Genomic DNA, 59,972 nt, shown 5'->3' with positions numbered 1-59,972 from the left:
TCAGAGGACAGCAAAAGGCATGATGGCATTTCTTTTTTCCGTACAAATGTGTGTCTCAAGTTTTGTTGCCTGTTGCAGGATTTCATCACTCCTCACCCCTAAATTGTGCCCAGGAGGTTCTCCTGCAGTATTCAGAAGCAGTTGTGCAAATTAGTAGGGAAGATGGTGGGGATCCAGCTCTGGATGCACCTCTTTATTTCCCAGAACCCTGGGGTCTAAAGATAAGTTGGGTGATGTCTCAACTCTGAGATCCCCAGGGAGAAGGAGCAGAAGGAAACCTCTTTTTCCCAGAATGGGGCTACCTGGGACAGAGGCGTGGGGGGCTCCACTGCTCAGGGCGAGGAAGAGACTCCCAGATTGGGTCAGGAAGGAAAAGTAGCCCCCAGGCCCAGGCACCACTGGGAGTCGAACCCAGGATCTCCTGTTTACTAGACAGGCGCTTTAACCAGCTGAGCCATGGCGCCCACCTGCCCCACAGCTGTGGGGTGTCCCCCAAGACACCTGACCCTCTGCCCCCCACCCCCAACAACAGTGCCCCAGCCCTGGGGTACTCCAGCCCCAAAACCTTTCTCTATCTGCCTCTTGGAGCACCCTCAGTCCTGACCGGGGCCCCTGGCATGAGAAGCACAACAACGCCCTTATCAATACCAGCTGGGTTTTGGGGGCCCAGCCCCCATGGGAACTTGCTGTCCCCCTCCGCTGTCCCTGGCACAGCGCTGCCAGCTGCCGCCGGCCCCTGCACTGCCCACCTCACCCATCAATGTCCAAGGCTGACCCACAATCTCACTGCAGCCTCTGAGGGCTCAGGCACACCCAAAGCCTATGATACTTTGAGAGCCGCATGAGGTAGGCACACGGAGGGGGAGATTGGCCAGGAACAAATCCTCAATGCGGCAGGTGCTGGTGACACCTGGTGCTCACTCAGCTTCACTGATCTCCTCCTGGCCTGGCCTGACCATGGCACTGGCAAGGGGACCTGGGAAGGGACCAAACCCTGCTTAGCCATTGCCTCCAGGCAGGGCAGCTGAAATGCTGAGGATGAAACACGGCCCTGCAGCACCTTCCAGCCCTGCCACCTGCAAAGGAGACGCTCCCCTGGGGAGGTCCTACACCCCTGAGCCAGCAGCTCCTGGGGGCAGAGAACTCTGTGACCTCCCTTGCACGTGGCTGGGGCACGGTCCTGCTCGGATGGTGGGACGGGACGTGGGCTGGGATGCAAATGGGCACCCCGGCTCGTTGGTCTAGGGGTATGATTCTCGCTTTGGGTGCGAGAGGTCCCGGGTTCAACTCCCGGACGAGCCCTCCTTTTGGACAAACACCCCGACTGGGGCCACGGCACCATGGCAAAAGCGGCCACGCCGAGGGCAACGATGCCAGCACAGCAGGGTCTGTGCCCCATCCTGCCTGGGCACCTTTCCGTGGCCAGGAGGGACCCAGGAGCTGGCAGGGAGTGGCAGATGGAGGAACGGGTGGCAAAGGGCGGCCGAGGCCCCACTGGGCACTGCAGAGCAGAGCGGGTACAGCCAGCGGCGTGTGCCCAAGGCTCTATTTTGGACACCACTGGTGTCCCCCAGTCCTGGGCCAGCTGTGCCCTCAGGCAGCCACGGGGCTTGTCTGGGGAGCCTGGGGAGATCTGCCAGCCCCACGACTGGCAGGGAGGGGTCTGTGGGGAGGCAAAAAGGATGTGGAGATGCTGGGGGTTGAACCCAGGGCCTCTTACATGCAAAGCAAGCGCTCTCCCGCTGAGCTACATCCCCTGCCCGTGGGCAGCCCCATGCCCACTGGTCCCCGCTGCCCCCCGTGCTTCAGCTGCCCCACGGCCACTGGGGCCGTGGCGGTTTGGGGCTGGGGCCACCTCCAAGCACCAGCACCTCATCCTGGGCACGGAGAGAGGGACTTGCCAGCTCCAGGCTCCAACAGGGGGAAAAGGCAGCACCAGCCGCTCTCACCAACCCCCAGACTTGTGGGGCAGAGATGGGGGTGCAATGGGGTGCAGCACGTGGCTCGTTGGTCTAGGGGTATGATTCTCGCTTCGGGTGCGAGAGGTCCCGGGTTCAACTCCCGGACGAGCCCTCCTTTTGCACAGACACCTTCCTCGGCTGGCGCGTGGCACCATGGCAAGAGCAGGACATGAGGGGGGCAGCGGTGCCAGCCCAGTGGGGCCCGTGCCACGTCCTGGCTGGGTGCATCCCTGGGGCAGGAGGGACCCCCAAGAGCTGGCAGTGTGTGCCCCAAGGGTCTGGTTTGGGGTCAGGGCCCTTGGGGCACAGCAAGGTGAGCAGGGGTCAGGGGGGCAGCGTTGGGCTGAGGGGACTCACCCAGGCCCCCACCCCTGCCCACAGCGAGGGGATGTAGCTCAGCGGTTCTGAGCAAATCTGCTAATGCAATCCCAATAGGTTCTGAATGTTCCATAAGCCAACCCAAATATCCCTTATTAATTGGCAGGTAAATTCGTGAAAGTTCAGTCCCAGACAATTCCAAGCATCTTTTTCTGCCTTTCATAATCAATTGACCAAACAGCTCGAGTCTAGTGGTTATAGTATTTTTCGGTTGATACGGTAAAAATATCCATTCAATGATTTGAAATTTCTTAAGTGTCTGTCCTAAAATACCTAATGGGTGTTTCTGTTCCTGGCCAGAATTGATCAAAATTAATAGGTTTATCTGCTATATAATGGACAACATTAGCTGTTAAGTTTTTTTCCACTATTTTATCCAATGCTATTTTCTGATTACTATTTAAATGCTGTTTATCATTTGTTGAACAAGTGGTTCCCAATAAATCCATTAATGGTTGAAGATCATCATTTGTAATCCCTGTCAGCGATCGAACCCACTGGATATCTCCCATTAATTTTTGGACATCAGTTAATGTTTTTATGTTAGTATGTATAGTCACTTTCTGGGGTCTCACTACATTATTGGTTATCTGCCACCCCAAGTAATTCCATGGAGATGATTTTTGTATTTTTTCCAGAACTATTTTCAAACCCTTTTGCTCCAACATATATACCAAATCTGTTAATACTTGATCTAATTCCAATTGCTCCCCAGCTACTAGTATATTATCCATGTAATGATATACTAATAAAAAGGGATATTTTTGCCTAAAAGGTTGCAAGGCCCAAGCAACAAAATTTTGACATATTGTTGGAGAATTTTTCATACCTTGGGGCAATACTACCCATTGAAAACGTTTTGCAGGCTCCTGCTTGTTAATAGCCGGAACCAAGAAAGCAAATTTTTCTGAATCTTCCGGATGTAATGGGATTGTGAAAAAACAATCTTTCAGGTCCACTATAAACAAATTCCAATCTTTGAGTATCATTACTGGAGATGGAAAACCAGGTTGTAACGCTCCCATATTCTGCATAACAGCATTAATGGCTCTAAGATCACGTAACAGACGCCATCTTCCGGACTTTTTTGGAATAGTAAAAATTGGGGTATTCCATGGGCTAGTTGAAGGCACTATGTGTCCTGCCTTTAATTGCTCATCAACTCATTGTTTCACTATTTGCAGCCTATCATGAGATAGCGGCCACTGATCTACCCATACAGGGGACTTAACGAGCCATGTGAGCTTTAATATGTACTTGTCCGGCTGCTCATCAGTGGTCACTCCCCAAAATTTGATACCAATCGGGCTCCCATTTGAGATAACACATCTCGACCTAATAATGCTACCAGCAAATTGATTACATATGGTCGTGTTGAAACTGACGTCCCATCTTTGAAATAAGATGCAATTGTATCCCGAGCTATCATTGTAGTTTGCATTCCCCCCACACCCACTATATTAGTTGCAGCAGGAACCAAATGCCATTGTTGAGGCCACAAATGCAAGGGAATTAATGTAACATCAGCTCCAGTATCCACTAAAAAAAATCAGAGAGACCGAAGAACCATTAGGGTGTTTTAACAACACTTTTTCTTCTGGTTTTCCTTTTGAAATATCTATTGCCAATAAAACTTGAGGAAGCCCTGTAGAACCAAATCCCTTATCCTCTCTCTGATTTGGCATAATGTTCGGTACCTGAGCTTGAAACGGAACTAATTGAGCTATCTTTGTACCTTTCAAAATAGTTACTGGTGGGGTTAAAGTGTATACCATAATTTTTATGACTCCACTATAATCTGAGTCAATCAATCCAGGAACGACAAAAATTGCCCTCCGAGATACAGAAGATCGCCCAAATAAGAAAGCACTCAGTCCGTGCCCCAATGATCCCTTTTCTGTTGAATCTATCAATACCACATCTGAAGTGGTCAGCACCGTATCTATTGCTGTTGCCAGGTCCACTCCTGCACTGCCGGTTGTAGCGGCAGCGCAGCGGTCCAAACACCCTGAGGTGTCCCTTGCATTTGTGTCGGCGAGCGGGGGGATCCATTTGTGTCGGCGAGCGGGGGGATCGTCCCGCGCTCATTAATCAGTTTCCCGAATTTCTACAAGCTGCAGTATTGTGGAGAGAACTCAGACAATTACTGCACCATTTTCTGTTGAATTTAAATTGTCGGCATGGAGCATTGCATTGGCTGTAAAGATGGCCAGCTTTACCACAATTAAAACATGTTTTATGCCGTTTATCATATTTCTCATTTTTTCCTTTTAGTGAAGTTCTAATAGCTGCAGCCATAATGGTAGCCTGATCTTGCACAGCCACTCTTTCCACAGCCTCTAAATATTGTGCAGTAGTTGCCTGTTTTGGCAGGGTAGCCAAAATTCGCTTAGTTTTTTCATTAGCATTATCAAAAGCCAACATGTCTAACATTTTTGGTTTCATTTCCCCTGACAATTTGGGATTTCTATCTATAGCAATATGCAATCGATCCACAAATTGGACAAATGGTTCAGCCGGTCCTTGCCGAATTAACGTAAAGTGTGGACTCGGCTTCTCCCCTTAAAAGTGCTCTCTGTGCCAAAACTGCAACAAGCTCCAAAACCTCCTTACTCAAATTAGCTTGCCAATCAGCTCTACTAAAATGTCCTGCACCCATTAACATTTGAGATTGAACACCATAAAGTGGATCCCCTTGCTGGCGTACTTTCGCCGCTTCCTGATCACACAAATGTTCCCAAACTTGATTAAAGGCAAGGCGCTGAGATGGGGATAATATTAACATAACTAATCGCCGAATATCTGCAGGACAAATTTTTACGGGTATGACCCATAAAGTCTAATAAACCCTGTGTAAATGGTGATTGCAAACCATATTGTGTACAGGCAGCCTTGACTTCTTCTAGTAATTTCCAATCGAATGGTTCCCATTCACTCGCCCCTGTCTGTGTATTTAACAATACAGGATACGCTTCCACAGTTACCCCTTCTAAAACCACGTCCCTAATTACCCCCTGCCAACGTGCTCCAGGTCCCCGCCACCAGGTCCCCCCAGTCCTGGTATCAAACCCCATCGATGGTAGAGCCGGTGCAGTTGGTTCAGGACGTGACTGCATTCCTGGGTAATCAGGCAGAGGTGGTTCAGGTGGACGGCTCTCCTTTTCCTGGCGAATTCGAATTTCTGCTAGCTTTGCCAGCAGTTTATCAAATTCTTGTCTGAAATTGGAGCACTCAAGAGAGGGCGACACAGGACGTTCAGAGTCCTCACTAAATGAATCCTCTAAGGAATTAATTGAAGGACTTTCTGGAGGAGGACACGGAGGACCATTATGTCCTTCACCTTTGGTAGCGTGAACCTCCTCATGTTCTTCCACTGGGGGAAATGGGGGAGAAGGCCAATCTTTGGAAGGTGGTGGTGGTGGTGCCTGCGTGGGTAAATTACTTTCACGGAATGTTAATGCAGATGCAAATGAACCACCACTGTTCTCTTGATTCCTATGCATAGCAGCATAAGCCGATGCCGCAACTTCTCACTCGACTTTCCTATCACACATCTCTTTAACTAATCGCCAAAGAGTAAGATATGGCCAAAGGCTCTTATTTCCTTTTGAGCATTCATCAAACAGTCTTTGTCCCATTTTCTCCCAAGTTTCTTCCTCGAATAGGGCAGTGGTCGTTGTAACAACGCCGCTTTGATAAGCCCATGTTAACATAGACTGCAACGCAGCTTTTTCGTAAGTAATTCCTCTCACTGAGAGCATATGTTGGAGGAGCTTCTGCGCAGATTCTATCCGAGCCTTATCCTCGGAAAAAAGCACCTGCCCCATCTCCTCCCCGACCGCTTGCCTGGCCAGTGGCGAGTTTCCTTAATTCTTTAAGCTGCGCAGCCCTGGAAATTTTTTTTCCCGAGTGCCAGGGACAGCACTCACCTACGGTTGGCTTTTCCGTACCCTCTGCCGCGTCTTCAGTCGTTCAAGGCAACCTCGGCAGGCAATCTGAGGGTCCCTGTTTGGGCGCCATTTGATGGAAGAAATGGGATAACGCACAGTAATCAATATGATTCTTGAGAAGCCGCTTTATTTGGGTTCGTTCTGCTTTTATATAATTGTTTAACCTTAGCCCACCTTCAACAGCCAGCTTCCTAATTTGCATAACACAACAGAGTCGTTATAACCTTTTATAACCTTGAGGACCCTGGCTATGGCTTCCCAACTCCTCCCAGCCACAGTGCTTGGGCTGCTCATTGTATGCTGCCACCCAACACTGCCACAGCTCCCAGTCCCTCCCAAGAAAGTCTCTGGGCTGCCTGTGGGCACGGCTGTCCGGGGATGATTCCCAGCACCCACAGTTTGTGGGAAATGGTCAGTGCCCTGTTCCTTCCCTGCTTGGGTGCTGTGGGGCGTGGGGCACCTTGTGTCCCTTCCCCAGGGGGCTTGGGGTGAATTAGCAGAATAGTCATGTTAGCAGAATGACAAACACATAACCACACTAGAAGGTTATATGTGGTGCTTTATTTCGAGGCCCCGGGAACCAGGGGTACGCACCCAGATCTGGTTCCAAAGACCGTCACATCGTGTCCGCTTTTTATTCTCTAAAAGTTTCGCAATCTATTGTATATTCAACAGGTTACTTCATTATCTAATACATATGCATAGGTAGGTTACTTCATCGCCTTATTGCGACATCAGTCTCTGTTGCGCCTGCGTGGCCCCCTCTGGGGGTCGTCCTGATGAAGTAAGTAGTCTTCCTCGCATTGTTTTTATTACTTCTTGTTCTTTTGGCAAACTCGTCGATTTTTCTTGGCTGGACCCACACTTATCTCCATTTGACCGCTCAGGTATATCTTTCTTGCCTCCTGAAACCTATTCTTCTGTCTTTCACAAGATTTATGATGGTCTTTTGGCTGTTGCAGGTGTATGTTCTACTTTTGTAGGGTAGCTAGTACGTACTTTTCCTGAGCACACCTGGATCCTATTTGTCACATGAGGTCCTTTGAGCAAGTACCTTGGGGTCTGTTGCTAGGATACGTTAAGAATCGACAGAATCATGCAGTTTTTACATTCAGTCTTAGTTCTTGATTAGTCGATGATCAGTGTTTATCCTACTTTAAGTGTAACTTTCCTAACAGTCACATTAAACATCCAGAGGGCAGACTTTGGACTGTTCAGAAGGCTGGTTGGTGAAGTCCCATGGGAGACAGTCCTTAAGGGCAAGGGAGCCCACAAGGGCTGGGAGCTCTTCAAAAAGGAAATCCTAGCAGCTCAGGAACAAGCCATCCCCATGTTCCAGAAAAGTAGCCGGTGGGGAAAAAACAGCTTTGTTGAACAGGGAGAGCTTCAGAGATATCAAAAAGAAGAGGAATGTCTATGTACTTTGGAAGAAGGGACAAGCATCTTGGGTGGACTACAGGGAGGAAGTGAGATTGTGCAGAGAAAAAATGAGGAGGGCTAAGGACCAACTAGAGATTAGATTGCCCAAGTCGGTTAAAGATAGCAAAAAATCTTTCTATAAATGCATTAACAATATGGAGGACCAGGGAGAATATTCAGATGCAAATGGAACAACTGTGACAAAGGATGAGGACAAGGCTGAGGTACTTAATGCCTTCTTTGCCTCAGTCTTTAATAGTAAGGAAAGTTGTTCCCTGTGTGTACACAGCCAGGAGTTAGAGGAGCAGAAAAAAGCTCCCATGATCCAAGAGGAGGTGGTTAGATGCTTGCTTGCCCAACTAGACATTCACAAGTCTATGGGGCTGGATGGGATCCACCCAAGTGTATTGAAGTAGCTGGCGGATGTGCTTGTCAAACCCCTTTCCATCATCTTCCAGTGATCCTGTCTGACTGGGGAAGTTCCACTGGACTGGAGGCTGGCTGATGTGGTGCCCATCTACAAGAAGGGTCAGAGGGAGGACCCAGGAAACTACAGGCCTGTCAGTCTGACCTCAGTGCTGGGAAAAGTCATAGAACAGGTGATCTTGAGTGCTATCATGAAGCACATGCAAGCGAACCAGGTGATGAGGCCCAGTCAACAGGGGTTCATGAAAGGCAGGTCTTGCCAAACTAACCCTATCACTTTCTATAACAAAGTGACTAGGGGAAGTCTGGCTGGAAAGCTGCCCAGAGGAAAAGGGCCTGGGTGTGTTGGTTGACAGTGACTGAACATGAGCCAGCAGTGGCCCAGATGGCCAAGAAGGCCAATGGCATCTTGGCTTGGATCAGAAACGGCGTGACCAGCAGGTCCAGGGAGGTTATTCTCCCTCTGTACTCGGCACTGGTGAGACCGCTCCTCGAATCCTGTGTTCAGTTCTGGGCCCCTCACCACAAGAAGGATGTTGAGGCTCTGGAGCGAGTCCAGAGAAGAGCAATGAAGCTTTGAAGGGGCTGGAGAACAAGTCTTATGAGGAGCGGCTGAGGGAACTGGGGTTGTTTAGGCTGGAGAAGAGGAGGCTGAGGGGAGACCTCATTGCTCTCTACAACTACCTGAAAGGAGGTTGTGGAGAGGAGGGTGCTGGCCTCTTCTCCCAAGTGCCAGGGGACAGGACAAGAGGGAATGGCCTCAAGCTCCGCCAGGGGAGGTTCAGGCTGGACATCAGAAAAAGGAAAGGGTGATTGGGCACTGGAACAGGCTGCCCAGGGAGGTGATTGAGTCACCTTCCCTGGAGGTGTTTAAAGAACAGGTGGATGAGGTGCTGAGAGGCATGGTTTAGTGGCTGAAAGGAATGGCTGGACTCAATGATTTTGTGGGTCTTTTCCAACCTGGTGGTTCTGTGATTCTGTGAATGGTGCTCTTTGCAGAAGCTGCTGCGCCTGGGATGCTGCACATACCCTGAACCAGGCACTGTCCCCGCAGCAGCTGTGCCCACTGGTGTCTGTCTAAAGGGAGGGCTCGTCTGGGAGTTGAACCCAGGACCTCTTGCACCCTAAGCGAGAATCATACCCCTAGACCAACGAGCCAGGGTGTCTGGCTTTCCAAGGCCCCCTAAGCTGGACACTGGGGCGCTGGGAGGCAGAATTTTCTGTGTTCGTGCCACCAGAGCCTAGTGAGCTGAGCAGGGCTGAGGGTGTGTTTAGAGATTGCCAGACGTGCCAGAGTTGTCCCCACTTCCCTGGAATACAAGGCAGCAAAGACAAGTCTGAGTCCCAGACACATTTTTGTAGAAGTCCAGTTCAGGCAATGATATATTCCAAAAGTCAACTTATCATTATTACTATTAAGATACAAAATGGTTTCATTGGTGAATATATGTTTTGATAGAAATTACCTCTTATAATCAACAAATATGAGTTATTTACAAGTTCAGGACGTTGACTGGGAACTATTACTACACTACAAATAAATGCACAATTATTCACTCAAAAAGGGGAGGACACTCAGTCCCTGGAAATTTCCTTGGACAGCATTCTGATCCAAGGGGAAAGTTCTTCAACTGCAGACCCACTGCTCTGAGGAAGACTGCCCCAAGGGGGTTTCCCGGCAGGGCCCCGTTTATACTCTAAGTTGAATCTGATCTGTGCTCTTATTTGTTCCTTATTGGCTAAAGATTCCTGCTTTTAGGATGAATATGACTGTCTTTGAGTGTCTAAGTTAGCAACAGCTGCCCTTCTTCAGTAGCTAACCACTAATCACTCTGTAACCAGAGCCACAATTCTGCTGAGCTCCTTGGAATGATGATATAGTCACCTCTTGCCTATGAGATCTAAAAGGAGTGCAGTTTTAGTGAGTATTAAGGCCCATTATGAATCATCATTCCGTAACTATTCTAAGGTTGCAATGGAGCATCTATTATTTGGGTAGGTTCTAAAAGGGTATGCTTAACAGTGGATACAGGCTTTATTATCATGTGCCATTGTTAACCACCTGGACAAGGAAAACTCCAACATATTAAAAACTTTTCTTCAATCAGTTAGCATTCAATGTAGCAGAAATCACCTCCGAATCCCTGGCCACTCTCTTCATTTTCTTGATTCCGATTTGGAGTGGCGTGGATACATTTGGAATGCGGACATAGCAGTTGTCTAGCAATAAGTGTAGTATCCCACATAGGCCTTGTTCATTTAGCAGCATTAGATCTCACATGGCTCAGTCCTGGGCAGTCAATTTGCCGGTGTGCTGTAAGGGTTTGTTCAAGAGTGTCAGGCTGTCAGGTATGGAGTTGGCTAAAATCAACACTTGCAAGTTTAAGTCATAAATGACTTGATGATTTTTGATGGAAGCAGTTCCCATTCCTAATAGCATTTCCGGGTACCACCCTAGTCGCATCTTTGCTCTTTGCCATGGTCTCTTACCTAGTCATTGTTTCTCCCTTAGACTATGATCCCACCAGCTGTGAGGGATAGGGCCTTCTCAGTAGATCAGGGAAAGGGAGGGTATGACCAATGTACAAGCTATTCTTGGAACTGTTGGATATGATCAGGAATATAGATATCCTTGGAGCATGCCCACATGAAATTGGGAGGAGCAGGCATGTAAGGCTGCCTAGAGAAGTGGTGAAGTCACCATCCATGGAGGATTTCAAAAGATGTGTAGTTGTGGTGCTTAGGGACATGGTTTAGAGGTGATCTTGGCAGTGTTTGGTTTACAGTGGGACTCGATGATCTTAAAAGTCTTTTCTAATCTAAACAATTATATGATTCTGTTCTCTAAGATATTTGGCATCAGCCTCCTGTGGATACAGGTGTAAGAAGAGGGCAGATTTGATATGTGCTACAGCTCAGACCCAAGGGCCATGTGTTGCCTCTGTTGCTACTCAGACATCTCTGTGCTAGAGCTTCCTGGACAGGGTGGGGTATAACCATAACAACAGCATTTTGTCTATGTTCTTACAATAAATTTCTACTTGGCAGTCCCAAAGCACGGGTTGTCCCATTGGAGGTGCCCCATTCCTTTGCCCATCCCAGTCAGGTCCCATGTGCAATTAAGGGACAGTCTTCCCAGCACTCTAGAAACCCGATTCAGGTGCTGGGGCATTCATTATCATCACTGTCAGGGTGTTTAAGACACCAAGAGGCATTTAATGGTGTGGTGTATTGTAAGGAATAGTTGCCAATGTTCTATTGGGCACCATGCTCAGTAACCCCCATGGAACACTGCAGCAGGGCTTGGTGCCATTTTAAACTTCAGGGCATAGTACCAGCCAAGTTCCACTCCATGACACCGCATTCTGTGTCCCATATGGAACTGCCTGGTGACCAGTTACAGACAAAGGTGTGATCTAAGACTCCTGGCACCCTATGCGAATAACCATAATTGATATATTGTTCCTGTGTGAGTTTGAGGGCTGGCTAATACTTTACTAGTGTATTGCACAAAATTGGCAAGAGGAAGCCCACTAACCTGGGGGTGGGCAGACAAACTGTAACTCAAATTAAATTTACCATTTAGGCAAATCTCACTATCAAAATGTTGTTACCATGTTGTTTTCTAGATTGTTGTCCACATTCATTGCTCCTCTAGCAGCAGGAGTGTTGGACAGTCTGCTTTTCTGTTGTCCTACAAGAGAACACAAAATTGAGCCTTGGGCCCAGGTCTTAAAAATCAGGATTTGTTCACTGAATGCTGATGTTGTCTACCTATGCACTAGCATCCAGACCCTGCAAAGCAAGGGGGCCTCAATGGCCCAACATAGTTAATTTGCCACGTGCTCCAGAGACCCTTTCCCTATTTGATGTGTTGGATGGGGAGGCTGATTTGCATGACTGGCCTTAAGCCATATTAGACACTTGTGGGCAAGTTGAGGTGGTTGTCTTGCAAGCTTTCATAAATACTTACCAGCTCCTGGACTGATATCCATAACAGAAGTCTGCTTTGCCTGAATGGCCTTGTGTGATGTGTAACCATTCCCGTGTGCTTTCACCACCATTATCCAAATCCTTCTCATAACCAACTACTCTAAATTGGGCCCAGTGATCCCAGTTCTTGTCACTGCCAATATTCTCTAAATCTTTCATTATCGCCCCCCGCCCCCCGAGTCCAGGCTAAGCGATGCACCTGCTGGTTCTACTTTACAGCAAGTGGTTTCTTCCCGTGCATTTTACCCATCCAACCTGTAATGGTCAGGATCTCCCTGTAATGGTCAGGATCTCCCTACCTGTAATGGGTATTTCCAGTCCTGTGTCTCCCACACTACTGTCCAATCAGCTTCTCACTTACTTGACTCCCACTGACATATCCATTCTGTTGGTTTTGGCTACACCCTCAGGAAAAGGGTAATGCACTGATGATTGAATTTAAAAAGGGAATACCCTCTGCGCTGTGACATCCTGTGATGTGCGCAGGTTCTCAGCCTCCTTAACTGCTCTTGTGAGAGAGGGCCCCTACTTCCAATCTGAGCACCTCAGACTAATCTGCTTTAAAGGAGGTAGCGAAGCAGGTTGTATAGTGGGCAAACAGTTACCAAGAACCCTGACATATGTTTTCTCTAGTAACCCAGAGTGCCTGAAAGTGCCTTTTTTGTCATGTGGAATTTCCCTCTTTCTGATAACAGACAGCAAATTCTGTCTCTTTTCCTCAAGAATTGCACACCCTGCCTTTGGGTAGATACCATTGTTTACCTACACTAGTGTGTTGAATTGTAATATGTTTTCCTCACGAGGGCTCAGAGCCACCTCCATGGCTGTCATCTTTTTCCCCTGGGTAACCACAATCATGTTTTGGCTACAGAAAAATTGCAGCTGCTTCCACTACTCCCACAATGGCTATGGCTTTTCATAATGGTTTAATCCCTAACTCATCAGCCTGCCACTTATTCAAAACACTAATTTGAGCTCCTGTTTCAATTAAAACGCTAGACTTATTTGCTGCTGACCCACAAGGAGATGTATGGTTCCTGCTGGCAGGGATTGGTTATGCACCTTGGGTGGCCCAAATCCCAAACCACAGCTCCTTCTTTTTTTTTCTGTTCCCCTTGCAGAGATGCAGAGGTTTGTGGTGCTGCTGTGGGAGGAAAGGTAGATGCTGATGTGCTTTTAGACCCCCTGCCCTCCTCTCTAGCAGCCCCATGCAGCATTGCTCAGGGTGATCCATAGTTTACGACTCTCACCAGAGATCATTTCTCTCTGGAGTCCAGACTTTGCTGGGTTTGCTTGGGAAGGTTCCTTGGTCACATAGGGCAGGAGGATTTTGACTGGCTTGTTGAACTCATCAGTTCTTGTTGTCGCTGTCGTCCCGTCACACCCTTAAGGCACTGTGCAGCACCTCCACCGGAGTTAGTGTGTCTCCTGGACTCTAAGGGTTCCACATGCCAGCCTCAACGGGCCCTTGAAATTTTTCCCTCAGACAGGATGTGTACCTTTATGGCATCAAGTAACCCTCTGGTGATCGCCCCGCTTTGGAAGGCACCTTGCCAACATCAGCACTCAATATGGCTTCCTCAGCATGTGAGAGGATGCATGTGCCACACATTCATGTTCTGGCTTGTTGGTCTAGGGGTATGATTCTCGTTAGGGTGTGAGATCCCAAGTTCAACTCCTGGATGAGCCCTCCTTTTGGATAAACACCACCTGGCTCCCACCTGGCTTCTTGTCCTGGCACTGACCTTCACCCCAAGGGAGACCCCAAACCCCCCGAAGAAGGGACATCCTCTGCTGCACAGCACCGGAGCAGAGGAGGAAAACAGCGCTGAGCATTTCCCACAAGCTGTGGGTGCTGCGAATGATCCCAGGCCAGACGTGCCTGCAAGCAGCCCAGAGATTTTCTTGGGAGGGACTGGGAGCTGGCAGCCAGCAGGGAGGGGCTGTGGGAAGGCAAAAGGATCTGAAGATGCTGGGGGTTGAACCCAGGGCCTCTTACATGCAAAGCAAGCGCTCTCCCGCTGAGCTACATCCCCTTGCTGTGGGCAGGGGTGGGGGCCTGGGTGAGTCCCCTCAGCCCAACGCTGCCCCCCTGACCCCTGCTCACCTTGCTGTGCCCCAAGGGCCCTGACCCCAAACCAGACCCTTGGGGCACACACTGCCAGCTCTTGGGGGTCCCTCCTGCCCCAGGGATGCACCCAGCCAGGACGTGGCACGGGCCCCACTGGGCCGGCACTGCTGCCCCCGTCGTGTCCTGCTCTTGCCATGGTGCCACGCGCCAGCCGAGGAAGGTGTCTGTGCAAAAGGAGGGCTCGTCCGGGAGTTGAACCCGGGACCTCTCGCACCCGAAGCGAGAATCATACCCCTAGACCAACGAGCCACGTGCTGCACCCCATTGCACCCCCATCTCTGCCCCACAAGTCTGGGGGCTGGTGGGAGTGGCTGGTGCTGCCTTTTCCCCCTGTTGGAGCCTGGAGCTGGCAAGTCCCTCTCTCCGTGCCCAGGATGAGGTGCTGGTGCTTGGAGGTGGCCCCAGCCCCAAACCGCCATGGCCCCAGTGGCCATGGGGCAGCTGGAGCACGGGGGGCAGTGGGGACCAGTGGGCATGGGGCTGCCCACGGGCAGGGGATGTAGCTCAGCGGGAGAGCGCTTGCTTTGCATGTAAGAGGCCCTGGGTTCAACCCCCAGCATCTCCACATCCTTTTTGCCTCCCCACAGACCCCTCCCTGCCAGTTGCGGGGCTGGCAGATCTCCCCAGGCTCCCCAGACAAGCCCCGTGGCTGCCTGAGGGCTCGGCTGGCCCAGGACTGGGGGACACCAGTGGTGTCCAAAATAGAGCCTTGGGCACACGCCGCTGGCTGTACCCGCTCTGCTCTGCAGTGCCCAGTGGGGCCTCGGCTGCCCTTTGCCACCCGTTCCTCCATCTGCCACTCCCTGCCAGCTCCTGGGTCCCTCCTGGCCACGGAAAGGCGCCCAGGCAGGATGGGGCACAGACCCTGCTGTGCTGGCATCGTTGCCCTCGGCGTGGCCGCTTTTGCCATGGTGCCGTGGCCCCAGTCGGGGTGTTTGTCCAAAAGGAGGGCTCGTCCAGGAGTTGAACCCGGGACGTCTCGCACCCAAAGCGAGAATCATACCCCTAGACAAATGAGCCGGGGCGCTCAGTTGCATTCCAGCCCACGTCCCGTCCCATCACCCCAAGCCGTGCTCAGTGCCTGGGGTGTCTGCCCCAGGGCATTGCCCTCTCCATCCTTTCTGCTCTTTGGCCATCAGCTCCCAAACCTTCCCTGGCCCCAGGCACAGGGCGATGCAGGGGAGCCCACTCAGCATCCCAGGAAAACGCCACTTTCCCACCTACCCCAGAACTGCAAAACTTGGAGACTCTTGGTGGAACCTGTAACCCTCCATCACCAGGGCCATCACAGCCACCAGCGGGAGCATTGTGGGTCTCCTTGTTCACCCCTGACTCCCTCTGTCCTGGCTCCCCCAAAACCTACCCTTGTCCCTGCTGGGCATCAGTATATTCAAGGAATTTAGCCCCACTCTACTCGCCAGGCTCATGTCAGAAGAGGCGGTGAGCAAGAAATGGTCATGAGTGTTGTTTGGCCTGGAGCAGGAGTGCAGAGCATTTGATATCCAGCAAGCCGCTGGCCTGAGAAGAATCAACATCAATGGCAAGAAGGCATTAAACAATAACAGTGGTCATCAGAAGCTTGGAAGGAGAAAAACATGCTGTGGAAATTTTTATGAAGGACTTGTAGGATCATTGTTGACATTTTCAGTAAGATAGAAATACGAGCTTGTAACACTAAATTTGGTCTTGGCTTGAAAAGAAAGCTGAGTCCTTGCATGTTAATTCACCACAGGGTCACCCATTGCTGGGCACAGCCCCTCCGGGGATGGGCATGGATGGGGTGATGCTGCCCAGCACAGGGAGGATGGGTGGCCTCAGCAGTTCCAGCTAGGATGGTGCCACCACTGCTGGGAACAAAGTGCCGCCTGCTGCTTGGTGGGCAAAGAGCTGGGTCTGAGCTCTGGCCATAGCTTGTCCGTGCTGAGTGGCAAAGGGGCTGTTGAGGCAGTAAGGAGTGACCCAGAATCTCTGCCCAGGGTTAGCAACCAAAAAGCCACATACCAGGTCTGCTTACAGACATCCTTCCCATTCCAGCCGTCTCACTAGCCCAGGGGTACCCAAAGCACACCTATGGCACCCCACGTCATCAGCTTTGGGGAGCAAGGGAAGGAAGCAGTGACAGGACTTCTCTCAGAGAGACAAGAAAGTCGATATAGAGCCTGTTTCAGGGGATGTAGCTCAGCAGGAGAGCACTTGCTTTCAATGTAAGAGGCCCTGGGTTCAACCCCTAGCATCTCCAGATCCTTTTGGCTCCCAAGAGCCTCCTCCCTACCAGTTGCAGGGCTGGCAGAGCCCCCAAGCTCCTCCACCTGATAAACTGGGGCTTCCTGTGGGCATGTCTGGCCTGGGGATGATTCCCAGCACCCACAGCCTGCGGGAAATGCCAAGCACCCTTTTCCTCCTCTGCTTGGGTGCTGTGGGGTGTGGGGCACCTTGTGCCCCTTCCCCAGAGGGATTGGGGTCTCCCTTGGGGTGAAGGTCAGTGCCAGGGTGAGAAGGCAGGCAGAAGCAGCGTGGTGGGTGTCCAAAAGGAGGGCTCGTCCGGGAGTTGAACCCGGGACCTCTCGCACCCTAAGCGAGAATCATACCCCTAGACCAACGAGCCGGGGTGCCCAGCTGCCTGGGCGCCCCCACTGTGGCAGGTGCAGAGGGGGCAGTGCCACCCGGGGACCCGCGGCCCCACCAGCCGCTCTTTGGGCACCGGCCGTGCTGCCAGAGCCCGGGGAGCAGAGCGGGGCTGAGCGTGTGTGCAGGGACGCACCCGCCAACCCGGAGACTCCCTCGCTTCCCAGGAAAGCAGGTGCCCAGGGGAGCCCAGGGGCGCAGGTGCCCCCTCCAGTGCCCCAGGCTGGGCTGTGATGGCCGAGAGGTGAAGGCGTTGGACTCGAAATCCAATAGGGTTTCCCTGCGCAGGTTCGAATCCTGCTCACAGCGTGTGATTTTACCTGCTGCCCCAAAGATCTCTCTGGACATCCCATATTGCCCTCACCGGGGTCTCTGGGGAGCAGCCCTCCTGCCCCATCACAGAGCACTGCTGATCCTGTTGCTGTGCCCAAGACAGATGCTTTTCTTCCTGTGGCATCACCTTCTCCTAGCAATTAGTTGTTGCTTGTGGGTAACTATTTTTGTAGACCGGTGTTGGTGAGCACACAACGACCTTGTGTGCTCACATAGAAGGCCAGTAGCATGTTGTTTATCCCAGACCTTTTCTGTCTCCTGGCCACAGATCAATGCAGTTAATGAGAAACCCCAGCTTGGGGAAGAGGCAAAAGGTTGGTTGCTGGGAGACTTTTTCTCCCCGTTGGGACAGGAAAGGGCAGGCAAACCCAAGGAGACAAGCACGGGGCCACCAGGTGCAGGCAGAACCTGTGACCATGGCCAAGCTGGTGGAGTGTGTTCCCAACTTCTCAGAGGGGAATAATAAGGAGGTGAGGGAGCGCGAGGAGGGGCTGAGGGGTGGGCAGTGCCCGGGTGTGGATGGCTGGGCTGCCCTGGCAGAGGGGCCACAGAGGCAGCACCTGCTGCCAGACTCTGCCCTGCCTTCTTTGAAGTGCTGTGCCACTTTCCCTGCCTGACTAATGCAGAAAATCCCCAAAGGCAGCCCCTGTTTCTTTTGGCATCTTGGTAAGAAGGGGGGCTCAGCCTGCAACTCCCCTCACCCCTTCACTGCCTGCACTTTGCTGTAACACCAGGGTTTGGGGTGGTCTGGCACGCCCCTTAGAGAAATATTGCTTGCAGTTGTGCCAAAACATTCCACCCTGGTTAATGGGATCTGTGATGGGCATCAGCCCTAGTCTGAACTTCAGCCCTGCTGAGTGCAAGCAAGTTCAGCAAACCCAAAATTTCAATAAAGCCAGTGCTTCTCCCAGGGAATAGGCTTTACAGAGCCAAATCTATTTTGAAACTGGCAGGGGACAATATCCTCAGGAACAGCAATTTATGATGGTGCTTTACAACGTGCAGCAGCAGCTGGGTGGCTCTCCCAAGTCCACCATGGTTTTGGGGCTCACTAGGAGTCAGAGATGTCCCAGACTCCCCTGGGTGGGGTAGGAGGGAGATGCTCATGCATTTGGATGCCGCATCCTTGGCAGTGCAGGGCTGCATTCCACTGATAGTGGGGTCGTCCCCAACCCCAGTGACAACTGGAAGGGAGAGAGCTGAGAAAAGCTCCACTTTGCAAAGCTGTGACTGCTGTGGGGGCCCAGCTGGCTCAGCCACCTTTCTCCCCTCTGCTGTTTGCAGGTAATTGATGCACTAGGGCAGGCCATCTCCAGGACACCAGGCTGTGTGCTGCTGGATGTGGACGCTGGCGCCTCCACCAACCGCACTGTCTATACCTTTGTGGGGTCCCCTGAGGCTGTTATTGAAGGGGCACTGAGTGCAGCCCGCGTGGCTGGGCAGCTCATTGACATGAGCCGGCACACAGGTGAGTCTGGGGGCAGCACAGGAGGTGATCTGCTGCGGAGCATCCCTCAACTGCAGTGCATGCTCCAGGTGCACCTTGCATGGCTGAAGATAAGTTAGCTGCTGGTGGCCGGTTGCGGCATGTTATTCCACCTGCAGCAAGCAGCAGTACTGGGATGGATGGTGGTGGGACCATGCAAAGCTCTTGCTCATCCTTCCAATCTAGAGAGGCTGAATCCCTCCTGTCCCTGGGCTGGAGTAGACATTAGTGCCACAAACACTGCTTTCCTCATGGTGGCAGTGCTCAGTCTGCAAAAGAGGCTGGGAAATTGCTGTCCTCCCTCCTTGTCTACTTGCTCTTCCTGACTCTTGACCTTGTATCTTCCCTGTTGCCAGGTGAACACCCTCGCATGGGGGCCCTGGATGTCTGCCCCTTCGTGCCAGTGATGAACATCAGCATGGAGGAGTGCATCACCTGTGCCCATGTTTTCGGGCAGCGCTTGGCTGCAGAGCTGGGCGTCCCTGGTGAGTGGGGGCCAGGAATCTTTGCTCATCTTATCCCACTCTGCATGCTTCCAGATGTGTAGAAACTGCACAACTTTCGCAAAAGCTTAATTAAATGTACTTTGCTCCCAAGTGGGCAAAACCAGACCCTGCTAGATGACAAGCTGCCAGCTCCTGCCCAGCAGTACTCACCTCCAGCTCTGTCTTGCAGTTTACTTGTATGGAGAGGCAGCGCAGGAGGAGAGCAGGAAAGCCCTGCCCGCCATCCGTGCTGGGGAGTATGAGGCGCTCCCTGAGAAGGTGAGCCTGGAAGCACCCCGCTGGGCAGCAAGGGCCAAGCAGAGCCAAGCTGCCCCTCCCTGTGTTCAGGGAGGATGCTGGGGGCTGACATAGTCCCTCTGCACTGAGACAACCTGATGAAACACTTTTGGTGCTGCTGAACGTGGAGGTAGTCATGGCAGATGCAGACTGGGGAAGCAAATGTCAGCCCCAGGAGGGTGGCTTGTGCTGCTCGTTGGTGCCAGCCCATGGCCTCTGTTCTCTCCTCCCCAGCTTGTAAAACCAGAGTGGGCTCCTGATTTTGGTCCACCAACCTTTGTGCCCTGGTGGGGGGCCACGGTGACGGGTGCCCGGACCTTCCTTATTGCATACAACATCAACCTGCTGTGCACCAAGGAGCTGGCTCACCGCATCGCCCTCAACATCCGTGAGCAGGGTCGTGGCACTAACCAGGTACCCTTGTGCCAGTGGCGTGCTGGGAGCAGACCTGCTCTCCCTCTTGCGTCCTGGACCATGCCTTGACTATGGCAGTTCTTGGCAGCCTGGGCGCTTGAAGAAGGTGCAGGGCATCGGCTGGTATTTGGAGGAAGAGAATATAGCCCAGGTTTCGACAAACCTGCTGGACTTTGAGACCACGCCACTCCACACTGTCTATGAGGAGGTTTGCCGAGACGCAGAGGTAGGTGGTGTGGGGTGGCACGCCATGCTTGTTCCAGTGGGGGGCTTCAAAGAGGATGTTTCCCTCCAAGTTTCTCTTCCTGTCCTCAACTCAGGCTCTGATTTATACCACACTCAGCTCAGCCAAGCTGAGCAGAATGCAGAATGGCATGTAAACCCCAAATGCTCTTCAACTTCCTGCTAGACCCTATCTACTCCATTGAAAGCTTTTCCATGAGCTCCCCAGGTCCCGGGAAGGGATGAGGACCACCAGACTGGGATGGTGGCAGTGGCTATGGGCACAGTTATCTTTCTGATATCATTTGCAGGCATTGAACCTCCCTGTCGTGGGGTCACAGCTGGTGGGGCTTGTCCCCAAGAAGGCCATGCTGGACACGGCTGAGTTTTACATCAAGAAGGAAAAACTCTTCATCCTGGAGGAGGAACAGAAGATCAGGCTGGTAATGTGGCTCCTTCTGTTACCAAGGCAAGGGTGGGATCATGAGAGAGACACAGTCACCACTACTCCTCCTCCAGCCTCCTGAAGTGGCACCGAGCAGAAATTTGGGATTGTGGCAGCCGCCAGGCATAACACACATCAGCAGGGATGGCTCCTGGTAGGCTGCAAGGGCGCAGCAAGTGGGACAAGTTGTTTTATTGTACTGAGGATACTTAGATGTTCAGAGAGAAGAGGGTCCATTCCATGAGGACAGAACGTGGGCAGCCGTGGTCCAGTTTGCCTACATGGAAGCCAGCACTGAAAGGAGATCTACTCAGAACTCAAGGACAGTACATGCTGTTATAGCAAACTGCCCTGGGAATAGCATAAACAGGAAAGTAGCAGATAGGCTTTGCAGGAGGGAGGGACTTTTCCACCCTATGGGGAATGTGCTAGATAAAAGCAAGTTAATTATTTATTGGTGCTGTTTCCAGTCATTTGTAGGCAGCTGCGTGCAGTCGCCAAGTCTGGGATGGGCTGGTGACAGTGTTTGTCCTCTCTCTGGCTGATGGCCCTCTGTCCTAGGCTTGTCCTAATCACCCATGGTTAATTAGCAGCAAGGAATGAGGATGCAATGGGACTTACTGTGACGGGCCTGACGCAGCGGTGCTGCTCCTTGCAGGTGGTGAGCCGGCTAGGCCTGGACTCTCTGTCTCCATTTCACCCCCGGGAGCGCATCATCGAGTAGGGACCACCATCCTGCTTCTCATCATGGTGCCCACCCCTGCTTGGATGGGGAGATCCCGCTGCCTGTGTCTTACACTCAGCTTGTTTTGGGAGTAGTGCCTGCACCCAGCTCCTCTTCACACTCAGGGGACGTCTCTGACGAGTGTCATGCAGGCATGGGGTGGTGCCTGCTCCTGGGTGCTGATGGTTGCAAATGTGGGGTAGGAAGGACTCCAGGTCACTTGAACAGGCAGCGAGAGCAGGTTTTGTGGCCAAACTTGATCCATGTACATGTTAAATCCTTCACTCCTTCCCCAGCCCAAATTTCACACATTGTCCTCCAAAGAGGAGATGTACTATGGTGCGTGGTGTAAAACGTAGATCTGTGGGGGGAAAGGAAGGAAATCTTCCTATGCTGAAGAGAAATTAGGATGTGCACTTCAAGACCTAGTTGTCCATTTGGGAACGTGGCTCCAGGCACGTTTCTGTCCCACCAAATGATGTTTGCACAAGCCTATCCTGTCTAGTGCAGAGCAACCCCGCCCACACCACCAGGACATGCGCTATCCAGATGTCCATCTGTCCTCATGGGGCTCCTTGTCCTCTCCCTGACCCTCCTACTGGGTTTTTTGGGGCTAGCCTCCCCATCTCAGCCACCCACAAGGCCAAGAGGTGAATGAAGACTTGCTGGAGAGGGCAGTGCTGGGTGAGAAGGGATCGGGTGGTGGTGGCGGGTGTCCCTGCACCTGGGGGCTCTGACCTACAGGGCTGCTTTGCCTCAGGTACCTGGTGCAGGCAGGAGAGGTGGATGGGGGGCTGGTGACCAAGCCACTGGATGCCTTCGTGCGAGCAGTCGGAGGGAGGTCAGCAGCGCCAGGAGGAGGCTCCGTGTCCGCAGCTGCAGCTGCCCTGGTACGTGACCTGCACTGGGATGAGATTGTGTCTCTCCCTGCCTGGGGATCCTCTGGACGTGCCAAGTCCCCAAAGGGGGCTGAAGGATTTACCCTTGTGCTCTCATAGGGAGCGGCTCTGGGCTGCATGGTGGGGCTGATGAGCTACGGGAAGCGACAGTTTGAGGACCTGGACCCCATCATGAGGAAGTTGATTCCCCCCTTCCACCAGGCCATGGATGAGCTGGTGACAATGGTTGATGCCGACTCCCGTGCCTTCAGCAGCTACATGGTGAGGTCCCAGTGGTGGCAGACGTCCCAGGGGGAAAGAGGGCATTCCATCTGGAATGGAGGCTGTCATTGCTGTGTCCTAGTGTTGTTAGGAGCAGGTCTGTGACCTTGGCCCAAGCCAGGGGCAGGGGAAAGTGCATTGTCACCTAACAGAGGTTTGCAAGAGAGTGGGAGCTATCAGGTCTGCCCTGGCCCCTGATGGCAGGCACACAGGGTCTTGGAGCAAGTGGCAGTGAATCTGCTTTTCTTTGCCTGCAGGAAGCTATGAAGCTGCCAAAGGGCACCCCTGAAGAGCGAGAGAGGTGAGCTGGGCTGGTGAGGGCTTGCAGACGGGGGAAGAAGAGCCACCCAGTGCTTATCCAGGGGCTGTTCCCCTTTCAGACGCACAGCTGCCATGCAACAGGGGCTGAAGACAGCTGTGAGGGTGCCCTGTGCCCTGGCAGAGAAAGTGAGTGGGCTGTGGCCTGCTCTGAAAGAGCTGGCACGCCACTGCAACCTGGCCTGCAAATCCGACATCCAGGTACAGTCTTGGGCTCTTGTGCTGCACCAGCTGGGGCTTTGGAGGCTGCTGGGCTCACCACTTTCCCATGCAAGACGTCCCATCATGTCCTGACCTTCAGGATGCATCTCTAAAGCTGCACTTCCCGAACTGGCCAGTGGCTTCTGCCTGCTAAATTTTGGCAGTTTACAATCCTTGTAGGATTGCTGACCACCACCCCTTGCCTGAGTTTTCTCAACTATAGGCAAGGCCATGAATTACTGCCACTGACGGAGCCACATCTCAAAAATACTGAGTTGGGAAGTGTTGAAGGGAGTCCTGCTTCATAAGAATCTTCCCTGGCTCATGACTGTATGGTGGAGCTCTGGTTCAGCAGGCGAGCTTCTTGCAAGCCTGTTTTCCTAGGTGGGAGCCAAAATGCTGGAAGCAGCTGTGTTCGGAGCTTACTTCAATGTCATGATCAACCTCAAAGACATAATGGATGAGAAGTACAAGCTTGCGGTAAGCAGATGCAGTGCGCGTGTTCCAGCCCTGGTTACTGGAATGAGGTGGGACAGAGATGGAGATGAATCCCCTGGCACCCCTCTTAACTGGGCATATCATTTGCCACCAGTGGGATGCGTGAGGTGAACAACAGACAGCTCTTCTGTCCTGCTGAGTGACAAATGATGCAACTTCTTCCTCCTCACGCAGATGTCGCAGAAGATCTCTGGGCTACTGGAGGAGGCCAAGCAAGGCTCAACGCTTGTGCTGGAACTGCTGGAGAAACGGGCAGCCTGAAAGGGGCTCGAGGATTGGTCGGGGGCTCTGCAGTGGCAAATACAGCTGGGAAATATGTTTGTGCCTGCCTGAGCTCCTTTGGTATCTGTCTCAGGAGAGCTGCCCTGCTCAGGCAGATCCCACCATAATGTCCCCTGCTGGCCTTTCCATGGTCAAGGGTGATGAAAATGGGACTCCAGTCTCCACCTCGACATCCCTGAGGCAGGAGCCAGCTGGGCTGGCAGTACCACAGGCCACAGGTCTCCCAACAGAGGGGACAGTAGGGAATCCATGGCACTTTCTGGGAGGAAATCCTGTGCGCAGGCACCTCCTGACCCCCCACATCCCTGCATGTTTCTGTGCCCAGAAAACCTCCTGAGGCACATCCTTGCCACAGGACTGGGCCAAGAGCTGGTGACAAGACCAGACCTTTGCATTGTTCACCAGCCTGGGAAAGGAGTGTTGCCAAATATGAAGCATCAACAGGGGGTTTGCAGGGTGATGGGGATGGGATGAGAGGAACTCTGCTCCTTTCTTCATAGACCACTAGAGAGGAAGGTCTCAGCACTGGAGGATTGGTGGTTGAATCACCTTCCTTGAAGGTATTTAAAAGATGGGTAGAAAAGGTGCTCAGGTTTAGTGGCAGTTAGGAATGGTTGGACTCGATGATCCAAGAAGTCTTTTCCAACCTGGTATTCTACAATTCTATGATCCAGCCCTGTTGCATGTCTCTGTTGATCGGGTCTGAGGGCAGATATCACCTCCTCCATCTGCACACCATGGCAGCAGTCTGGGGTCATTAGCTGAACCCTGAGCCCTGATGCGTCACGGTGGTGCCTGCAGGACTGTGAACCCCTGTGCCAGCCCCCTCTCTGGAGACTGTGCCCATGCTGGGAACACAGAGCCAGGGTTCATGGCAGGGACACCTGACTCACCCCATCACCTGACAATGAGAGGTGAAACCACCACTCTGTCCCCTGTTTTTATCAGCCCTGTGGGACCTTTGTGCCAGCGGGAGTGGCGTGTTGACATTTTCTGCGTGCCTATGGTGACAGCCGTGGCACAAGGAGTGGTGCAGGCTGTTCACCGCGGTGTCACCCCTGTCCACCCACCCCTCCTCACCCACGCAGGGCCCCAGTATTTAGCAGGTGCCTGCCACCCCAGGAGAGCTGTGCTGAGGACTGTGACCAGAGGTGCTGCGGGCGGCAGTGCTTTCAAAGGCCAGTGCCAGCACCACCTCTGCTGGGCCTTTCCACAGGATCGGTGAGCAAAAGTGGCTCCTGAGGCAGCAGTGCCTGCCAGGGCCACAGGGCAGTCAGGGAGCAGGGGGCAACTGGGAGCATGGATGCCCCTGGGCAGGGCTGCGCGTCACCATGGCTTATGCTGCATCGAGACATGGTGTCCCCAGCCCCTCGTGGTCCACAAGGGTGTGGGCTGGGCATCCAGGTTCAGCTGGAATGGTTTATAATTTCTATTAATGATGGGAAGCACATGTCTGGGCTTAGGGGGTGCACAGAGGCGGGAACAGTCGCTTTCAGGGTCAGCGCTGTTACCCAAAGGTATGAGGCAGCTGTTGGGGTCTGTGGGCGGATGGCACTCCTGGGGAAGCAAGCACAATCTCTCTGCTGGGGCAGAGGAGCCAGATCCTGGCTGCTGGCAGGGTGATGATGTCCCCACGACAGGAGGTGTTGCAAGGAAGCATTGACGGTGCTGTTCTTTTCTTGCAGCCTGAGAGCCGCAGAGGATGTGGAACCCCAACCCAGGTGAGAGGATGTGGGGCTGGGACAGGGCTGCAGGTGCCACAGTGCTATCGGGGCTCGGAGAGGAGCTCAGTGCAATCGCCAGGAGCACCTGGGGGGATTACATGAATACCAAAGGAGAGTGAGGGCATCCTTTGTGACGAGTGGGCAGGCCAGGATGGGTCCTTTGGGTGCTGGGGTACACTAGCTCCCCTCATTGCTTGCCCAGGGAGAACCCATCTCTGCTTGCTAACAGCTACCCTCTTCTTCCTAGGAGCACCCGGAGGGATGCCACCACCACAAGTCCAAATTTGTCCATCTGCCCCTCCAGGATACCCTGGTCCTGGCACTCCAGCAGGTCCAAACCCTGGCTGCCCTCCCAGCACCTATCCCCAAGGTGGCCATCCATGTGGTCCCTCTCCGCCTGGCTGCCACCCACCGGGCCATCACCCCCATGGGCACCACCATCCAGATCATCACCACCATGGGCACCACCATCAAGGGCATCACTCCCATGGGCACCATCCTCCAGGACAACCAGGGTGCCCACCATGCCCCCCTGACTGCCATAAGAAGCATCATAAGAAGAACAAGAAGAAGCATTCCAAGAACCACAAAGGCAAGGTAAGAATGAGGTGGCAGCAGACCCCTCTGATTCTCTGCTGTGGTCCTGTGGACCTTCGCACACATACCACAGCATTCAGCCCAGGCAGCTGGGTCTCCCCCCTACCACCCTGTGGCAGCTGGAGTGGCTACCAACACCTCGGTGGCTTTTTTTTCAGACATGGAGGCACCCGTTTGGTTAATAAACAGCCAAGCATTAGTCATTACAAACAAGCCTTTTGAAACACAATCTATAACATTCCCTAGACCATTCAAAACAGCAGAACAATAGATTTCAGGGTATTAAATCCTTGGACTTTGTCCTGCTCACCTCAAAACAAGTAGTGCCTCTGTAAGGGACATTGACTCAGTGTCCTACAGCAGAGAAGCAGTGCAGCTCCTACTTAAAAATAAAAACAAATTTGAAAAGCAATTCTCTGTGCCAGAAAGAAATGCTGCACAAAATACCATTCCAGGGATGGCACCATCCAGGTTATGTCTAGATGTAGGGGACTGCTAAACTGGATGTCAGTTCCTCCACAGGAGGTAGGAACATTTCCTAAGCAAAGCATCAGCTCCTCTTGCTGTGTAATGGCTCAGAAAGTGATCTGTCCTGACATTTGCCCTTGCGGGCAAAGTGCAGGATCATTCTGGAATTTGCTTTATTGGCCTGAATGGCCTTGTAAAATAACAAATTAAAATAATATAGATAAAACAATATCTGTATGATAGGAATATATACAAAACTATATAAAAAATATAAGTAAAAATAATAACTCAGCCCTCCCATGATTTGTCTGTTTTATATCCTTCGACACCACGGCAGAAAAATAATGGCTTCAAACTCTAAAATGTTTTTTTGCCACAATCAGCATTGTGATAAACATGGCAGATTGGTAGCGAATTCATTGTAAAGTGAAGGTATCCTGGCCAGGATTTGCTGTTTGAGGCCATGATGCTGTGGAGCTCTGCACAGGGTACCCTCCATGTGCCTGCCAGTGCCTTGATGTTAACTAATTATTGGCTTTGCCAGTGTGCAAACCTCAGGGCACACCTTTTGTTGACATGCAAAGATGCCCAGGGAGAGGTGGGTCTGCAGCCCCCCCTGCTGCAGGCTCAACCTGGACCCAGCTGGGTACCAGGAACAGGCACCCATCACAGGGTGGCTGACATCTATCAAAAATGGGGTGAAAGAAAGTTGTCTCTGTGTTATTCTAAAGTGACATTTCTCTCCTCCAGCACTGCAGCAGCTCAAGCAGCAGTTCTGACTCTGACTGAAGAGATCATTTCCTCCGGCACAGCAGTGAAGTGAGGAAACGTGAAGACAAATACCCCATGGAACCTACCTGCTTATTGCCTTACCCCTTTCTCTTAGAGCAGTGTTTTCCCTGATGAGTGATTTTGTTGATTTTACCTTGTAAATTCTTTGACCTGGAATCACTTTGAGATAATGAGCAGCAACTCTGTCCTCTGTCTTTTGGGAGAACCCACTGGAAGTGATTCCTGAGGTTGCGGGTAGCAGCATGGAGAGTATCACATGCTGATTTGAAGTCTGCTGGTGTCCGTGTGGTTTTTCCTGTGCAATGATGCTGGTTGCTACTGTGGTTCCCAATGCCTGTAGAAATCCTTATATTTGCATGAGTTGTAGCAGAGGGGCTGGCTGGGGATCACTGCAACTTTCCCCTTGCTGAGCTGTATGAGTGGCCATCATCCGTGCCAGGGTAATGAACAAAAGGAAGAAGTAGTGAGCTCTCTTTCTGAAGACTTTGATCCATGGAACTGTGGCATGTTCACTAGGGAAGCTGAAAAGCCTAGCAGTGCTTTCACCACAGCAATTTTAATACAGGACCCTTCTACTGTTGTTTCTGTTTTGGTTTTTTTGTCATGGCTCTAGAGGACCATTCCCAGCCTTGTTATCAAGAAGGCTTTGCTGCTGGCCAGTGTGACTGGCTGCTGGACTCAGTGGCAAAAACACCAGCAGCTCAGAAAAAACCTGCAAAAGAGGTGGTGCAGCCTATGTCACCCAGCTTTCCTGGCAGCACAGCCTTGTTTGTCCTTGTTGCTCCGCTGGCTGGGTGTGTGTGTGCTGAGGCAGTGGATTTCAATCCTGCAGCTTCTCTCTGGATGCTCATGTTTTGTCCCATGGTTTTTGAAGCTCCCCTACAGCTCCTTTCCAAAGGAGAAAAAACACAGCAGTGACACTGCAGCACGCATGGCCTGGGCTCCCTACCACTGTACCCTCCCTTGCACTCCTCTGCACCCGGTGTCTAGGGTCCCTTCTGGACAACACTGTGCCCTGCCTAGCCTCTCCTCCCCATCCCACCCGCACTGTGGATGCAAACCTACAGAGCTGCCCTGTCCTCGGAGGATTCCCCTGCCCGCTGTCCTGGCTTGAGACACTCAAGTGTTGGTTGCAAGAGGGGCTGAAGAAAGCATGGGGAAAGCCCAATGCAGGTGCAAATGCCACCTTCATGGGTGGGGAAAGGCACAGATCCCCTCAAAGAAGGGCACATGAGGGCCCCTGCTCTACTCACCCATAAAGAGATGAGGAATATAAGGCAGGTGGGGAATGAAGAGATGGTCTTTGTCGTCCTGAGGGACCACAGTTTAATGGGCAACTGGGGGGTGTGCAGGGCCAGAGGAACAGGTCTGCAAGGGGATTGCTGGAGTCAGGGAGGAGAGCTGGAGAGGCCCCATCAGCATCCTGTGGTCCTTCCAGATCCTCAGCAGTGCCTCATGACACTTGTGCTGCAGGGAACCCAGGCCTCATGCTCCAGATTTTGCAAGGAGAGGAGAACACCTAGCATCAAAAAAGTGTGGCCAGCAGATCGAGGGAGGTGACTCTGCCCCTCTACTCTTGTGAGATTTCACCTGGAGCTCTGCATTCAGTTTGGGTGTCCTCAGCACAGGAAGGACATAGATCTGTTAGAGCCAGTCCAGAGGAGGCCATGAAGATGACCTAAGGACTGGAGCATCTCCCATACAGGACAGGCTGAGAAAGTTCGGGTTGTTCAGCCTGGAGAAAAGAAGGCTCCAGGGAGACCTTATAGCAGCCTTTGAATACATAAAGTGGGCTACAGAAAAGCTGCAGAGGGGCTCTTGATCAGGGAGTGCAGAGATAGGATGAGGGGCAATGGTTTTAAGCTGAAAGAGGGGAGATTGAGATGAAATATCAGAAAGAAAGGTTTTCCTGTGAGGGTGGGGAGGTACTGGGCCGGGTTGCTCAGAGTGGTTATGTCTGCCCCACCCCTGGAGGTGTTCAAGGGCAGGTTGGATGGGGCTTTGAGCATCCTGATCCAGTGGGAGTTGGTCCTCCCACAGCAGGGAGTTGGAACTGCATTATCTTTAAGGTTCTTTCCAATCCAAATAGTTCTATGATTCTATGATAACACAAACTTATCTGGACTTCCCAGCTTAGCTCTGGGAGAAACAGCTGCTCATTAAAAAATATTTTTTTAAAAAGACACAAGCTACAGAATAAATAGGCTTTTTTCAGGATAGAGTGAAAAGAGTTTATTTGTTTATTTTTGCAGACAGCACAATTCATGTTCAAGTCTGGACACTGCTCAGGAGACACCAGTGGGAAGAAGGCACTGTGGTTGCTTTGAGCACATCAGGATGACAGGGAGGCAGCTCCAGCAGTATTTTGTGAGATGCTGGGTGGCATGCTGCCACTCACAGCCAGGATTCTGGGCGCAGTAATAAATGAACAGGTTCTGATGAAGGTTGAAATGGCAGAAGGAAGCAAGGGAGATATGGACCCATGGAAAATGAAGATCTTGAGTGCAATCTGTGAAATTAAGGATAGGGCCCCAAAAGGAGCATGTGCAGACAACTTTAGAAGGCAGCAAAACCTCTCACTATCCCATTGCTCCTGGGAAAGAGTAGCAAGCCACCAAAGGCCAGGCAAAAGGAAAGTACATTGCTGACCATTTCAAGCAGCGTGTGATGTGTCATAAGCTCACTTGGTTCCTTCAGGGCAGAAGTACTGAGAAAACAAAAAAGAAAAGATAATCTGGAAAAGGGTTTGCTAAAGAATGGGGGATATCACAACCGTGAAGCTCCTCATAGGATGCTGAGGGATACTGAGGGTTTTTTGAAAACTAGAGATGATCATTTGTCCTACTACAAAGTGCTTCACACTTCTCTGATAAGCCCTCTTAGGATTACAGTACGTACACAAGTCATGGCTTGGTGTGCGTAAAGCTTTACAAAAGCACATTGTATGGCTCTCTATTCTGCTTGAATCTTGGTTTTAATTAGCACCATATATAAAAGATATATGACTTTTCACCACGAAAATAAAAAACAATCTTTGAATTTGGGCTAGAAAGGGGGACCCAGAAGGTAGCTGTTCTGGGCCAGCTCAGATCGGCTAGCAACCATACATAGGGAAGAAAATAAAACAGGTAATATCAGGGGGGTGTATACTGGTGAGAGGTGGACATATGCACTCCTTTCATTTAACATATCCACCTAATGAACCTGTCAAAGAAGGTGGGCTGGGAGAGGCTGTCATAGTCCTTCTCCCGGAAGATGGCTGCCCGGTCCCCGAGGCCAAGCTTCAGCAGGACGTCCATGTCTACGTCACTCCCGAGAGCAACAACTGTGGGCATGACGTCTTGCTTCTTCATAGAGTTGATTGCCTCCTCGAGGTTCTTGCTCCCGGTAATGCCGTCAGTGATGAAGACGAAGGAGAGCTCAGCATTGCGTCGGGCGAGTCGCTGCCCATTTCCCGGGCTGAGCACGATGTTGTTGATGGCATGTATAATGGCTGACCCAATGTTGGAGGATGAGTCCAGGTACTTGATCTGTGCCAGGGCATTGGAGATTTCTGTCAGGTTGTAGGTCAGTGGGAAGACTACATCCTGGTCCCTCTCACTGCCATACTGCAGCAGCGCAATCCGGGCATTCATGTTGTCGCTGTCGCTCCTGGCCAGCGTGAGCTGTCGGGCCACCTCCTCCACAAAGTGGTGGGCCCTGTGGAAATTCTGCTCGCCAATCCTTTCAGAGCCATCAAGCAAGAAGACAACATCAACGGGGCGCTGGGTGCACTGGGCCACTGCAAGCTCTGCAGGAGAAAGAGGATGAGTTGAGAGCATAACTGCCTACATCATAAGGCTGGGGTTGCCTCAGGTAGTTGGAGATGGAATTGCCTCCATGCAGCTTTGTCCAAAGAAAGACCAGTCCCATTATGCTGCCAAAGCCTGTCTTTGCAGCTGGCAATGTAGGAGCTTTGCTTCTGATGCACCAGTTCCAGTGAATACTAATCCTGAGGCCTATGACAGACCTCCATGAAATTAGACAGGCCAGCAGTCCCAGATTTACATTTACCTTCCTACAGCAGTTCCCAGCTCTTATTTTAAAAGGAATATTCAGTGATAAACAGCAGGCAGTGCCTGCAAACCTCTCAGTTACTTGTAGGGAGTGGATTAACTTTCAGAGTTACCTTTCACTTGTACATTTGTAGGATGCAAGGTTTTCATACCATTCACCCAGATTTGTTTAATGAGTAATCACTAAATCATGGAAAGCTTATACAAGTTGGGTCACATCACTGGAAAATGAGACCATCCTTCTCAGTGCCCCTGTCCATAGTAAAGCAGCTTTTGTGATACATAACAGACCAATATTTGAGTGAGACACAGTAAGACGGGGTTCTTCAGTCACTCAGGAAAGCACCTGTCTGCAAAGCAAGCATATGAATGAACTCAGGAAAAAAAAGAAGAAAACAGCTGTCCTTGCAGTCAGCTGTTAGTTGGGGACCATTATTTCATGCCTTTGCTGCAGTTATGTGTATTGCATTTGGTGCAACTCTACCTGCACTGTTTCTCTGAGAAATGCTACCACTGTTGAATTTCCAACTTCTTTTGAGTTTCCTTCTCTGCTGAAAGCATCAGTCAGAAATACAATTGCAAGAGCAGTATTGATTTGTGAGGTACCTGCTGCAGCTGGCCACTCCCAGAGTTGGCAGCTGGGCAATGGCCATTATCACTGTCAAGCAACTATGTTAATCTAAGACTAAATCTTGAAAGGGTGAAGTCCTGGAGCTGATGTCATATTGTATTGCGTGACTGGCAAGGAACAGGAGATTCTGGAGCAGCCCCAGCTTGAGCATCCATTTCTGGCAAAGAGGGGTGATTTTGGGGATAGGAGTTTTGCATTAGGTTGAATTTTCATCCCATAAGCAAATACAACCTGACTAAGTGCTTCCACAGTGCTGAACGCTGCTACACCTGGATTCAGCATGATGGAGTGCTGAACTGGTGTAATTCCTTGTATGAGCTGAGCAACAAATGGATCACTGTTTCAGTACCTGAGTACTATATGTGCAGTCAACATTCAGTTACTTTTGAAGCAAAGTAGATATGTACACTTCTGAAACTACAGAGGTGGTGTCCAACATGAATCCAACAGCACAAGATAGTGTAGTAGGAGCTCTAATGGTGCATATCATTGAGCTTGCACCACTTCCATCCATGATAAAACAGTAAAACCTGATGCAGGAACTTGTACTGGTACTTTTGGTTTCACCTAACTCATTGGACACAGCAAAAGACCTCTTTGTTTCTGTACCAAAAGACCTGGTTGTTTCTGGAGACTTGCATTTCTCCCTAACCAACATTGTAAAACATATCTACTATGATGGCATGCCTTGAATGGTGCTTACCATACATACTCTTACTGTGAACAACAGGCTTCTACAGTGCCAGTTCCTACTGCAGTAGAAACCAGTCTCCAAGAAATGTTTTTTCCCCCATGAGCTTTCTGACTATCACATCTCCAAATACAACCATGATAATCCACTCCTTTAAAGCAATAAAGACAGGTACTCACCTCTGCCCAACCTTTCTTGAGAAGCGTTGTCTAAAGTTACATTGATGCTGTGGATCTGGGTATGCAGGTGCTGCTGCCATAGGAATACTTTGCCTTGGCAGCACCTGCACTCTTGGTCCCCACCTGCTCTGTGCAGTGGAGGAGGGGAAAGGGCAGGAAGCATTCCCCATGCAACCGCATGGTCTGAAATGTAAGTAGGGGTCTTCAAAAGCAGGAGGAAGCAGGTGGGTGGGAGTAAGGGCTGCATATTGTGTTGGAGAAATCTTACCAGGCTGTCTCTCTTTTTGCTTGTCTACACATAGTCACGTTTCTTGTGATAACAAGCAAGACCCACTCCACTCCCACATGACCCAAAGCAAGCCTTAAGAGCTCTGAGTTAAGCAGGCAGCAGCTGAGAGCAGCATCGCTCTGGAGAGCTTCAGCAAGAGCGTAATGCATGGCTGGCTCTCCAGGCAGCCTCTAATGCAACAGAACTCCCCCAAGACTCCTCTTGCTGCTTAGCCCTCACTGAGAGGAGAGGGCTGCCTTCAGAATGTGGTAAGATGCCTTTTCATATGAGTTACCCTATGGGAACATAATGCAGATGCAAGCAGCACAGAAAATCATCTGGTTTGTCCTGTTCCATGTCACATTTTGGTTGCAGCTTGGTCTCATTTCTGATACCCAAGTGCCCTTTCCTGTAGCAAGGAACAAGATTCTTAGCTAGCATAGAAGTTCTCAGAGGCACCACCATGAATTAGGCCAACTAGAATCTTCAGGTACTTTTAATTGCCATAGTGGTCTTTCTCATGCAGCTTACAGCAAGGCATGAATGCCTGTAGCTCATGGTACCGCACAACCATCTGCTAGGACACAGCTGAGGATTTCTTACAGGGGCAGTACAAAAAGCAGAAAGAATATCAGTTTTCATGCCATTACCAACTCATCGAGTTATGTGCATGTGCAAAGTAACCCCAGCCATTCACATCATGTTCCTGCTTCTTCTAAAATCTGGGTAACTTGTATTTCCTCTGTTGTTTCAGTGTTGACAGTGGAGATGAAACTTAAAGTGCGATGAGGACTGACCTCCCAATCCCTTCTGGTGCTTCCTGCTTTCACAACCCCTCCCATGTCCTTGTGGAGGTATGGACCCTCCTTTCCCCAACTCCTCACCTCTGCCCTTCCTTTTCCCAAGGGCTTCAGTGAAGGAACAGATGCTGTGATGAAATCTATCTGGTTTTATCATAAGGATCATCTAGGATTATGTTACCAGAACACCACCACACCCTCTTGCCTCTTTCTAGCAAGCCAATGCAAATACTGCTCAGGCAAAGAGACATTTTCTCATTCTCTCTCTCTTTTTTTTTTTCCCCATAACGAGCTGGAGGTTTTAGAGGGATAAAAAACTTTGTTTCCAATGTTGTACTTCTTAGTTAGGGAATATTTCCAAAGGAAATGAAATAAACAGCCACTGTGTGATGAAACAAAATAAACAGCCCCTTGCTGAAGCCTTGCCCAATCCTCATCTTGTTCAGCGAGACATCCCAGCCTTGAGATGTTCTCTTCGAAACAGTGGTTTTGGGGCTTTCCCTCTAGCAGCTTAGCTACTCTGAGTTCAGTCCGCTCACTCACATCCCAGCAGGCTATGTTACATGCTAATTTGCAGATTAAAAAATGAGTATGGAGCTTGGCTTTGGACAGGCTATCTGGAAAATGTAGATTATGACCCGATGCTAGGCTGACTCATTTGCCTTCACCTAAAATGTGAAGCACACTGTGTAAAGCTGTCTGGACTCTTTTCCCTCTATTTTGCACCAAAAGAAGAGTTCTCTGAGCTCCCTGTCCCTACAGACTGGAAGCAAAACGAGCTGAAACCTCAGGAGAAAGATCTTTTTAGTGCAGCACGTGTGACCTGCTAATGTGCTGAGTGATACAAACAGCTCCCTGAAGTGCCTATTGACGGACAGCCTCTAGCTTACACTAGCAAGTTCCGGATGCTGAAGGACAGCTGCAAGAAGATAGTGCAATAAGTTCAAAGTGGACAAGTTTCTCGTTCCAGTTCACATGCCTGAGCTTAAAACTGGTTCCACATTGCACACCTGGAAACATTCCAGCCCAATCACATTTTTGAAGACCCTATGTCTCCCTTCTGCCCATTAAACACGATATTGACTCAGTATACTTTATTGCAATAATGCCATGTCAGCTAGAGAGGCTGCAAAATTCACTTGCTGGCAGTAAATACGTCTACTCCTGTATCTGCATATGAAATGCTGTTTTCTCTTCTTACAGCTTGAGAGGGCAGTAATTATTCTGGAGGCAAGAATGGCAGTCACCTGCCTGACTTTCTGTGAAAACCAGGGGCAGCTGAGCTCACAGAAATATCACTCCTCATCTAAATGCACATTCTCACAGTGCAAGTGGTATGTCTGTAGTCTTTCTGAACCAAACTAGCACTGGCCAAGGAATGAATGGGCTATACTACATCAAGTTTAAATACTTTCTTTTAAATAGCTCACATAATGCATCACAGAATTTTGACTGCACAGATATGGATTTTTACTTTGGACCACCTGGCCCTACATAATCTCTGTCTCTTGGATATAACAAGTACATGTTGCTAATTAAAAGAGAAGAAACACAAACATATCGCCATAGAAAAAGGTAGAGGGCGCTTACACAGCTGCTTAGAGAAGCACTTCCCAGATTTTAGTGCTCTCGTAGGAAAGCCAGGGATACCCCTTCTCCCATACTCCTTGCTCCTCACCTTCAGTATCCCCCATTGACCAGTTATAGAGACACTCGCTGCAGTGAGAGGAGATACACCTTGCTTTGTCAGTCTTGCCACACAAATGGCTTGCAGGATGCGAAGAGAGAATCATAGAATGCTTTGGGTTGGAAAGGACCTTTACAGGTCATCCAGTCCACCCTCCCTCACAGTAACCAAGTAAGATGACATAGGAGATGCTTAAGAAGCAGTCAGCAAACACATAAGTAGGAGAGTATGGGAAAGGAGCATTGTTACGCTCTGTGCAAGCAAGGGGCTTGTTCTGCCCCTCGGACACACACATGTTGGCAGCCTCCTTGGTGGAGCCTGGTACTTGTGTGTTTCTGAGGGCTGGGGCATGCTAGACTGCCGGAGCAGGGTGGGAGCACAGGAGGGGAGCTGCATGGCTGCCTCAGAGACTAAGGCAATGCAGCTCCTCTGCAGAAAAGCAGTGGGCAAAGCAAGAGCGTCTCTTGACATTACTGGAGAAAGCTACCATGCTCATCAGCCAGCCAAGCCACAGGACTGTCCTTTGTGTCGCTTCCCCAGCTGAGCACAAGCAAGCTGCCTGTGTTTCTCCTAAACTAAAAGCTTCTACCAATGTTCCTGTCCTCTCTGCTAAACAGGCACTCAAGTGAAGACAATTACCACCTCCATTCAAACTCTGTTCGCCACCTGCTTCATATGATCTCTAACAGAGATGTCAGCAAAGCCCTAGCACAGTTTCTGGGTCCCCCACAATCTCACTGTGCACCATTTTGAAGGTGTCAATGAACAAGTCCATCCACTCTTGCCGCTCATTTCCAGTGGCAAACTTGGCTTTCTCGGCAGTAAAGGCCAAAGTGGCCACCAGCTGGGTGTACGTGCTGGGGTCCTGGGTTTCCCGCGTGGAGTTTAGGAACTGGGCGATCGATTGTATGGTGCTGGGGAAATCTATGTTGACTCCCTCTTCCATGGGGCGGAAAATAAGTGGGTTTACGCTCCCAGGGTTCCTGTCATCTGCAAGTGAGCGTCAAAAGAATATTTTCAGGGCTTGCTATCAATGGTTGTGTCTCTGAAAGCTGCCTGGCTTTCCTACGTGCACTGCACCAGAGAAGAACAGAGCTAACAAGGACAGAGAAGTAAAGACCAAAGATGGATTTTAAATCTTTCTGCCATGTTTATGTTTGAGGAATCGTGGGGTTTGTACTGAAATCATGGACACATGAACCAAGAGACCTCAAAAATTATGTGAAACCTTAACTGCCTGGTTCCTTCCTACTCATCCAGCATAGGCATGAAGGAGAAAGAGCAGCGTTCAGGAAGAGGGACAGGATCCAACACCTTTCTGCATATGGGATTAAGCCATCTTGTAGCTTTGAACTCTGCTACATGCAAACTGTACACATCATGCTGTACAGACAGAATCACATCTAATGGACAACACCATGTCAACTCCTTGCCTGACACTTAGCCCACTGAGCTTCGGCTAAAGTCACTGCTCTGAAGCGTGCAATGCTCCTGTGAAGTGTCTGGGCTAGTCAAGACTCCAAGACTCTCCACCTGGCTGCACTGAACTTAAGTTTCAATAAAATCCCAAAGCTCAAAGCAAAGCCTTTTGCATGGGTTAGAAAAAGCCTCACAGAGCGTCATGCAGTTTCTGTTGAAGCAAGGGGTCAGATTTGCTCAGCATTTGAACTCGTTTGACACTCCAGCATCCTGTTAGCACCACAGTACTTGACGGGCAATAACAGGGAGACAAGGGTCTGCCCTGAAAACAGAAAAACCTGCTTTTCCTTAGGCAAAGCACTGAGGCAGCATGCCTTCATCTGCAGATGTCAACCTCATGTGGTGACATGCCTGGCTTTGCAAGGCAGCAAGGTGGAAGCTGGGAGTGTGTGTAATACCTTTCCTTCTCTGTGCTCTGCTGACTATGCCCAGGCTGAATCTGCAGTACTCATCATCAACAATTGATTTGCTCCTTCAAGTGCCAGGACTGCAACTCTGAAAGCCACAGGGCCAAGAGCAGGGCTGCATGTAGCCCCCTCCCTCACCTGAACCTGTCTGGCCTGTCTATGACTGGACACACACATTGGATGTGCACAAAGCTCACTTACATACCCTGCGAAGAGCACCATCTCCATCCAAAGGGTTTGCATGTGAATTGGCACCAACTCTTGAGATGTTCTCAAGAACTGCAGGAAGCTGAGCAATGAGGAGAGAAGCCCCAGGATCTTTCACATGCTTTATGTCACATGTCCTACCCAACACATTCCCTTGCCACTATGCAAATGTGGTCAGTGCAAATCCTTCTAGACGATGACAACACACCACGGACCATCCAGTGTAGCACGAGGAAGGCATTTTGCCCAAGGGCTGCTGAATCCCTTTTTATGACTTAAAATTTGGTCTGCCAGGCCTAGCACAGATTGCTGCACACCAGGATAGTTCTTGCCCATACTGAGAGAGTTGTACTGGCACATTTACAGGAGGTCCACACCTATCTAGCCATGTAACTTTACCCCCTGAGTCCTCTGGGGTGCGGGTGTAGGGCCTGCCTGGCCTACCTATGGCATGGCTTGAGAAATTCCCCCAAGAGGGAACCCTCTCAGATGCCTCCTCAAGCAATTTCTGTTCTGGTTCCCAGAACTGTCAGGTACTAGCAAACTGCTTTCACCTTGCATCAGGAACAGAAACACCCAAATGCACTAGAAAGAAAGGACCACCAACTTTGCCTTGCTTTGGAGGGCTTTGATGGCCCAAGCATAGGACAACATGAGTGTGCCCCTGCTTGGATCAGTCCCTCTCCTTCAGTGTTCTTCAGAAATGGGGAGGCTGCAGAGGCCGAAACCTTTGAACACAACTGAGCAGTCACCAGTGTGGCATGGGAAGTCACCATCTCATGCTGGGATCCACAGGACAAAGCTCATCAGAGGACACTGGAGAGGAGCCTGTGTGAGTAGCTCAGCATCACAGTTGGACATTGTGATCTCTGGTTAGGTGGAAACACTCAAAATATTACTGAGAGATTTCAGAAGGGAATAATTTTATCTTTTCTGTCTTCAGATTTCTGAGCATCTTGGGACCAGTTTTCCTTTGCTTTGTATGGAAACAATGTGACTTCTTTGAAAATGAAGTTGAGGCCAGACTTTCGCAAAAACATATTCATGGCAAGAGTGGAGATAAAAATTGCAAGAACTGGCAAAACTTTCTCTCCATAAGCTTTTGTATACCAGCAAACAGTGTATCTGTTGTATTTAAACAGGCACAGAGACTCTGATAGACAGGATCTCTAGGAATTCAGGTTGCACATCTGCAACTATGATCAAGTGAAGCTACCTGCAGCGTGCAGCAGTTGTCTCCTTTATAGCAGAGGATACTTACAGCCTTTTTCCTTTAATCCAATACCCTAGGTTAATTGTTAATCAAATACAGCCAGCGTTAGAGAAGCCAAAGCTTTGGGTCCACTAAGATGTCATTTTGGAAACAGTCCCTACCCCCTGCTCTGCCCTCATCACTCCCAAGGAGCATCCTGCCCTATGCTGTAGGTTGGGCTCTGTATTTCAAAAGTCATATAGGTGGGAGAGTTTAGCAAGGGGATTTTGACTAGATGCATAAGAGAGACATGGAATAAGTGAGAAATTAATTGCTGAGTTTGCAGGTCAAAATCTGGTGGCTCCCAGGAACCGGGACAGGGAGAAATATCAGGGCTGACCCATGCTGGTACACTAACACACTGCACTCGTACCTACCTGCGCAGAGAACTCAGAGAGACAGGAAAAAAGCAGGAGATGAAAACCTGGAGGCTCAAGTAGAATAACGCTATTTCCCCAAACCTGCCATCCAAAGGGAATGAACAAGATTTCACACCCTGGTTACACTCTTGCGCACTCTTGCGCCTTGCGCACTCTGCCCCAGACCAACCACTTTGTGCAGATGACAGGAAGCTACTTGTAATGTTTACCTGTCTGACAGGGCAGCTCAGGGCAGACAATCTGTGGATCTGGAAGAAACAAAGAAAATGAGTGACTTGCTGTCAACCCCTTTCACAGCTTGCATAGTCAGGGTGGAAGGGTCTCCTACAAGGGGAAAGGACTGCCCCAAAAGGCTTGACTGGAAGGACTGTTTAACCAAGGCTACATAAAGGTCATCCCCCGCTATGAATGACCCAACTTATGGCTACATTACTACACGGGGTCTCTACCATCATTGCAACAGACCAAATATGCTTCCCACTCCAAACCCTGGGGCTAGAAAGCTCCAGCTTTCATAAGCAGTGCAAAGATGGGTACAGACCTGGGCAGAGCACGTCCTCCATCTTGTCAATGAATTCCTCTGCCACCAGATCTGAGAAGAGCCTCATCTTCTGGACTCGCTGGGGTTCATTGCAGGCAATAGAGACCAGGGTCTCACTCTGTTCTGGCTGATCAAACATGTCTCCGATGCCGATTGTGTTGACAACCACATCTCTACCACAAAGAGCCCCTAGGTTCTTATCATCGTCCCGGGGGTCATAGCGTCCATCAGTGATTACCACAGCAAACACCTGGGCTTTCTTTCTCCTACTTTCCTTGATGAGATTATTGTAGGCAAACTGAAGGGCAGATGGTGTCCAGGTGCCTCCAGCAATCCACTCCAGGCGCTTCACTGCTTCCTTGAAGCTCGACAGTGAATCAATGCGCTCATCATCAAGCTTGATGGCTTCAAAGGTTCCCTCATGACTGTACTGCACCACACCAACACGGGCACCTGCCAATAAAGAGCCATGTCACTTGACTTTGCATCCTCAGTGAAAAGTGGAGAAGGTCAGCAAACTTCCACATCAGCAAAGAGCTGCCTGATTGGCCTACAAAGATGGGAAGAGGGAGAAGCAGAAACCACCACAAAAACGCTGGACAGAGGTATTGTAACCACAGACAAATGTGGAAACTGGAGGGTTCCAAGACCATTTTATTTTTCCCTTGCCCTGCTGTGTCCCCACACCATCCAGACCTGTCTCTGACGTGGGGTCCTTGGCAACAGAGCCCAGCCGGCTGACCACATTGACAACAAAATTCTTCTCCAGAGTGAAGTTGGTGTAGCCAATACTCTCTGAGCTGTCTATGACAAACATGATGTCCAGGGCACCACAGCGCTTCTCACAATCTGAGGGGAAGGACAGAAGGAGGAAAATGCAAAGGTCAGTGATGGTGGGAACAAGAGCCATCAGGGCAGAAGACACCATGTATGGGGAAGGTGGATACAGTTAGCACCATGCCAAGTGTCCACAGGGTTTGTGGCACTGCACACAGCTGGAAGCATAGGGAGGATTTTATGTACACCTTTCTATTGATATATATAAAAAGAAACCTTTCTAATCTTGCTGTGCAATACCCTCTACCCTATAATCTGGAACATGCAACTCCATAGTCCAGCTCACAGCTTCTGCAATGGCAGAGCTAAATTTTGGGAGGTAAGCCAGGCTGCACCTGCAGTACCACTGCATTCAGTAGTGGACTGGAACCGGGGAGAGCAGGGAAGGACTTCCCAAGGTGTCCCTTCTGCAGTACACAGTGCTGTGCAGAGTAATGAAGAGCCCACTGTGCTGGCAGCTCAGTGCAAAGGGGCAGCTCATGGGGCAGATTTCCCTGAAAGGAGCTCCTGAAGAAGGAAGCAGCCTCCAGTGACCCACTACCCCCATTCCTTTAGTGGTGGCTCCCCTGCCATGGGGAGAGGTGATGGTCTGCTCACCACAGCATCCGCATGTCTCTCGCACGTAGGTCATCACATCGCAGTCCTGCCAGCAAAGGGGTGCAGGGTAAATGCCTCTCTCCCTTTATGCAGCATCCATCCCTTCTAAAGGGAAAGGATCCCCTCTCCCTTCCCACCCAGCCAGACCCTTGCCCTCTTTCCTTGGCTCCCGTGGGAGGCCAAAGGCCACCTCTGTGGGCAGCAGCAGGACCTCATGCTATTTCTTTATCAGGCTGTTCACATAAAGCACCGAGGGCTGCAGAGCATTGCTACTTACAGTCAGGCCAGGATCTCCTGATGGGCCAGGTGTCCCCTGTAAGGAAAATGCAGGGGTTTCAGGCACAGTTTTCCCATGAGTTCTGTCTTAGGGAACTATACAACAGAGACATTAAAATTGTGGCTTTTTGCAGAGGTCTGCCACAGGAAGGGCAGGAAAGCCTCACTGGGAACCAGCAGACGCATCTGGCAGCTGGTGTCCCCTCCAGAAAGCCCTGCAGCAGGAAGAGCCATTGGGGTCTTCTGGGTTTTAGAGCATCAAAGAGAAGTGGGGAAGAGAGTGGGGAGCTGCAGCATCTGCTCAGATACAATGGCAAGGTACTATACCTCGGGGCCTGGTTCACCAGTTGGACCACGGGGTCCAGGCTCACCTCCTGGGCCAGGATCACCCTGGGGAAGGAACAAGGAAGGGTCAAGTATTTCCCTGGCGAGGCTGGTGATACAGCCGCTGGTGTTTGGGGCTCCTCCTGGCCCCCTCACCAGGTGCAGCCCTGCTAAGCATGATCACCTGCCTGCCACCGCTGAGCCTGGGAACGCAGGGCACGCAGGAGAGCTGGCAGTGCCATCCCCAGCATACCTGGCAGAGGTGTCGGGGAGAGACACTAACCCCATGGGCAGTATGGGAAGTCTGCTTACCGGTTCTCCCTTTGCTCCTTTGGTCCCTTGCACTCCTTTTGGTCCAAGTTCACCTCTTCCTCCCTGCTCAGAAGAAGGAGAAACAGATCCGGCATGGAGCACATCTGGATGTGCTCAAGTAGAGGCAGTACTGCTACAAGCCCATCAAAAACATGTGCCTGCCAGGTCCAGGAGAGCGCCCTCTAAACCAGCAGCTCAGCACAGAGCAAATAATCAGTGTTTACACAGGCATCAACCAAGAATAATGAAGTCTGGCAAAACACATTTCAGATGGTTTTGAAAGGAGATGGGCTTGGGAGATCCATCCATGCTCTGCAGTTGCAGGGAATAGCCTGGATGGCTGCCAGCAGGACAGGCTCCTTGGCCAAGCACCCAGGGAGTCAGCCAACAACTACTCGGCACTCACCTTGGGACCTGGCTGCCCCTTCTCACCCTTGTCACCCTGCAAAAGGAGAAGCAGAAGAAGTCAGCAACAACTGGTACTGGCTCCACACCATGTGCATATACATCCAAAGTCTGCGGTGAGGCGTACAAAGCTGAACAGCAGGTGTAGCTTCAGGCTGATAGTTGGGGTGGCGGGTGCCCAGCACCTCTGCCACAAGGCTGATGTAACCACAGCCAGGTTCAGTCCCAGTGTTTAAGCCCCTCAGCCCCTTTTTGTGACTTAGCAACTTCCACTGAAACAGGTTTCCTTAAGGTGCATGCATCTGCACTGTGTGAGGCATACATACCTGTGGTCCTCTGGGTCCAGGGTAGGGAAAGCCAGGTCTGCCTCTGTCACCCTTTGGTGGAAAAAAAATGACCCATCAGAAACCGAACCCAGCCTTTCTGACCTGGAGATGCCAGTGACATCCAGAGCCTTTTTCATCCCTTCTTGGGGTAAGACACCACCAGGAGCCATAACTTCTGCAGCTGGCCCTGAAGCACTGGGAATGGTTGTGCGAAGCAAGGCTCTGCAGGGTCTTGAGGACATTGCACACTGTCTAGGCCAGAGCAAGACTTACAGCTCTGCCCCATACAGAGGATTAGGTTTGAGCCATTCAGTTTTCAAAGCACACAGGTTTCTGCAGTGGAAACTGTCCTTTTTTAGACAAACAAGCAAACAAACAAACCAAAATAAAAAACCACAAAAATACTCTTTCCAATGCAGAGTTGCTTTCAGGGATTTTACCTTTGGTCCCGGTGGTCCAGCATCACCTCTTGGGCCCAAGTCACCAGGGTCCCCACGTGATCCCTGTAGGATAGTGTAGGGAAGAGTGGAGAGAGTGTGTGAGGATATCGCTGCAGCTCCTGGCTGCACAGGGGACTGAGCTGGAGAAACAAGCTCTAAAGATGATGCTGCAGGACCATCTACCCCCAGTGAGGTAACTGTGCCAGTGACTGATTTAGCAGAGCCACACGGATGTCACGGCACTGCTGCCATGATAAGGTGCTGGACTAACAACAGACCCAGGATAAATGGGCACCTATGGAGCCTCATCTTCTCTTGCCCCATGACCCGCCCTGATGGTCCCTTCCGTATTGTCATGAGAACGTCTGGGACCAGGAGTGATGGAAAAGCAGGGACTCCTGGGTCTTGCAATTCCTCCTTGCCCTAAGGGCTAGCCAGTGCCTATGGGCTAGTTTTTAGCCTCCTCCTCTCAGGAGGGACAGTGCAGTCACTTATGCCCGTAGGGCAAGCTCTCACTGCAGAGGGAGGATACAGTCACACAGATGTCCCAGGATGACTTACTGTCTTGCCTGGTTCTCCCACAACACCTGGAGGGCCTCGGGGACCCGGCAGTCCTTGTTCTCCCTGTAAAGCAAAGCAAGATACAAGAACATATAGAGGCAGGCACAGTCCGGTGTGCATGATGACAGCAGCGCTCCCCTTCCCTCCTAGCTGTCACCAGTCCATGCTTTTGTGCTTACCCTTGCTCCTTTGTTTCCAATCTCACCAGGCAGGCCACGTGAACCCTCTGGACCAGGATCTCCCTGTGAGGAGGGTAAAGATATTCCTGGTCAGAAACATCTCCAATGCTGCTTGTGTGCATGGCAGTTCTTCTTGCCACAGGAAGGCATGATGGCATTCTCAAATCTGATGTTTCTTGGCTTGTAACACAGTGTCAGGGCAGCATGCTCTCTGAACATGTCTCATGTCTCCTCAAGCTTTGCTGCCCTTCATCTTCTCTTTGGATGAAGCCCTAGAAGATGAGGCTGCACCTGCTGCCGCCAAGTCAGGCAGTGGGAACAGCGGGAGCAGAGCCCATTGAGGTCTTCAGTTCCCAGCTCTGGTGTTGAATAATTCACAGCTGGGCAGTAGTGCATCAAACATCCCAGTCCTGTGCACCTTTCAGCACATTGGAAATGGTCTGGCCAGTTGCTATACTCACACTTTCTCCTTTGGCCCCAGGAGTGCCTTTGCTGCCTTTTGTCCCTGGATCTCCACGTCGACCCTTGATAGACACAGAAAGTCACAGAAAAAGCATGCAAAGATGAGTACTACCCGAACTCATGGTATGCCTGGCTGCCCTGCTTTCTCCCTCCTGGTCCAAGAGATGTTTCCTTGCCCTCTTAGCAAGCATGTGCCTGGCAGCAGGGAAGCAGAGATGCCCATGCTGGCGCTGTTTGGGGGATCTTGCCTTTGGCTTTTGGGAAGCTACAGCCAGACTATTCTGTCAAGAGAGCGGTCAAACACCCATGGTTAAAGACCTCAAGGTTAAAGACTCTGCTTTACTTCCAGCTCAGCTGGTGTTGCTTTCCCCAGCAGATCTAACACAAGGACACAAACCTGCTGGGCTCTTGCCTCTTGGTACTGCTGGAGCCGTGTTCTGCCAGGGAGTGTCATCTCCAATCCACTCCCCAAATTCTGTGTGCCCCACCACATTAGCTTGGGTCTGTGTGGTATCATTGATGCTGTGACACGGCTGTGATTTGACACTGTCCTTTTCACAGAGGTCTACCATAACAACCACCTGGTCTCAACTCCATGAGTTCCTGTGAGAAGCCAGAGGTTTGGGGAACTTGCTAGAGCACAGCCAAAGGGCTCCTGGGCATCCACAGAGGCATTTGTGGTTATGTGGAAATACAGGATGCTTCTCTAAAGTGAAATGGAAACAGCAGGCTTATGCAAGTACTGCTCTGTGGAGATGGGGGAGATAAGGAGATCAGCACCAGCATATCTTTTTCAATGCAGAAAGCAGAGCAATGCAGGCTAAACAGGGGATTTTCTCAGAGTTCATCTATGAAACTGCATCAGGATACTGTGGTGTGCCCACTGCCCAGAGAGCTTTTGGACACTTACAGGCTCTCCTTTGGGTCCAGGAGGTCCTGTTTCACCTTTTCTTCCCTTAATACCAGCAGGCCCTTGAGCTCCAGGGTTGCCTGGAAGTCCCTTGAAGAAGAAAAAGAAATACAATTTGTCATAAGAGACGTCAAGGTACACAACCTGCCCCCCTTTTGTGTGTGTCAAGCAGTCCGCCCTTGAGCAGATGTGTGCATGAACACACAACTGAAGCTTCCACACACCCACCATGCCTACACGTCAAAGCTACATGCACAGACTCCAGCCTCGGAGCAGTGTGATGCTGTGCCACCTTTTCTCCATCAACCAGTGCAAAGGCACCTGTCCAGCCCTGCCTAAATCCAAAGGGCTATTTCAGCCTCCTCCACTATGTCTGAAGTAACTGGCCATTGGTGTGGCAACCTCTTTAGCTATGAGATCAAGTGCAATGGGTGAAGCCTGCCTTAGCTCTCTGAGCAAATTAATCCCTAAAAGTTTGCTCACATGAATAAAAAAACCTGCAAACACTGACGCTTCCACAAACACCAAGGAAGTCATGAGAACATGGTAGGAGAAACCATGGCCAAACAGGGCCTTTCTACTCTGAGAAGATGGGAAGAAAAGGAAAGATGCAGTGCAATGGATTAACTAGAAAGGTAAATCCTCTTCAGTCTACTTTGTCTGCTTTTCTCTGTACAAACACTCGAGACCCATTCTCATTTCGCTCTGAGCACTTTCAGGGATGTTGCAAAGTCCCCTCTCCTGCTGCCCACATGACGTTTCCCACTGTACTGGTGGGGACACGCATGTCAGGAGAGCTCACTCAACCGCCCAGGGACTTGTGCTTTCTCTGTGCTGATGGGCTAATTTGCAGAATCACCAGGATGCACAGCAAGTCATCATCTTTGTGCTTGCATCTGCCACATGACCAGCAGTTGATACTGTCTCCATGTTGTGTGGAGTTGACCCTGGAAACACCTCAACACTGCATGAACCTACCGGGCTTCCTTTTTCTCCTGGAGGTCCTGGGGGTCCACTACGACCAGGCCGGCCAGGATCTCCCTGAAACGGACAGAGAGCAATGGTCATGGCCTGTGCCAGAAGCATGTTGCTGTGCACCTCTGACGTGCACCATGAGGAGCCCAAGGAGCAGGACCAGCAAGGCTCTTCCCTCAGCTCCTGTGTCTGGTGATGGGATCCAGCTCCCAGGAAGACAGAGCCTACAGGATTCATGAGTAGTGAAAGATTTAAGAGCAAATACAGGCAATAGTGTTTAGCTATTCCTACTGGTGGTCTCTGCCCACACTGCTTGCTGTTCAGAGTACTTCTACCTTTATGCCTTCGTCTCCTCTTTCACCTTGGTCTCCTGCATCTCCTGGGTAGCCATCAGGACCCTAGGGAAGAAAAGGACAAAGAACTAGACATTTTGCAGTGGCAAAAACATGCATTCTCCCATCAGAATTAATCGACTGGCTTAAAAAGTTGCTCTAAAGACTAAGCTATTTTTCCTTCGTTGCTACTGTTGATGAAAGGAGTAGATCTTCTCTGTGTGGAGGGGAGGGAAAATGGAGGATCCTCGATTACTGGCCAAAGGAAAGGAGGCACATAAAATTCAGGCTGTTCTCCCTGTTCTGGGGATCCTAGGCCTGGGATCAGATCATGCAGTTGGTTGGAAAATGGGACAGTAACATCTCATTGCCAATACTTCTCTGCATGTGCAACTCATTCAGCAGCATAAGCTGGGGCAATACACCTGATGAAAGAATAAAGTGTTCCTACCTTGTCACCAGGGTCTCCCTTGCAGCCTGGTGGTCCAATTCTCCCCAGCTTGCCCTAGAGAAACAGCATTCAAAAGAAGACAAAGAAGCTGTAGGTGTCTGAAGGGAAAATATAGATTTTTCTGTTAACAGACACTGATTTTTAACTCCATCAACTGACTGTACCTGTGATCACGTAGAGAATATACAGCAAGTGTATTCCTTAAACAAGAGCATGGTGTGCAGAGACAAATCGGGGAGGAGAAAGTAGTCAAAATGCCCTGAATAATATCATGGGTGTTGTGGCAATTCAAGCACGCCCATCCTGCACAAAAGCCCTGGGCGATGGACACATCCCTTGAGGCAGGATTTGGTGGTCACTCACCTCTATGGTTGTGCTGGTTCTCTGCAGTTCATCTCATGTCAGAGTAGCTCAGGTCTGCAGTAACCATGCTGCCTGATGGATGCCCTGAGAGTAGTGACCAGCTTGCTTTATGCCCCAAAATGGCTTTGCTGGAAGCCCTTACACAGCTTGCCCCAGCTAGAGAGCAGTGGTGACTGAAGGATTTTTGTGTTTTAGAGTTTCAGCAGGCATTTTGAGTGGGAAGAAGAATTGGTATTGTCTCAGAGATATACTTGGCTGGGTACAAGAGAAATGTGAACTGACCAGAAGACAAAGCCAGCTGAAACTATCTCAAATTAGGCTGCCCCGCTGTGGTACCTCTGTATAGCATGCAGATCTAAGGGAGGTTGTGGTCCTCTGCACTCACCCTAGAGGCATTAGAGGATTTCAGGGACTTTGCTGCAAGGTACTTGAACCTGGATTTAGGGCTTTAATATTAAGAATAAGCAGTAGCTTAGAGAAGAATTTTCAGATTCTTTGACAAACCTCCTTGAAAACCAAATACCGGCAAAACTTTCTGCATATGCGTCCTGTAGGGGTCACTAACACTCAAGATGAGGGACCTATACCCCGATGATCCGGCTGTGTCACCTTCTGCATCAAGAGCACAATCTGGGTTACACATCCAGTTCCTGCAGAGAGCTTGCTGACAAAGAGATAGCACTTCTGTGACCTGCATTAATTCACCTCCAGCTACCTCACATATTTCTATAGGACATCCAGAATAATGTGTAAATAAGTTCATAGAAACCCCAGCCAGAACAAAAAGCTAGCATGCAGGATGGGAGAAATAAAACAACCTGTGGACACAAGAGTGGGTAAAGATATGAAACAGCAGCAGCCACGTTACAGGGTGCTCCCAAGTGCTGTTACCTTCTGTCCATCGGTGCCGTTCCTGCCCGCCAAACCAGGGGCACCCTGGATCAAGGGGAGAAAACAAGGCATAGGTGATCTGTTAATACACACTCAAGGGTGGTAGCCGGAACAACACACAAGTTAGAAAATATCCTTTCTTACCCTCCGTCCATCAGATCCAATCTCACCCTGAGGAAAAAAGAGGACAGGAGTCAGTCAGTTTGCCTGTCCCACCCATTTACATTCTAAAAACATCACCACTTCACAAGACTTTGAGCAATGTCTCAAGGAGAAGAAAGGCTTTGGGATGCCTCTGAAAATCCCTCCCCAAGCCCACAATTACATATTAATAGAGTCACAGAATGGTTAGGTTTGGAAGGGACCATAAAGATCATCCAGTTCCAATCCCCCTACCATGGGCAGGGACATCTCCCACTGGATCACATTGCTCAAAGCCTCATCCAACCTGGCCTTGAACACTTCCAGGGATGGGGCAGCCATGACTCCTCTGGGCAACCTGTGCAAGTGCCTCACCACCCTCACAGTAAAAAAATTCTTCCTAGTGTCTAATCTAAATCTTCCCTCTTTCAGATTAAAACAATTACCTCTCACCCTTTCACCACACTCCTTGATCAAGAACTCCTCCTCAGCTTTCCTGTAGGCTTTCAGTACTGGAAGGCCACTATATGGTCTCCCTGGAGCTTTCTCTTCTCTAGGCTGAACAATCCCATAGGTTGTTATTCTCCCTCACTACCTAAACTCTCTTTCATTGCAAAAGGAAGGTGTCCTTCCACCCCTCAGGTGCACAGACATGCCATTTGGTCTCTTCTTTCTCACCTTCTCTCCTTTCAGCCCTGGTAGGCCCTAGACAAAAAGAAAAGAAGAAAAATGCTGTGTTAGTGCCTGGGGATCAGCTGAAACAAAGGCAACAGAGCACCAGGGATCTCAGGTGGGAAACAGGCAGGTGCGAGGGAGAAGCAGAGTTGCCCCTGCTTTATCAAAAATCACTGAATGCAGGGACATCAGTCATCCACTATGGGATTCTTACCTTGGGACCAGGGTACCCGATTGGACCTTCAATACCTGGGTCACCCTGAAGGGAAAAACACACGTCGAGTTAGCTTGAGCGGCAAAGATGTATCCCCAGCTAACACAAGGATATCACTGCTGGATGTGGCAGCAGAGGGCTTTCCTCAACTCACCTGCCGTCCCTTAAACCCGTGGGGGCCTGGCTCACCCATGTTCCCCTTTGCACCCTATGGAAAGAAAATAAAACAACATAAGTCCATGCTTGGTGCTGAATGTGAGAAAATGGCAATTGCTTGGAGCCCCAGGTTCATTGTGGCTGCTCCTACAGAGCTCGGGCAGTACGCTGGCAGAGCAGGACTAGTCAGGGATAGACTGTATGGGGAGGGGAGTGCACAGAGCTCGGGGCAGGAGAGAGGGACACCCTGAATATGCGAGAGCCCTGCTTTTGAGGGAGAGCTGGAGACAACTGCTGCCTCATTCCAGTAGCCCTCTGGCTGGCATGGCCAATGCTCGGACACTGCTGCAGTGCTGTTGATGCACCAGCTTCGGCATGGACATGTGGAGACATCGGTGCTGGCTGTGTGCTCCATTCCCTGCAGCACAGCAGTGTTCCACAGCCAAGACAGATGCTGGGGAGTTATTTCCCACCTGGTTGCTACACCTGTGAAGGCTGCTGCAAGCTGAGGTGGGATCTAGGGTATCCTCCAGTGTCAGGCACTGGTATTATTCTCTTCCCACCAGTTAGGGTGACTTACCTTCTGGCCTCGATAACCCTTGGGACCAGGTGGGCCTGCAATCTCCAGGCAGCTCATCTTGTAGCACTGAAACACAACAAATTAAACCCAGAGGTGTAACGACTACACTGCAGAGTGCCGGCTGATTCATGTGCTGAGCCAGCGCACACCAGAAGCTCAGCTGTGCACCATGGCTCTCCACACACCTCTGCCCGTGAATGCAGTGCTAAAAACTGTTATGGCTCCAGCTGGGTTACAGTTGAGGCAGCAACAAGCATGCAGAAAAATGCTGCCCATAAATCAAAAGCAGAAAGTTGCCACAGGCACTCATTATGGCTTGGTTCTGGGCTCAAACCCAAAGAACAAGACAGCTAAGCATCAGAAGAGGTGGTATGGTCTTGTGTTTCTGGGGCTATCAGGGGATGTGCATGCCCTGTGGAGCATCACTCCTCCTGATGTATGCCAAACCCCATCTACGTGACACCAGCAGGGCAGGAGCATCAATATGTGCAGCACCTTCAAAATGTGGCTCCAAAGTGATGAACTAAATCTATTCAATAGAAATCATTGCAGGTGAGGGGGAAGCAGAGAGTGAAAAACCATTTTAAACACTGGGTAAGGGGACTGGTCCCCAGGCCCTGCACTGGTCTACAGGTGGGCAGAGACCACCTCACTGCAAGTTCTGCTACTTCGGGGTATGAGCTAGTCTTCTGGCAACTTAAACATGTGTTGTGTGGCAATAGCATAAAGATGCTGCTCACTCACCTCTCCGTAGGCTTCGTGTTTCTAGAAAACAGAAAACAGGATGAATCGAATCAGTTAAGGCGGTCAGCCCCAAGTGAAAAACAGCACTACACCCTTGAAGATGTGTGTTGATGGTAAAAGAGAGGAGATAGTAAAGGTCCCATGAATTTAAAGATGTTCATAGCAGAATCCCTGATTAACAGTGCCTCATAGCAGGGGCCTCAAAGACCATGCTGATGGTAAGCACAGTCTCAGTGTTGCACACCCTTCCATGCACCCCTGGATGGGGAGCAGGCTGAGGTACAGGTCTGGCCTTCAGCAAGAGATAGGCCTAGGGTGGCAGCCTGTCCAGACATGTCAGAGAAGAGAAACACAAACCAAGAAGTCCTGGTTAAGCACCTAATCAGAGAAATTAGAGATGCTCAAGACTCTGTTTGGCCCAAAAGTGCTGGAAGGACATCGGAAAGGAAGAGAGAATCTCCAGAGTCTTGCCAAAACCCACTGTGGGGCTGTTCAGAAAGCATCCCCCCCCATCCACATGCTGCTTCTTCTGTTCTGCCTTGTTATACTCTCTGCACCTCAGGCAGCACTCCGTACCATAGCTTGGATTATCCTATCAATGGTGTTCTCATCGATCTCCAGGGTGCCTTTCTGTGTGATGGCATAGTTGTTGCGATAGAGCTCGTGCGGCAGGTTTGCAATCTCCCGCAGGCCCTGCTCATAGACATTCTCGCTGGGGGCCACTGCGAAGAGCTTGATCCCCATGTCTCGCGCCCTCTCGGCCTGCATCTTCATCCCCCCGCAGGGGCTGCCAGTGACATGGCCATCAGTGATGACTATTGCGAAGTTCACACCTGAGGCCATCTGGGTCTGAATCTGCTCTGTCATGTTGGAGATAGCACAGTCCGTGAAGGTGCCCCGGCCAAGGTAGCTAATCGCCGACAGCCTGGGGAGATATATGTCTTTGCTGCTCGTTAAAGGACTGTAAATTTCCACCACATCTGAGTAATGAAGTCCACCAAACTGCCAGGTGATGTAGACTTGGTTCTGGTAGAGCTCACTCTCCAGTTTATCAATGAACCGAGGGATGAACCGCTTTATTTGATCCACGAGGCTCTGGATAGGTACAGTCTGCAGAGCAACACTCTCCGAGGTGTCAATGATGAAGTACACATTGATGGGGCAGTTCCTCTTTTCTGCATGGAGATAAGTATTCAGACCATGTCAGAACCCCTCGTGCACCACTGCATCCCCTTCACTGTTCCCCAGAAACCTGGACCAAGAAGCATACATAGACAGCACATAGAGGATAGAACACAGAGTTGTGATGAAAGCAAACCACAGCCTGGGGCTCAAGGTGAAGCTTCCTGTGAAGGTGTTGCAGCTCTTAGTAACCAGGAGTTATTTCCACCTGGGTTGAAGGAAATGAGGAAACTGAGGACTAAGCATCAACTTTGAATGAAGAAGAGCAAGGATATAACCTTTGCTCTCCTGCTCCAAATGAATGCCCTGCCAGGCTGCTGGTTGCTCTCAGATTTAGAAACATTTTGAAAAAGATCACGCCAAAGTGTTATACTGGAAAAAGCACAAGTCCCACCTAGCTCTAGCAGTAACTTCTGTGCTCAGGGCAGACAACTCTCCAGTGCTCAGGACTTCAAATTCCTAAGATTTGTTCAGTATTGAATCAATCCTGAAAATCTTGCCTTTTTTTTAAAGTCAGGCTGGACACATCAATCACCTCCTCTGCATTGCAACTGAAAAGCATTGAAATCATCAGATTAAAAGTGGACTGTTTTCTGACGTCACATACAGAACTGAGCTCTGGAGACTGCCTGGTATTTGTTACTGCATCAGCCTCCACTAGCAGAACCCAGCTCTTCCATTTTTGCCTCACTGCACTCCAAAACAAACTCAAAAATGGGAGGTTTTGTATAGGACAGTGTCCCCTGCAGACAGATTGCTTCCTCAGGGCACTGCCCAGGAGTGCAAAGGGACAGGAGAGGTGTAACACGCCACTGTCAGTTCCTTGTCAGCAGGATCTACAGCTGGCATAGCCATTGCTTTCAGTGAAATTGCTGCCTACGAAGGAGAGAGACACCCACATTTTCTGTTTAATACCTGCACAGGAGGTAGGACTAGCTTCTCCAGGATCCACATCAAGCTGAGCATGGAGAGGAACTAGAACCACACAAAGGAGAGTGGAAAAAAAGGCTTCTTGGAACATCTCAGCAGTTCCTCTGGATATTTAGATGCCTGGGGGAAAACACAAGTTACATGTTAAGCACAATATGCAACCTCCTAACTCTGCTGGGAAGATACTAAGCCAGCCAGTGCTCCTTGTAAACCCTGTGAGTGAAAAACACAACCTCTCCATCATTGTGATGCATCACTGGGCCACTAATGTAGATTTTTATATTGACTTGAAAGCTAAGCATTTAAAATATTTTGTTTGTTGGAGTATGGCTGAATGATTTAAAAGTGCTTTCTGAAGGGACGGACAATGTGGTGGAGTCGTTGACAGCGCATCAGTATCTTCTGATTTCATGGTTTCTCTCCATGTGTGTGCCTGACTGCCCCATGACCACATAGATTCCATTACCACTGATCCATGCAGGTGTAAGCATCCATGCTCCTCTCTTTGCTTTCTTGGCAAGACCACCAGTGAACGCATGCAGCAGGTTCTTTCCACGCCTAACTCATCGTTTGGGTGTGGTGATGCCTGTGTATGCTGAAAAGGTTCAAAATTCCTTGCTTAACAGCACTGCTTTGTAGCCTGCACAACCCCTGGAGTGAAGGGATGAATAAATAAGGCCTTGAAGAAATGCACATCTTTAGCATTCACCCATCATTGAGCCAGTGCACATGGGTGCACATTTTGTGTAGGGTTATGATAACTTAAGCAGCAGAAGAGTTACAGATCCAGTCCGAAAAGTTCCTTGGGATGTATATACAAGTGTTCAGAAGAACCCAGGCTTTGAAAGGACAGGATATTCACAGCCAGCCCAAGTGACACTTACCAACAGCAAAGAACACAAAGGAAGAGGTGATGCTCACCTTTACACCTAGAGGACAAACACTAACCAGCACAGTCTTTTAATGGCCCACAAATCAAGAAGTAGCATAGGCAATTTTCTGTTTGGTGGTCAACAGAACAGACCCCAAAAAGGGGCATGTGTGATCTCTGTTAGGGAATGAAGGCCTGAGTCCAGTCCAGAAAGAGAGCTTCTTCCTTAAATGTCTCTTTAGGGTAGCTCTTGGAAGAGTCCAAGGCTTGAATGGAAAGTGCGTTTGGTAGCATTGGTAGTGCAGGGGGAGGGCAAGGTAGTGATGTAGCTGAGATGCTGCCTTAGTTGCGTAGGAAATGGCATTACCTGAAGAACACTGGCAGCTCAGCTTCCCCTGCATCTCTCTATCCATACGGTGACCAGCTATTCCCTGATGGGACACATCCCTTTCCAGTTAACATTGCAAGCTGCAGCGCACCACAGGGTTCTGCAAATTGGTTTATGCTGGAAAAGTTGGTTTGTATCAGTGCTGCTGATATCCTTACACAGTAACACCCTTCCTCCTTACTAAAGCCTGTGAAAGCCAGCGCTCAGGCTGGATTTTAGATAGGGGAAGGAGAAACCCTCACAATCTTTGGAGATCTGGGAGAAAGGGTCAAGTTGTACGGAGATCCAAAACCTTCGGGAACATAACTGGGGGCACTTCACAGATGTGGCTCAGCAAAGCTCTCTGACATCAAGGACTTATCATGCACCTCCAGCTCAGCACTCAAACGTTCCTATAAAGTAGTTCATGGGTTCTTCTCCCTCCCTCCAGCTCAGAGAAGCTGCACATTCTGCTTGCAAACAGACATGACAGTGGCCTTATGAAAGCTCTGCATAGGGAATCGTGGCTCAGTTTTCATTGTGTTGCAGAGACCAGAAGAGCCATGGTAAAGATAAAATACTAAGGGGATATTTTAGTTAAGATCAAGAATTCCTCCCTTGAGCTTTTTTACAAGCTTTTTTCCCCTCATCTTGCTTACCCTTTAAAAAGCAGAGCTGCAGGAGATCCTGATCTCTTGTAGGACACAACAGCTTTGCGCCTTCAGACAGCACGATTTTAGAGACAGTCTTTCGTGATGACTTAGGAAGCTGGAGATATCGGCTTTTGGAGTGGCTGAGAGCACTGGAGGTTTTGGCCAAGTGTCTGACTCACAGATCTTGTCCCAAGTTTAAGCACCTCCCTCCCTCCTTCCTGCCATGTGTGCACGGGTGGGAAAGGCACTGTGCAGAGTTGCTGCTCTCCAGGCAGAGCTGCGAGGAGCAGTTAAACCTCATGGACAACCAGATCCAGCTCTAGTACAGGACTTCTCATGCCCCCAGCCCTCGGGGCTTTAGACTGGACCATGGCTTTCACCTCTCCAGCTGGCACAAAGGCAAGGCAGAAAAGTGACAGCTGAAAACACTAGACAGACGTCACTTCATTGTGGTCCTGTTGCACACAGCCTCCTTTATCTCACTCTGTCACTACCACTCTGTGCCTTGAGCCTCATCAGCTTTCTGCTATATCAACATGCCATTTGATCATTAACTGTGAAAGGACACACAGTGGGAAGGTCCCTTGCCCCACCTAAGAGGTCTCCGGGGCTGGGGTGGGAAATGGTGTCTATTTTATCACCCTCAGAGCACTATCAGATGTTGTGATTCTCTCACAAATCTCACATTTGATATTTTCCTTAAAGCCCCATTTCCTGCTGCAAAACACTCAAATGGAAATTGCAGATTTCACCATCAAAATTGTGTATTTCAGACAAATGCGTTTTCTGGATGCTGAAGAGAATATTTGAACACTGACAGGCCAGAAAAATAATGTAAAGAACAATTTGAGGGCTGACTCACTACGCTTGATTGGGACATTAGGAAAAAATTCTTCACAGAAAGGGTCATTGGGAACTGGAACAGGCTGCCCAGGGAGGTGGTTGAGTCACCTTCCCTGGAGGTGTTAAGGCACGGGTGGACAAGGTGCTAAGGGGAATGGTTTAGTGTTTGATAGGAATGGTTGGACTTGATGATCCGGTGGGTCTCTTCCAACCTGGTTATTCTATGATTCTATGATTCTATGATTACTTGGGTGTGCCCACCATGTTCTTCCTTGACCTTTCTCTTTCTGCCAGAGCAGGACCATGATGTTGTAGGATCAAGGCCTTACAATGATTGCTCTTGAAAATTTCTTCTCTCATATTTGTTTTATTGAAAGACGCATCTCTTTTCCCTTAAGATGCACCAAAGGAAAAAACACCAGGGAAATCCTATGAAGTGGTTTTGGGTCCTCTGAACAGATTTTGAGGGCATCATCCTCTCTTAAGTAGGGTCTATGCTCCTACTGAGCCTCAGGTGCTCAGCAGAAAAATGCACAGTTTTGTCTGCTGCTCACACACTCAGATCCCAGGTGACCTGGCTGTTACCCACATAATTGCAAAAGTACATGGAGTTATCTACGTAGAGCCCTGCAAAACTGGTGGTCTTGCCGAAGGACCCAAGTTCTCTGCTTGTTAGTACCTCTTTCTACAACTGAACCAAACGTAATACTATGGCAAACAAACGACTTGGAATAACACTTTCAAATACGCAAATTATATTCAGCTTATTTACACACCCATATCTGATTATCAGACAGATTGGCTGTTAACGCACTGGAAAGGTCATCTTATGTCAGGCAGAGCCGTGGTCTGTCTTATCCCACACACTGGTATTTCTGAAGTTCCTCCTAGTGCACTATGTATTTCTCCCTCAATACCACAACACCTGCTGTAGCTGAGCAAATTAGAATTACAGAATCATTAATGTTGGAAAAGACGTCTAAGATCATCCAGTCCACTCCTCAGCTCAACACCACCATGCCTACTACACCATGCCCCAAAGTGCCATATCTACATGTTTGTTGAACTCCTCCAGTGATGGGAACTCCACCACTTACCTGCGGAGCCTGGGCCAATGCTCCACCGCTCTTTCAGTGAAGTTTTTCTAGCATCCAACCTAAAACTCTCCTGGTGCAATTTAAGGCCATTTCCTCTCATCCTATCACTTGGGAGAGGAGACCAAAACCTGCCTTGCTACAACCTCCTTTCAGGGAGCTGTGGAGGGCAATAAAGTCTCCCCTCAGCCTCCTGTTCTCCAGACTAAACAGCCTCAGGTCCACATAACCCGTTTGCTTCAGACACTTGCCCAGATCTGTTCCCCTTCTCTGGACATGCTCCAGCACCCCAATGTTCTTCTGGTAGTGAGGGGCCCAAACAGGATTCAAGGTGTGGCCTCACCAATGCTGAGTACATGGGGAGGATGACTTCCCTGGTCCTGCTGGCCACACCATTTCTGATACAAGCAAGGATGTTCTTGGCCTTCTTTGTCACCTAGGCACACTGCTGGCTTATATTCAGCTGCTGTTGACCAACAACCACAGGTCCTTCTCTGCCAGGCAGCTTTCCAGCCACACTTTCCCAAGCCTGCAGTGCTGCATGGGGTTGTTGTGACTGAAGTGCAGGACCTGGCACTTGGCCTTGTTAAGCCTCGTACAATTGGCCTTTGTCCATTGATCCAGCCTGCTGATTGATCCCAAAAATTGTTCCCAAATTTACAAAAATTCAGCTGCTTTGCACTCTAAGCTAACTCTGTCTGCAAGGAACTTATTTAAGGCCACAAAAATTGCATTACTCTGAAGACAGGAGAATTATATTGGGCATGTCATATCATAGAACCATTAAATGGTTTGGGTTGGAAAGGAACTCAAAGATCATCCCGTTCCAACCCCTGCCGTGGGCAGGGACACCTCCCACTGGATCAGTGTGCTCAAATGCCCATCCAACCTGCCCTTGAACACCTCCAGGGATGGGGCAGCCACAACCTCTCTGGGCAACTCAGCCCAGCACCTCCCCACCCTCACAGGAAAACATTTCTTCCTGATATTTCATCTAAATCTCCCTTCTTTCAGCTTAAAACCATTGCCCCTCATCCTATCCCTGCACTCCCTGACCAAGAGCCCCTCCCCAGCTTTCCTGTAGCTCCCTTTATGTATTGGAAGGCTGCTGTAAGGTCTCCTTGGAGCTTTCTCTTCTCCAGGCTGAACAACCAGAACTCTCTCAGCCTGTCCTTGTATGGGAGGCGCTCCAGCCCACTGATCATCTCTGTGGCCTCCTCTGGACTCACTCTAACTGATCTATGTCCTTCCTGTGCTGAGGACTCCAGAACTGAATGTAGGACTCCAGGTGAGGTCTCATGAGAGCAGAGTAGAGGGGCAGAATAAAGTTTGAAACTGCACTGCTGCTCTGACATGGACACAGTCCCAACATTTTCCTGGCCAAGCTATCACTTATACAAGCAGCACTCTACTCCACTCAAATGTTTGCTAAATAACGTGAAAACAGGAAAAAAAATAGTGCCCCGTTTGGTACAAAAGCTCTTACAAATGCACCTCCACTTCCTCACTTGCGGGCCCATGGTTTGCAAATTTCACGGAATTCCAGTGTCTGTCAGAGCCGCTACCCAAACACCTTGCAGCTGGAGTCCCTGGGCAGGGGCAAGGTGTCTCCATCCCAGGGAAGCACAGGCCCCAGGCAGGCTGGCTGAGCCAGAGGACGGTGCCTGCCTCTCCTGGGCGTGTTGCAGCCCCTGGACCTGGGCTCCGGCAGCAGAAAGCCCTGCTTGTAGCCCCCACAGATCCTGGTCACCAATGCAATAGCTGAGCCCAGTGGGCAGCTCAGCCAGCTTGCAGGCATTGCCGCCCCCCGTCTCCCCCAAAATGCAGGAGCTGGTGCTGGTGAACCTCAGACAGCTAGGAGACACGAATCACAGGTCGGCCTAATCCATACCTTCTGAAATCCCGAAAATCAAAGAGGAACCGTGTAGCAGGGCAGCCACTCTGCTGCCCAGCCACAGCGCAGCATCCAGCCGCTCCTGCTCCCATCCCTCCAGTGTGGCTGGTGAGCCCGACTCAGTCACCTCAGGGAAGAATTTGGTTCAACAGGTTCCCCCCAAGGGATTTTGAGACCTTTGGCCCTGGCAGATGAGAGTCTGCAGCTTGCACTACTCGTACCTGGAATTAACGCTTGGAAAAATGCCCGAACCGGCCATAAGCCGAAAGCAATGGAAAAACAAGTATTCCCTCATATCAGGTACCACCTAAACACGATGTGCCCGAAACTGGTAGCTTTCTGGAGAGCTGCGAGCAGCAGCAGCAGCAGCGGCTGTGCAGCCGCAGAGGCACCAGCTGGCAACCAGGGGCTGGGTCTTGTAGATCCACCTGGACAACTGTCAATAAATAGGCGCAGGACCGCTGGGCAAGGAGAGGGAAACTCTGCCTACCTGGAAAACGAAGTCATCCAAATTTCCTCCGAAGAGCCTCCGAAATGTCAGGTAAAAAAAGACTTCGCGGAGTGGCTGGAATCAGGAGGGCTCCTGCATGCTCCGGGCTGGGGGTGCTGGGCTGTGCGGGGAGGAGCAGCGGAGGCGTCTCCAGCCCAGCCCCTCTATCCCCTTCGCAGGCAGGAGCTGCCCTCTGCCTTCCTCCTCCTTCAAAATCAAGCAAAACCTCGTTTGTAGTAGCTCCAGACGTCCACGGAGAGTCACTGTGGGTCCACAGACACCTCAGGGCAGACGCTGGGCTGGGGCGAGGCTGTCGTCGTTGGAGCTGAAAGCATTTTTGTTTGAAAAGAGCTGGAAGAAGTCTCATTTTTCCATGATGAGAGGCCCCTTTTCGTGGTTGGCATTGCTGCCCCACATATTTATACCATCAAATAGTGTTCTTCTTTCTTTCCTCCCTGTCCTCCTCCTCTTCCCATCCTGGTAACGTGTCTCGAGTGGAACAAATAAAACAAGAACATTTCAATAAAGAGCCATGTGCATCTCAGCCTTTGCAAATATTCCAGTCTTGTTAAGTCATCCAAGTCTGAGTAT

General features: G+C 50.4%; 2 protein-coding genes and 10 non-coding genes across 13 annotated transcripts; 5 read left to right on the top strand and 7 right to left on the bottom strand.

The window, feature by feature from the left end:
* Positions 1-390: 390 nt before the first annotated feature.
* On the bottom strand, positions 391-464 carry TRNAT-AGU (transfer RNA threonine (anticodon AGU)). Its single transcript has one exon. It is a non-coding gene; the product is annotated as a tRNA-Thr (tRNA).
* A 766-nt stretch (positions 465-1,230) lies between these two features.
* Positions 1,231-1,302, top strand: TRNAP-UGG (transfer RNA proline (anticodon UGG)). The gene has a single exon. It is a non-coding gene; the product is annotated as a tRNA-Pro (tRNA).
* Positions 1,303-1,685: 383 nt separating this feature from the next.
* TRNAA-UGC (transfer RNA alanine (anticodon UGC)) lies at positions 1,686-1,757 on the bottom strand. The gene has a single exon. It is a non-coding gene; the product is annotated as a tRNA-Ala (tRNA).
* A 244-nt stretch (positions 1,758-2,001) lies between these two features.
* TRNAP-CGG (transfer RNA proline (anticodon CGG)) lies at positions 2,002-2,073 on the top strand. Its single transcript has one exon. It is a non-coding gene; the product is annotated as a tRNA-Pro (tRNA).
* A 7,147-nt stretch (positions 2,074-9,220) lies between these two features.
* Positions 9,221-9,292, bottom strand: TRNAP-AGG (transfer RNA proline (anticodon AGG)). The gene has a single exon. It is a non-coding gene; the product is annotated as a tRNA-Pro (tRNA).
* Positions 9,293-14,091: 4,799 nt separating this feature from the next.
* On the bottom strand, positions 14,092-14,163 carry TRNAA-UGC (transfer RNA alanine (anticodon UGC)). Its single transcript has one exon. It is a non-coding gene; the product is annotated as a tRNA-Ala (tRNA).
* Positions 14,164-14,435: 272 nt separating this feature from the next.
* Positions 14,436-14,507, bottom strand: TRNAP-CGG (transfer RNA proline (anticodon CGG)). The gene has a single exon. It is a non-coding gene; the product is annotated as a tRNA-Pro (tRNA).
* Positions 14,508-14,751: 244 nt separating this feature from the next.
* TRNAA-UGC (transfer RNA alanine (anticodon UGC)) lies at positions 14,752-14,823 on the top strand. Its single transcript has one exon. It is a non-coding gene; the product is annotated as a tRNA-Ala (tRNA).
* A 1,968-nt stretch (positions 14,824-16,791) lies between these two features.
* Positions 16,792-16,863, bottom strand: TRNAP-AGG (transfer RNA proline (anticodon AGG)). The gene has a single exon. It is a non-coding gene; the product is annotated as a tRNA-Pro (tRNA).
* A 247-nt stretch (positions 16,864-17,110) lies between these two features.
* TRNAS-CGA (transfer RNA serine (anticodon CGA)) lies at positions 17,111-17,192 on the top strand. Its single transcript has one exon. It is a non-coding gene; the product is annotated as a tRNA-Ser (tRNA).
* A 374-nt stretch (positions 17,193-17,566) lies between these two features.
* Positions 17,567-24,048, top strand: LOC138722938 (formimidoyltransferase-cyclodeaminase). Its single transcript, XM_069861766.1, has 14 exons — positions 17,567-17,686; positions 18,501-18,684; positions 19,059-19,187; positions 19,378-19,466; positions 19,719-19,898; positions 19,987-20,124; positions 20,432-20,563; positions 21,224-21,285; positions 22,050-22,179; positions 22,288-22,449; positions 22,707-22,750; positions 22,830-22,968; positions 23,353-23,448; positions 23,641-24,048. The coding sequence occupies exons 1-14, from the start codon at positions 17,633-17,635 to the stop codon at positions 23,725-23,727; spliced, it is 1,626 nt and encodes a 541-aa protein (XP_069717867.1). The 5' UTR covers positions 17,567-17,632; the 3' UTR covers positions 23,728-24,048.
* Positions 24,049-29,526: 5,478 nt separating this feature from the next.
* On the bottom strand, positions 29,527-59,663 carry COL6A2 (collagen type VI alpha 2 chain). 2 transcript variants are annotated; one of them, XM_069860822.1, is made up of 28 exons: positions 59,382-59,539; positions 53,155-53,289; positions 51,634-52,232; positions 51,058-51,078; positions 50,314-50,379; positions 49,732-49,785; positions 49,578-49,622; positions 49,367-49,393; positions 48,692-48,718; positions 48,548-48,592; positions 47,294-47,347; positions 46,846-46,908; positions 46,514-46,576; positions 45,536-45,625; positions 44,625-44,687; positions 44,164-44,226; positions 43,985-44,047; positions 43,424-43,486; positions 42,984-43,034; positions 42,659-42,694; positions 42,253-42,315; positions 41,944-42,006; positions 41,618-41,653; positions 41,341-41,386; positions 40,603-40,755; positions 39,907-40,359; positions 39,575-39,613; positions 29,527-31,119 (listed from the first exon to the last, which is right to left on the bottom strand). In XM_069860822.1, exons 2-28 carry the CDS (start codon positions 53,258-53,260, stop codon positions 30,512-30,514), a joined length of 3,060 nt encoding a protein of 1,019 aa, XP_069716923.1. In that variant the 5' UTR covers positions 53,261-53,289; positions 59,382-59,539; the 3' UTR covers positions 29,527-30,511. The 2 variants fall into 2 exon arrangements, with proteins under 2 accessions (XP_069716923.1, XP_069716924.1); XM_069860823.1 differs by lacking the exon at positions 29,527-31,119 and adding an exon at positions 35,037-36,630 and having other exon boundaries at positions 59,382-59,663.
* Positions 59,664-59,972: the final 309 nt, after the last annotated feature.

Source organism: Phaenicophaeus curvirostris, chromosome 7 (genome assembly GCF_032191515.1).
Source record: "Phaenicophaeus curvirostris isolate KB17595 chromosome 7, BPBGC_Pcur_1.0, whole genome shotgun sequence".
NCBI lineage: Eukaryota > Metazoa > Chordata > Aves > Cuculiformes > Cuculidae > Phaenicophaeus > Phaenicophaeus curvirostris.
The sequence above is the reverse complement of the archived record's forward strand: the minus strand, read 5'-3'. Positions and strand labels throughout refer to the sequence as shown.

What these genes read in the sequence shown, in the direction of transcription:
- LOC138722938 (XM_069861766.1), top strand. Translation starts at nt 17,633, where the DNA reads ATGGCCAAGCTGGTGGAGTGTGTTCCCAACTTCTCAGAGGGGAATAAT. An exon ending in AGGTTTGCCGAGACGCAGAG is followed by an intron (nt 20,125 to 20,431) that starts GTAGGTGGTGTG and finishes TATCATTTGCAG; the next exon opens with GCATTGAACCTCCCTGTCGT. An exon ending in ATGAGAAGTACAAGCTTGCG is followed by an intron (nt 23,449 to 23,640) that starts GTAAGCAGATGC and finishes CTCCTCACGCAG; the next exon opens with ATGTCGCAGAAGATCTCTGG.
- COL6A2 (XM_069860822.1), bottom strand. Translation starts at nt 53,260, where the DNA reads ATGTTCCAAGAAGCCTTTTTTTCCACTCTCCTTTGTGTGGTTCTAGTT. An exon ending in CTGGACCACCGGGACCAAAG is followed by an intron (nt 43,035 to 43,423) that starts GTAAAATCCCTG and finishes TTTCCACCAAAG; the next exon opens with GGTGACAGAGGCAGACCTGG. An exon ending in GGACCCCACGTCAGAGACAG is followed by an intron (nt 40,360 to 40,602) that starts GTCTGGATGGTG and finishes CTTTATTGGCAG; the next exon opens with GTGCCCGTGTTGGTGTGGTG.